The sequence below is a fragment of the Hordeum vulgare genome, chromosome 2H (assembly GCF_904849725.1).
Source record: "Hordeum vulgare subsp. vulgare chromosome 2H, MorexV3_pseudomolecules_assembly, whole genome shotgun sequence".
In the NCBI taxonomy this organism is placed as follows: Eukaryota; Viridiplantae; Streptophyta; class Magnoliopsida; order Poales; family Poaceae; genus Hordeum; species Hordeum vulgare.
Window position 1 is genome coordinate 344,639,852 of NC_058519.1, and position 72,089 is coordinate 344,711,940.

At 45.5% G+C, this 72,089-nt stretch overlaps 1 protein-coding gene and 1 long non-coding RNA gene across 2 annotated transcripts; both read right to left on the bottom strand.

Annotated features, from left to right (window-relative positions):
* Positions 1-16,258: 16,258 nt before the first annotated feature.
* Positions 16,259-17,472, bottom strand: LOC123430067. The gene is made up of 2 exons (XR_006622846.1): positions 17,414-17,472; positions 16,259-16,885 (listed from the first exon to the last, which is right to left on the bottom strand). It is a non-coding gene; the product is annotated as an uncharacterized LOC123430067 (long non-coding RNA).
* Positions 17,473-17,504: 32 nt separating this feature from the next.
* Positions 17,505-29,620, bottom strand: LOC123427109 (protein GRIP-like). Its single transcript, XM_045111066.1, has 5 exons — positions 29,539-29,620; positions 29,382-29,434; positions 28,403-28,474; positions 28,271-28,318; positions 17,505-17,657 (listed from the first exon to the last, which is right to left on the bottom strand). The coding sequence occupies exons 1-5, from the start codon at positions 29,615-29,617 to the stop codon at positions 17,505-17,507; spliced, it is 405 nt and encodes a 134-aa protein (XP_044967001.1). The 5' UTR covers positions 29,618-29,620.
* Positions 29,621-72,089: the final 42,469 nt, after the last annotated feature.

Consider the following 72,089-nt stretch of genomic DNA (forward strand, 5'->3'; position numbering starts at 1 on the left):
TCTTCTTTTCTTCTTCTTCTCCTCTTCCTTCTCCTCCTCCTCCTCCTCCTCCTCCTCCTCCTCCTTCTTTTACTTCTTCTTCTCTTTCTCTTCTTCTACGTAGCTTACACTCATCCAAGAAAGGCTAAATTAGCTAATTATCCTACGAAATGACGTAATTGGCTTAGTTAGCTCCAAAATGACCTATTTAATAAAAAATGACCTATAGTTAGCTAAGTTCTCTCCTAAATGACATAATAAGGCTTACGTAGCTGCAAGATGACCTATTCCCCCTAACTTAGGTATTAAATGGCCTATAATTAGCCTAGCTAGATCCAAAATGGCTTAATAAGCATAGTTTGCAACGGAATGACCTATTTTACCCAAGTTAGCTCCGGAACGACCTATAGTTAGCTAGGGTTCCACCTAGATGACATGATTAGCTTAGTTAGCTCCTAAATGGTCTATTTAATAAAACATGACCTATACTTAGCTAATTATCCTCGAAATGACATAATTAGCTCCAAAAAGGCATTCTTAGCCAATTTAGCCCGAAGAAGGGGACAAGAGGATAAGAAAGAGGAAAAATGAAAGGAAGGAAGAAGAAGAAGAAGAGAAGAAGACGAAGGAGAAGGAGGAGGATAAGAAGAAGGAGAAGAAGGAGGAGAAGAAGGAGAAGGAGCTCCTCCTGCTCCTTCTTCTTCCTCCTTCTTCCTCCTTCTCCTTCTCCTGCTTCTTTCCTTCTTCTTCTCCTCTTCCTTCTCCTCCTCCTCCTCCTCATCCTCCTTCTTTTACTTATTCTTCTCTTTCTCTTCTTCTACGTAGCTTAGACTCATCCAAGAAAGGCTAAATTGGCTAATTATCGTACGAAATGACATAATTAGCTTAGTTAGCTCCAAAATGACCTATTTAATTAAAAAAATGACCTATAGTTAGCTAAGTTCTCTCCTAAATGACATAATAAGGCTTACGTAGCTGCAAGATGACCTATTCCCCCTAACTTAGGTACTAAATGGCCTATAATTGTCCTAGCTAGATCCAAAATGGCTTAATAAGCATAGTTTGCTCCGGAATGACCTATTTTACCCAAGTTCGCTCCGAAACGACCTATAGTTAGCTAGGGTTCCACCTAAATGAAATAATTAGCTTAATTAGCTCCTGAATGGTCTATACTTAGCTAATTTCACTCCGAAATAACCTGTATATACACTTCTTCATCTAGTATTATTCTTCTAACTTTCTTATTTGTCATTTTGCAGATCACCTTCACTTCACGGGAAGCTTGGATTATATTGATGGAATGCTTGACGATGATTTCTTGTACCATGGCTTGTATTGAAACTATTGTAGTATATGGATATATATGAAACTTTGTATGCATGTGGATGAAACTCGTGTAATATATGGTTTGGTACGGATGCAACTTGCATAATATGTATGCACTATGGATGAGAGTTATTTTAATATGGTTATGAGTACGGAAATAAATTTATTTATGTAAAATATATATATATATATATATATATATATATATCCTGATTATTGTTAAAAATGCTCGATATAATAAAAAATAAATTAAAAAGGGGCTGGTTCCCCCCTTTGTCGTCTGCCCCCACATGGCAAATGGGGGATGGCAGACGGCAAAGGGGGGAATCTGCCCCCTCTCTCCCCTCTTTGCCGTCTGCCCCCACATGGCAAAGGGGGTTAGGCAGACGACAAAGGGGGGAATCTGCCCCCTCTCACTCCCCTCTTTGCCGTCTGCCAACATGGCAAAGGGAGGTGGGCACACGGCAAAGGGGGAAATCAGCCCCCTCTCTCTCCCCTCTTTGCCGTCTGCCCCCGCATGGCAAAGGGGGGATGGCAGACGGAAAAGAGAGGAGGCATGCCGTTAACACTTAACGGGGCCGTTGCACTATGTGTCGTCCCATTTTGTTTGCCGTCTGCCCCCTCATGGCAAAGATTCTTTGCCGTCCGCTTTACAAAAGCAGACAGCAAAGAACCTCTTCACCGGATTTTTTTTTACCGTCTAGTTTGTCGTGTGCTGACCGATGGCAAAGCCTTTGCCTTCTGTGGTTCCCCCCTTTGCCGTCCGCCATGGCAGACGGCAAATTTCTGAATTTCAGTAGTGACTCTTCAAAGCCTTGTGAGCCTTGTCAAGTGTGGCAAACTCTTCATGGAGTCTATCAAAGTCAGCCCCAAGTGCAACCTTTTCGTATTGGAGCACACGAATAAGAATAAGATCATGATCATGGCCCTTTTGTAATTTAGCAAGGTCATCATTGTGTAACTCCTCAAGAGCCAAACGGTGACCTTGCTCTTTCTCAAGAGCAATGTAAAGATCCCTATCTCATCGGCATAGTCACGACTATGTCCTTGTACCATAGAGATAGTTTCTTCATGAGTTTCAATTAGGTCACTAGCCTCTCCTAGTTGTTCCAAGAGAGCAATAAAATGCTTCTTGGCTTTACCCTTGACCTTCCTCATGAATTTATCAAAGGAATTTTCCTCAACATTTACCTCCTCTTGTTCATCTCCACTATCCATAGGAGAAGGGGTAGTGGAAATCATAATTTTGATGTTGGAGGTTACCTTGTTGGATGCCTTGGCCATAAGGCACTTGGCAATGCGATTCTCGTTGGGGGCGTCGAAGAGGGACACCTTGCTTGGGGAGGAGGATGCAATAGCCACCGAGGCCATTCTCATAACCTCACCACTTTCGGCATCGTCATCATCCTCATCGAAGAGGTACTCTTCTTGAGCGACAAACACCTTTTGGGTCATCTTCTTGGAGAAGTTGTTCTTGTTGGGGAACGACTTGGCTTTGTATTTGTGAATAAGTTTGCCACCATTGTCTTCCCTCTTCTCATAAGGACAGTCTTCCACAAAGTGACTCACGTTGCCATAGTTGTAGCAAGTCCTCACGTGTTGCTTGCCTTTAGACCCACTTGAGCTGTTCTTGGAGAAATTGGGCTTTGAGTTTCTCTTGTTGCCCCAAAATTGTCTTAACGCACGAGCCATGTGCTCGTGATAAGCATACTTGATGACTTCGGGGCAAATTTCCTCTTCTTCTTCTTCTTCATCATCATCCATAATAGCCTTGGCCTTCAAAGCAAGGTTGGGAGTCTTTTCTTGACTGTTGGACACGAGCTAGAGCATTGTCAACGGTCTTGTTCAGTATGTTCATGGTAATGAACTCATCCAACACATCGCTTGAGGACAAGGAGTGAAAGTCCGGCAGTTGACGGATGACAGAGGACATGGACTTGTCGAAAGGCATTATAGCCTTGAGAAACTTACGCTTGATCCAATTGTCATCCACATCCTTGCTTCCGTGATCTTGAAGAGCAACCGCAAGTGTTGTCACACTTCGGTAGAGCTCACGAGGGTCCTCATCCTCAATCATAACAAATTCATCGGCCTCATCAAGTATCACTTCATAGTTAGACCGTTGAATACTTGATCTTCCCTTGTACATGGAAATGATGTGGTCCCAACAATCTTTGGCACGAGTGAAGGGACGCAAATGAGCAACATCTTCAATGGAAACTGTAGCTGGAAGGATGAACAAGGCTGAGTGATTGAGCTGATTGTTGACCTCTTCTCTTGGAGTGAGGTTGCTTGGATCATGTGGGTAATAGCCTTGCTCAATGATTCTCCAAAGTTGTATTGAGCTCTGATTCAAATGAGCCTTGATACAAAAAACCAAATTAGCAAAATCATTCTTAACAAGTTCAGGAGGAGGACCGAGGTTAATAATATGCGGTGGGTGAACCGGTCCTCCATAGACCACGGGAGGAGGAACTGAGGCAAATGTATTTGCCCCACTCGTTCCTTGAGGCAATTTATTTCTATCACTACTAGCATTTTAATTTTCGGAATTGGTCCCCGAATCCGAAGTTGTGGGATTAACCACATGCAACGGATCGGCAGACATTTTGAAGCCATCAAGGAAATCTTTGAGCATGTTTTTGACCTCGATAGCCATTAAGGATCTAAAGTGGACATAGCCTCATTTAGATCCTCTCGGGTGACCGAGTTCGCAACCGTTGCCTGGGGCAACTCCACAACCCGTACCTCGCTGTCAGCCATACTCTTTGGATGGTGAAACCCACCATACAGAGACGTAGCTCTGATACCAATTAAAAGGATCAATATGATTAACTAGAGGGGGTGAATAGGCAACTAACAATTTAAAGATTTTATTTAACAAAGTAAGTTTATCAACAAGTAGGTTGTCTAGATGACGCTAGCAACTAAGTGAGCAACAATAACAACAAGTAACCTATATGAGCAACCTATATGATGCTAGCAACAATAACAACAAGTAAGTAACTAATACACGTAAAGGTAACAAATAACCACAAGTGGAATCGATGAAGACGAGGATGTGTTTCCAAAGTTCCTTCCCTTTGAGGGGAAGTACGTCTCCGTTGGAGCGGTGTGCAAGCACAATGCTCACAAGATGCCACTGAGGCCACCGTATTCTCCTCGCGCCCTCACACAATGCGAGGTGCCGTGATTCCACTAGTGTTTCCCTTAAAGGTGGCAACTGAACCTTTACAAACAAGGTTGAGGCAATCTCCACAACTAAATTGAAGGCTCCCAACAAAACCATAAGTTTCATCACAATGGAATAATGCTTCGAAGTGACCTCAACCGTCTAGGGTGCTGAAACACCCAAGAGTAACAAGATCCGCGAGGGATTGGTGGGGGAATCAAGTTTCTCTTGGTGGAAGTGTAGATCGAGACCCTCTCAAGCAAACCCTAGAGTACCAACAAGTTTTGTTGGTTAGGGAGAGAGATCGGGTGAAAATAGAGCTTGGAGCAACAATGGAGCTTAGGCGTGGCATTGAGATCAATGGCCATGGGTGCGAGCATGGCCGGCGCTACCACGCTGTCCTCAGACTAACCGGAGCCCGAAGAGGTGGAGCAAAGGGAGGCTTGCGCGTGGGCATGAAAGCCAGGCATCTACGGTATGGTGGACGTTCGCGGCGACTCCGACATGGTGGACATTCGCGGTGACTCTGGCAATGGCAGATGAACAACGGACGAGCCCATGTTGATCGCAGCCATGGCGACAACGACGACTCCAGATGCTTCATGACCAAAGCCAAAGCGACGAGGGTCTTCTTTTCCACATTGATGGCCTCTCGTTGTGAGGGAGGCGGCCTCCAGCTTCCCGTCACCTCGCTTTCTCTTGACTGACTTAGTAGCCCGCTACACGAGTGTGAGCACCTTCTTCGTCTTGGACACCGCCGCCTTTTGCAAGGAATGACGACAATGAAGCCAAGGGAGGCGAGGTCAATGACGGCATCAAGGAACAACGATTCGTCCATGGAGCAGGCAGGAGTTTTTTGGGACAGCGCTGTGACAGCCCGATGCCGACATTCCAGAAGATTCCCCTTTCTTTCCGTTTTCGTCGTGTGGGCATTTTCATTTGTCGCATCATCATAACATCATTCACATCATCTGCATTGCATCGACGTCTCCGTTGCTGCCCGTTTTCAAAACTTGCATCCGTTAGTAGTTGCCGGTTCTCGTCGTTGCCCGTTCTGAGCCCGACCGCACACGCACGCGCACGCGGCACCGTCGAAACCCTGTTTTTAAAGTGCGTTTAAAACTTTCTCTGATCGGGTTGAGATTTGACGTGCGATCGTGATTAGTTATAGAGAGGCCGCCTGTCGAATTTCGTCGCGATCGGAGACCGTCTGGTACCCGAACGGTCGCCTGTAGCGGCACCGTCTCCGGTTATTCGTCGCACGTCTGTCGGTGTTTTAAAAATCATTGTCGCGCCGCCCGTTCTCCCTCTCGTCTCTGGACATCTACACAACACGGTCACTTAGCATGTCCCGCGTTTGGAATCGTCCGAATCCGACCCCGCGGTTGGATCCGGAACGCGATTCCGGTTAACCGAGCCCCTCTTTTCTCTATAAATACCCCCCCGGTGCATTTTAGACAGCCTCCCTCAAATCCCTCCTTGTTTTCCGCGCCCACCTACCCCTAACCCTAATTTTCCCACCTCTCTCTCCTCCCCCAGCCGCCGGGCCCGCCCGAGCCCGCGCGCGGCCCGCCCGAGGCCCATCTACCACCGCAAACTCTCTGCCCCGGATCCCGATGCTCCTCCTGCCCGAGCCAGCCCTCGCCGGAGTCGCTCCCCGTCGGCCACTGGCCACCGGCCGCCGCCGCATGCGCCGCCTAGCCGTGCTGGTTCCCCGCGCGCGCCCGAGCGTCCCCGCCGCCTTCGCCCATCCTCGCGGCCGCAGTTCCCGTCGCTGCGAGGGTGCCCGCCGCAAGCACTTCACCCGCCGCCAGCTCGTGCCGCCGCGACGACCGCAGCCCCGCCGGCGGCCAGATCCGGAGGATCCCGGCCGGATCCGCTCGTCCCCGGAGTCTCTCGCCGCCCCCGTGCCCGGGCGCGCCGCCGCCGAAGCCACTCGCCATGGAGCTCCTGCTGCCGCCGCCGAAGCCCCTCGCCATGGGACTTTCCAGACCGCGAGGATAAGTTAATCAACCCCCGGGCCAGTGCTCCTCATGAGTAATGGTCCCACCTGAGCGATGTTCGGCGCCCCTCTGGTCACCCGGAGGTTTAACGATCCCGACGTCTAGCTCATCCGCCGTGTCCTGAGAACGAGGTACGTGACTCCTATCGGGATCGTCGACACGTGGGCGGCCTTGCTGGATTAGTTTTACCTTTGACGAGATATCTTGTGCATCGGGATTCCGGTGATGCTTTGGGTAATCTCAGAGTTGAGGTTTTCCACTAGGGAATCCGACGAGATCGCGAGCTTCGTGATTGAGGATTTCTATGCGGCTTGTGGTAATTTGTGATGGACTAGTTGGAGCACCCCTGCAGGGCTAAATCTTTCGGGAAGCCGTGCTCGCGGTTATGTGGCAACGTGGAAGCTTTGTTTAACACTGGTTCTAGATAACTTGAAGTAACTTAATTAAAACATGCCAACTGTGTGCATACCCGTGACTGTCTCTTTCATGAGTTCCTTCTCCGATCGAGGACACGGTGGGGTTATGTCTGACGTAGGTAGGTGTTCAGGATCATTCATTTGATCATCAGTAGTTCACGTCCGTTTTGCGTAGATCTTCCCCCTCGTATTTCTTGTACTCGTAAGTTAGCCAGCATATATATATGCTTAGCCGCTGCTGCAACCTCACCACTTAACCTTACCCCACCCATTAAGCTTTGCTAGTCTTGATACCTTTGGAAATGAGATTCTGAGTCCCCTGTGGCTCACATATTACTACAACACAAGTTGCAGGTACAGGTAAAGGTTACGTGACACGAGCGCGTTGATTGTTCATTTGGAGTTGCTTCTTCTTCTTCTTCTTCATCGATCTAGGATGGGTTCCAGGCTGGCAGTCTGGGATAGCAAGGATGGACGTCGTTCTTCTTTTGTCGTTTGTTTTCGTCCGTAGTCGGACCCTGCTCTTACTCTTGATGATTATGTAATGTACTGATGCGACTCTGATGTAGCTTGTGGTGAGTGTAAGCCAACTCTTTATATATCTCTTCTTTTCAGTACATGTACTTGTAATGATATCCATTCTTGCGACACGACGAGATGCGCTTCTATCCCTGATGAGGCCTTCGTGCCAAATTGAGGATAGGGTCACATCTTGGGCGTGACAAGTTGGTATCAGAGCAAGGACCGACCTAGTAGCCCCCTTGATTGATCGAACTTGGCCGAGTCGAGTCTAGTGAAATACTATTTGAGTCTAGTTATATATCGGAGGGTAGGATTCTTTTTTCTCCTCTTCTATGCTGTGGTGAGGAATCTTGACGTAATATTTGAATTCTACTCCTCTTCTCACACAAAATTTTTTTAGGATCACGCGGATATTCTTGGAATCGATGTGATGCCGATGTGACGGAGTTCTGTCTTGGTGCCTCCTGTCTGACTTGATTTTCTTCCGGGGAGTTGAGCTCCAGGGGATTCTTGAACACATCGTTATCATTCAGATTTCTTAGTATCTAAGAACGAAGGATGTTCATAATTTCTTCAATACTAGTAGTGGCGAGATAACCCCGATGTCTCCAGTACTGGTGCAGATTGTTCGGGAGTACTGCCATACTTTGTATCGTTGTGATCACGAGGGTCTGTAGTAGATGAAGGTCCGAGATTCTGGTTGTGTGTTGACGGATGTGATACAGGTGACGGGTTATTATAGGAGTTGTGTCATATTACTCCTTGTATCCGTGTACCAGATTGCATGACCAGATATTTCGGGAATTCATAGGTGGGAATTCAAGTAGTTGCTTATAGGACATTCTTCCAACAAATTCTTGATGTTAGGTTGGGGTTCGACATCTAGTGGATTCGTTTGTTCACCGTCGACTTACAGTGATACACGTTGTGTCTTAAAGAGTCCTTGTAGCTTGGTACAACTCGGGGACACTTCGTATGTCAGGTGCACTGCCTTGCACTTGATGGCTACTGTAAATCGTGCCCGTGCGATCCTGTCCACGAAAATATCGAACGAAAATCTTTCTCATGAGTTTGTTCTGGCTTGCTTCATAAGCCGCACCCTTTGTTTGTTGAATATGGTAATTCGTGTTGCTTCGATGTCAAGTGGTGATTTCAGATCTTTCCTAATCTGTGTTCTCATATTTTTATGTGAATGCAACTTCTTTGCTCAATCAGATCGTCTTATCAACTCTTTTCAACCGGAGTCGTCGTATCAATTCCATTTAACCGGTGTGCTTCTCTGCAACTGAATTCAATCTTCTCCAGTTGTTGCAGATCATTCTCTCATTTTATTCCGGAGTTCATCTCATCTAGCCCAAGTTGTCTTTTGTTTTCCCCGCCCTCCCGCCCTTTTTTTTCTTCGGTGATTGGATTTCATCCAAGCGCATTCATTTCATTGTGCTTCCGCTATCTCTTCTTCCTTTCGTAGCCGGTGATTCGTCCTGAAGATTCTCAGGAGCTTCGTGTTCATATTTATTCAATCTTGTCATCCTTACCGGTGATTTTAATTCATTATCCGTGTTCATTATATCCTTTTCATCCTTGTAATTCTTTCCTGTGTTGGAAATTCTTATCTACTCTTCTTTTGGCATTTATCTCTATTCTTTCCGGAGCGTTGAAGATGTCCCAGTAGTTTCTTGTTATCAATTCCTTCAATTATTTCGAGGTGCTACCTCATCTAGTTCTCTTCATACCGGTGCAATATCAATCTTTCTAGCAGTCTGTTCTAACGGTGGTTTCTTTGAGTGGGCCCATAACCCACAGGTTCTTTCCCAGGATCTCTCCTGGCTCTTTTAATCTTTTCTCGGAGATCTTTAATTCTTTTCAACTATGACGTAAGTATGATTTTCATCAGTCATATTCTTTCTTCAAGATAAATTTGAATTAATTCTCATATTTGGCTCAACCTTGCAATTTTCTTTATTCCGGAGTGTCTCATCAATTTTTTGTGGTGTTGTTCTCGTCATCATTTTCACCTTGCAATCCGAAGGAGTGTTTCTATCAATCTTGGTCCGTTCTCTTGGAGATTAATCATTTCAGCTTGGTGCAATCATCTTAATTGTTCCAATCATGAGTAATCCCTTTTCTTGCTATCCGGTGCTTTTCTGAGTTGTTTTTATTTCTCGATCCTCCGAAGGCCATCATTTTAGAAGATTCTTCGTTCTCAGCTTTCACCTTTCATCCTCAATTCTTCTCCATTGTTGTCTCTTCGTTCGTCTCTCAATTATTCAGGTGCCTTGTTCAAGTTTTCTCTCAGGTGGCTTATGATCTCATCATTCTCATGTATCTCTATTAATTCTTGGTTTTCCCATTCAATTGTGAATTCTTACCGGTGCTTCCTTCAATTTTGCTTCAAGTGGTGTTTTTCCTCTCTGTCTCTCCAAGATTCATTTTGAGAAGAATAAGTGGTATGCTAAATCCGTTGATTGTCCTCGGTTTAACTTGATGAAGGATAAGCATAACATAATTCTTATTATTGTTCATTGTAATCTGAATTCTTCTCTGGAGCGGCTCATTATGTCTATTCCTTTTTTCTCAAGTGTTCTTAGCTTTTCTTTTGCAGAGTTCCAAGTTTCTCAAGTATATCTTTGCGAAGATGAGTATCTCTTTGCGAAGTTGCATCTAAATTTCGGTAAGGTCATAATCTTATTATTTTCTACCTTCATATCGTTGCATCATTCATTTGTATACGGAGGTCCTTCATGGTGGTTCATCAAGGTTTCAATTCATTCTCAAGTGTTCTTCAAGATTCTTGGTGGAGAACCTCAAGTATCCTTTCTCTTGCATTTCTATGTGCAATTGTTCTTCCTTTATCCTTTGCGGTGGTATTATAGCATTCTTGTTAGTGTAGGAGCCTCGAAGAGTTTTTCCTTTCAAGAATGAGATAATTAAATCCACAAATTCTTTGATCATGAGATATTTTAACCCATGATTTCTTCATTGAGCTATCTTGGTTTGGATTTCACCTAAAGCCTTTCCTATGGATTGTTGCTATCATGGTGCTTGTCTTTAATCTAAGTTCTCAATGCATCCTCTTGGTGTAAAATTGTTCATATCTTGTTGCTCCCAATCTATCCTTGTTTCTTTTAGTGGTTGTTTGTCACCTCATATTTGTTGATATGATTTTCACAAGTCCACTACTATCTTGTTCTTCGTTTTTGGTTTTCCAACTACTATGTCAATTCTCTGTCCGGAGGTTCTTAAATTCTATTGGGATGATAGTTGTCATTCTTTTCTTCATTCTGTTCTTCTGCTTAAGTTGGTTTCTTTCTCTTCTTCCAGAGGCATTGTGATGTTGTTCTTTTGGGTCTATCTTGTTGTTCTATCAAGATCATGGTGTTCCCTTGTTCTATTTACTTGTTTGTTGTGAATATTGTCTAATTCTACCATCTTATCGAATTTTTTGTCCCATTTTCCTACCGAAGTGCTGCCAAAATTTTCCGTGAATTCTTGCTCGTCTCTCATATCATTCCTTTTCTCTTTGCTACCTTCAAGGATCGTTGGTTTCACTCGTTTGTCAAAGAAGCAACTAAGTTTTTCCTCTTGCTTTCTCGTCCTCTCCCCCTTTCATTCTTGGATCTCGGGGCGAGATCCTCTTGTAGTGTAGGAGAGTTGTGACAGCCCGATGCCGACGTTCCGGAAGATTCCCCTTTCTTTTCGTTTTCATCGTGTGGGCATTTTCATTTGTCGCATCATCATCGCATCATTCACATCATCTGCATTGCATCGACGTCTCCGTTGCCGCCCGTTTTCAAAACTTGCATCCGTTAGTAGTTGCCGGTTCTCGTCGTTGCCCGTTCTGAGCCCGACCGCACACGCACGCGCCCGCGGCACCGTCGAAACCCTGTTTTTAAAGTGCGCTTAAAACTTTCTCTGATCGGGTTGACATTTGACGTGCGGTCGTGATTAGTTATAGCGAGGCCGCCTGTCGAATTTCGTCGTGATCGGAGACCGTCTGGTACCCGAACGGTCGCCCGTAGCGGCATCGTCTCCGGTTATTCGTCGGACGTCTGTCGGTGTTTTAAAAATCGTTGCCGCGCAGCCCGTTCTCCCTCTCGTCTTCGGACATCTACACAACGCGGTCACTTAGCATGTCCCGCATTCAGAATCGTCCGAATCCGACCCCACGGTTGGATCCGGAACGCGATTCCGGTTAACCGAGCCCCTATTTTCTCTATAAATGCCCCCCGGTGCATTTTAGACATCCTCCCTCAAATCCCTCCTTGTTTTCCGCGCCCACCTACCCCTAACCCTAATTTTCCCACCTCTCTCTCCTCCCCCAGCCGCCGGGCCCGCCCGAGCTCGCGCGCGGCCCGCCCGAGGCCCATCTACCGCCGCAAACTCTCTACCCCGGATCCCGATGCTCCTCCTGCCCGAGCCAGCCCTCGCCGGAGTCGCTCCCCGCCGGCCACTGGCCACCGGCCGCCGCCGCATGAGCCGCCTAGCCGTGCTGGTTCCCCGCGCGCGCCCGAGCGTCCCCGCCGCCTGCGCCCGTCCTCGCGGCCGCAGTTCCCGTCGCGGCGAGGGAGCCCGCCGCAAGCACTTCGCCCGCCGCCAGCTCGCGCTGCCGCGACGACCGCAGCCCCGCCAGGGGCCAGATCCGGAGGATCCCGGCCGGATCCGCTCGTCCCCGGAGTCTCTCGCCACCCCCGTGCCTGGGCGCGCCGCCGCCGAAGCCCCTCGCCATGGAGCTCCTTCGCTGTTCGTGCGGGAGTGAGGAGGACGACGCCGGTTCCCTCCGCGTTGACCTTTGCTGTGGGCCGTGTGCGCCCACGAGGCCCAGCAGCCGCGCAGCTCCCCTTCGGCCCAACAGCGCCACCACGAGCAGGCCCAGCCGAGACCCTTCGGCCTCCTTCCGACCAGGCCGGCCCAAGAGGCCTTTTCCCAAGGTGAGACTATTCCCCCGCCCCCAGCGCGTTTTAATGTGTTGCGCTTAACCTGTTCGGCCCGATAGGTTTTTTTAGGCTTTTCGGAATTTTAAATTCCACAAAAAATATCCGTATATTAGATCGCGCGTACTTTAAAATCCGTGTGTCGGATCGGGGCGTGTAATATATGGTTTTCGTGTAGATTTTCTCGTAGTATCCGTTTTTGCAACTTGCATAGTTGTTTGACGTAGTTTTACGTGCCAAATGCACTGTTTACCGTGCTGTCCCATTAGGTTAGTGTCCGTATCTATTTCTCGTGCGTGTCCGGACTGCCCGTATACCGTAGATTAAATGTCCATGTTTTAGAATCTATTTTTCCGTGTATTTTAGAGCGGTCAATTGTATTTTTACGTGTAGGGATTTGCCGGTAGTTTATTTTCCCGTATATAGGTGATTATCTCGCATTAATGTGTGGCATTATTTTGTGTTGCAAACCCCACATATTTTATATATTTCCGGGGTAGAAAAATCCCATGGATTTTTCTGTGCAATTAGTTTTAGTTTTTGAGGAAGTTAGTTCGCGCGATATTTTGTCGTGATGCCCTTTTGTTTAATTCGTAGGATTTATTCCGTGCCTTGTTAGAAGTAGCTGTCAACTAGAGAGTCGATCTGGGATGTTTAGACTAGCCCCTGGTATTTTTGGTTGCAATAGAAATGCATGTTTAGGTGTTGTTTTCTTGCTCTCAAATTGAGGATTAGTGCTGTTTTAGACGTGCTGAAATATTTCTAAGTCTGGAATCTGTTATATTTTCTTGCTGTCTTGTCTTGCTTGCATCTTGTGTTCTATAGCTCTTTCGAGGTTGGTCCAATGGAGTTAGTTGTACCCCTTGTGTTTCTCTAGCATGCTGTAAATTTTCATGCCATTTGGAGTCCTGTAGCTATAGGTTTTGCTGCTGTCAATATTGCTTCAGGCTGAAAACTGCACTTTCAGGAGGTGTTATTTTCACTAAGTCTGAAATAGTGCGTGAGATGTCAGTTTGTGTCTTCTTTTCCTAGTGCTCCTTGCTGCCATGGTAGTTGTTGTTAGTAGTTTGTAGTAGTGCTTCTTGCCCTCTTCCGTGCCATGCCTTGCTTGAGCATATCGGAGTTGGGTAGTCGAAGTTGTGAGGCGTAGAAGTTGCTATGTGGCTGTTTTGGGCAATTTGTAATCATTTCTTGTTTTGCTTGTAGATGTTGAACCGTAGCTCCGATTTGATCGTGTCCTACATGAAACTTGCTTAGAATCTCGTGTAGTTTCATTTTCTCTTGCTGGTTGTTTGTTTTGAAGTGCTCGTAGCCGTCGTTTCACACATATTGCATTCATGCCATCATATCTTGCGGTGCTTGTAACTTTTGATCCGTAGCTCCGTTGGAGATGCTCTTTATGTGTAGTTTGCTTGCCTTGATGCGTAGAATCACGTGAACCTATTTGTTTTGCTGTTTAACAAACAATTAAATGCATTAGTTCAGATCTGGACAGAATTGTAAATTAACGTGTGAGGTCGTCTCGGAGATGCTATATGTCATTTCCGACCTCATTTAAAATGCCTAGATAGGTAGTTTAATTTCCGCTCCACCTCTTGCGTGTTTGACAACATTAATATTGCCGTGTAGATAACCGGGAGTGAACTAAATAATTAACGTGGAGTTTCGTCAATATGCAACTCGTGCATATTGAACTTCACTTAATGTGTAGTGTTTGATTGTGTGATTTGCCATGCCGTGACTTGCATGTTTTCAGCTGCTCATGCATCATTTGTGTTGTTGCACCGTGTGGTGAATATCGTGTGTTGATGCTTGTTCCGGCTTTCCCCGTCTCGATAGAGTTCCGCAAGCGTGTCGGATGTGAGGACCCGTTCGACTACATCGGTTCGACTGCTTCACGGATTCATTCTTCTTCCAAGCAGGATCTCAGGCAAGATGATCATTTCCCCAGATACCATTACTATCATTGCCATGCTAGTTTTATTGTTTCTGTCGTTATGTCTCGTTGCCTACCACATGTTAAATATCAGGCTCTCAACAATGCCATGAAACCTTCAACCTGTTCGACCTAGCAAACCACTGTTTGGCTATGTTACTGCTTGCTTAACCCTGTTGATAGCGTTGCTAGTTGCAGATGCAGATGCTTCCATGTGAAAGCATGGGTTCCTTGTTATATCACTATATTGATGCTATTTAATTTAATGCACCTATATACTTGGTAAAAGGTGGAAGGCTCAGCCTTTCTAGCCTGGTGTTTTGTTCCACCTTTGCCCCCTTAGTTTCCGGCTACCGGTGTTATGTTCCATAAATGAGCGCTCCTAACACGATCGGGGTTGTTATGGGGACCCCCTTGATAATTCGTTTTAGATTAAAGCAGGTCTGGCAAGGCCCAACTTTGGTACTACATTTCCCTAAACACCTAATAAAATTGCATAGGGACTTTCCGGACCCCGAGGATAAGTTAATCAACCCCCGGGCCAGTGCTCCTCATGAGTGTTGGTCCCACCTGAGCGATGTTCGGCGCCCCTCTGGTCACCCGGAGGTTTAGCGATCCCGACGTCTAGCTCATCCGCCGTGTCCTGAGAACGAGGTACGCGACTCCTATCGGGATCGTCGACACGTCGGGCGGCCTTGCTGGATTAGTTTTACCTTTGACGAGATATCTTGTGCATCGGGATTCCGGTGATGCTTTGGGTAATCTCAGAGTTGAGGTTTTCCACTAGGGATTCCGACGAGATCGCAAGCTTCGTGATTGAGGATTTCTATGCGGCTTGTGGTAATTTGTGATGGACTAGTTGGAGCACCCCTGCAGGGCTAAATCTTTCGGGAAGCCGTGCCCGCGGTTATGTGGCAACGTGGAAGCTTTGTTTAACACTGGTTCTAGATAACTTGAAGTAACTTAATTAAAACATGCCAACTGTGTGCATACCCGTGACTGTCTCTTTCGTGAGTTCCTTCTCCGATCGAGGACACGGTGGGGTTATGTCTGACGTAGGTAGGTGTTTAGGATCATTCATTTGATCATCAGTAGTTCACGTCCGTCATGCGTAGATCTTCCCCCTCTTATTTCTTGTACTCGTAAGTTAGCCACCATATATATATGCTTAGCCGCTGCTGCAACCTCAGCACTTAACCTTACCCCACCCATTAAACTTTGCTAGTCTTGATTCCTTTGGAAATGAGATTGCTGAGTCCCCTGTGGATCACATATTACTACAACACTGGTTGCAGGTACAGGTAAAGGTTACGTGACGCGAGCGCGTTGATTGTTCATTTGGAGTTGCTTCTTCTTCTTATTATTCATCGATCTAGGATGGGTTCCAGGCCGGCAGCCTGGGATAGCAAGGATGGACGTCGTTCTTCTTTTGTCGTTTGTTTTCGTCCGTAGTCGGACCCTGCTCTTACTCTTGATGATTATGTAATGTACTGATGTGACTCTGATGTAGCTTGTGGCGAGTGTAAGCCAACTCTTTATATATCTCTTCTTTTCAGTACATGTACTTGTAACGATATCCATTCTTGCGACACGACGAGATGCGCTTCTATCCCTGACGAGGCCTTCGTGCCAAATTGAGGATAGGGTCGCATCTTGGGCGTGACAAGCGCCAACGGCAATCCAGGGGTGGATGCGCCACCAACAAGCGAGCCGGTTTTTCTTTTAGGTCCGACGAACTGTTCAGGTCGGCGAGTTGGAGTTGCTCTCACAATGTAGATTGTTTCTCTGAGTTTCAGCCTTGGGTATGTAAATAACCTATAACATATTATTGGTATTGGAGCAACAGTAGCAGTCTCTCCTGCTGTGTGGAACGGTGGGAACGTTAGAACAGAACCATGTTTCCCTCGTCATATAATTGCATTTTCAATATTCACAGGCTCGGTCATAGACTAATCAAAGAGATTTAGTGGTCGTTCTAGAAAACACACTTAGGTCACTAAATCCAAAAATTTCAAATTAGCATGATTCTATAATGCTCATAGGTGTACGACATTTTCTACAAAAAACATGAACGGTCACCAGGACGAAGAGCTTCCCCAACTGAGGAAGGATCAAGCCAGTGTCTCGTTGTCTTTGAATCTAAATACCCAGAGCGAGAAATCAAAAATAATATATGTAGTTATGGTTTTCTATTTTTATAATATACAGTACTTTATAAAAGGTAAGAATAGCTGAGAAGCATGCAAACAAAAGAGCCACCTTTCACAATCAGTAAGACCGCTGGGATTTTGGATCACCCCGTGAATGTGTATCTACCTCTGTAAAAGGAGGATCATCAAAACCAAGATCTTGCACTGCTACTAGAATGTGAATCTTCCAAAGAATGAGTTTGGTGTCGATCCACCATCTGACAATGCTGTAGCTGGCGGCGGAGCGACATTTGAGAGGACGCCATGTTGGCATTTATTGAGCTGCCAAGGTTAAGTATGTCAACTTCTCTCCTTCAGAGGGCATAATTGGTACTCCCTTTATTAGTGACCTAAACGATCTTATATTTCTTTACAGAGAGTATTTTACTATCAGGGTTATAACAATCATTCCTGTTGCAGATAATTTCCAACCACCGTATTAGGGATATCATTGGATGCTTTATAGCAGGCATGGAAGCAAGATAAATTCTTAGTACTTCTTGCAACAACAAAACACTCCCAAAACTGTACCCATGTTAGCGGGATGAAAGCAATAATCCATAGATAATAGACTCGAGTCCATGTTCAGGGTAAACAAACTTACATAATCACAACGACAATTAGTCAATGCTTATATGCTGAGAGAGCAAGTTTGAGAAGGATCGGGTTTTCCTGTAATTACGTGTGGCTTTTGTTATTTATATTATGCTATAGGAATTGGAACTGCCGCGTCTAGAATGTGCTCTACATTATAGACATGTTACACGATGCTTAGCAGCTTCCCTGTGACTTCCACAATACTTGAGTAACTTAACCATGTGCTAGAATAATAGAGGATGTTAGGCCTTCTAGAGCTAATTTGTACTACTACTTCAACAATATCAGAGGTTACAAGTTAGGAAACTACGACAAAACATTTTATATACGAGTTACAAGTACCTCGTCGGGGCTGAACTGTAGTAGCATAGCAACCACAGGTAGCAAGGCCCCCACCTCCCGTGTGTAAAAGATACCAAGTCAATGTTGCATATCATCTCTCAATCAACAGCAAAATAAGCAATAAGAAGTTCCGGATACCTGTTTCAAGAAGCTTTAAGATCACATTTTTTAGGTATGTCATATCTATTCCTTCTCGCTTTTGTGATCTCTCCATATTCCGAAGCTCGGCCTTCGACATTGCTTCCTGGAATACAGAATTTCAATAGATCAGGCATCCTACAGAAGGCCTCACACCAATAACAAGTCACGTAAGATTACTGTTAGAGTTATAATATAAGTCATATACCCTTTTGTATTTATCCCGATATATAAAGGGTTTCCTGCATATAGTCCACCACATGTACATGTATATATACTGGTTTATGGCCTCATGGAAATACAAGTTGCTTTCCTAACATGGTATTAGAGCTTAGGTTCTTTTAGCACGCGCAACTCGTGCTCCTCTCGATCCCAACCCATAGCCGTCGCCGCTGCCTTGGCAAGGCGTCTCGTCCCTGTCCGTGCTCTTGTCTGGTCCCGCTGGAACACGTCTCTGGTTCCCTTGAACCGATCTACTGAGCTGACTCTCCTCGTTCCCGTTCTCATCGCCGCATCGTCCCGGGCCGGATCCCGCTGCTGCCTCGGTGCTCCTCGTCCCAGGCCGGATCCAGCTGTTGCGGACCCCACTGCTGCCTCGGTGCTCCTCATCCCAGGCCGGATCCCGCCGCCAGTCTTCCGCCCTCACCGGATTTCAGTCCACTGCCGCCACCAGTCGCCCACCTCAGACGACGCCCTCACCGGATCGGGCACGGATCGGGCTGCTGCCTCGCTGGATCTCGCCACCACCCTCTCGATCTCTCCTCGCTATTGTTGCGCTGTTGGTTCGAACGAGAAGATCTCTGCCAGCTAAATAAATTGCGAACTGCTGGATCCTGTCGCCACCAGCTCCTGATTTCGTCGCCCCCCTGCTGCTGAATTCGTCGGATTTCGCCGGATTCTCCTGTATCGACGTGATCTCAAAAAAAAATTATGCTGCATCCGGCTACATTGTTGTTCCTCGTTGTCCGGTTATCTTTGATGGCACTAACTACAGAGTTCATTGGCTTAATGCACATTCACATGCGTGGCATCCGCCTATGGGTTTTTCTTTCTGACGAGGTCTGTTGTCCGCCATGTCCGGTTCCTCCCGTGGTTCCCACTCCGCCGACCCCACCGGCTCTTCCTGCGGATGCTCCTCAGGCTGCAAAGGATGCGGCTAAGCTTGCTGATGAGGCCGCTATCCGTGCTTATGATGAGAAGGTCTTCTTATGAGGAGGCTCTTCAGACATATCATGGTGCTCTGTCTGCTTACACCCAGTGGCTTGATAATGATGCTCGTGCTGCAGCTGTTCTCACTGCTAGCGTTCTGCCTCAGTTTGCCTCTAAGTTTCTAGGCCTTCCTACTATGTTTGAGATGTGGACTCGCCTTCGTCAGCGCTATGAGCCCTCTGGTGATGCCTTATACCTCTCTATGGTTCGTCAGGAGCATGCTCTTCAACAGGGTGACTCTACTGTTGATGACTTCTATGCACAGAGTTCTGCTATCTAGCGTCAGCTTGATTCTCTCCGCAGTGCTGGTTGTCGTACTTGCCCCTGTTGCCAGGCTGTCCAGGCCGATTTGGAGTTTCATCGCGTCTACGAGTTCCTGTTTCAGCTCCGTAAGGAGTTTGAGCCCCGACGTGCTCAGTTGTTTGCTTGTGGCCGTATCTCTCTCATGGAGGCCCTTTCTGAGATTCGTGCTGAGGAGACTCGCTTACGTGGTGCTGTTTGCTGGAGGTTCCCTCGGTGCTCGCTACTCGGGCTACTTCTACGCCACCTGCTGCACCGATCCCTTCTCGCTCGAGTGCTCCGCCGCTCTTGCCCACTCCTTCTGGAGGCTCAGGTCGCCCCCGTTCACATTGTGGCTACTGCAACAATGATGGTCATATTGAGTCCCACTGCTACACGAAGAAGAAACACTTGCGCAAGGCACGATCATCATCTACAAAGACCTCGTCATCTACCTCGACAGCTTCAGCCATCGCTTTGACTGAGCAGGATATTTTGAGACTTAACGTCTGCTCGCTGCTTCAGGTTCTTCCTCGACATGTACTGTTGGTTCTGTGACTGAGGCTTCCCGCACTGAGCAACCACCTTCTACACAGTCAGGTACATCCCCATGGGTTCTGGACTCTGGAGCTTCCTTTCATATGTCTTCTAATTCTTCCACTCTATCCTCTCTTCGATCGCTTGATTCTCCTGTTCATGTCCTCACCGCTGATGGTACTCCCCTTTCTGTCGTTAGTACATGCAATCTTACCACTCCTTATTCTGTTCCTGATGTTGCTCATGTTCCTCGACTTACCATGAATCTGTTTTCCCCTGGTCAACTTGCTGATTCTGGTTGTCGTGTCATCCTTGACCTTGACTCTTGTTCTGTCCAGGACCGTCGCACGCACACTCTGGTTGGGGCTGGTCCTCGCCGCCGTGATTTTGAGGGTCTTTGGGAGTTGGACTGGCTTCATGTTCCTTCCGCTTCCCACTCTATCGCCAGTTCTTCCGCTTTGGTCGCCTCGGCTACTGGTTCCATCCAGCAGTGGCATCATCGACTTGGTCATCTGTTTGGTTCTCATTTGTCGTCGTTAGTTCGTCAAGGTCTTTTGGGGTCTGTCTTAGGAGATGCCTCTTTAGAGTGTCAGGGTTGTCGTCTTGGCAAGCAGATTCAGTTACCATATCCACATAGTGAGTCAGTGTCTAAGCGTCCTTTTGATTTAGTTCATTCCGATGTATGGTGTCCGGCTCCCTTCGCTTCGAAAGGGGGTCATAAATACTATATTATTTTCACAAATGACTTCTCTCGTTACACATGGCTTTATTTCATGACTTCTCGTAGTGTTCTTGCTGACCAAGGGACTCTCTCTCAATTCTCTTGTCCTGGTGCTCACGCTCAGAATGGTGTGGCTCAGCACAAGCATCGTCATCTTCTCGAGACGGCTCGTGCATTGATGATTGTTGCCTCTCTCCTGCCTCATTTTTGGGCTGAGGCCATCTCCACCTCCACCTATCTCATCAATCTCCAGCCTTCCGCTGCTCTACAGGGTGGTGTTCCTTTCGAGCGTCTTTTTGATCGTTCTCCCGATTATTCGATGCTTCTCTTGTTTGGTTGTGTTTGCTATGTTCTTCTTGCCCCCCGCGAACGCACCAAACTAACCACTTAGTCTGTTGAGTGTGTCTTCTTAGGCTATAGTGATGAGTATAAGGGCTATCGTTGTTGGGATCCTATCGGTCGTCGGATGCGTATCTCTCGGGATGTGATTTTTGGTGAGTCTCCTCCCTTCTACCCACGCCCATCTTCCTTGACCTTTTCAGTGGAGGATATCTCTTTCCTCACTTTTCCTGACACACCTATCACACCCGTCGAGCCTTTGCCTATTCGTTCCGCTCCCTCTGCTTCTCCACCTCCACTCGATTTGTCGCCACCATCTTCCACGGTCTCCTCGCCTAGCATGTCACCGGATTCTACACCTTCATCTCCGGTGACTTCTTCGTGGCCACTCCCCGATTCTACCTTGGCGATTCCTCCTTCCATTGTTCCATCTTTTCCTCAGTGTTACACTCGTCGTTCACGTTCTGTGGATGCCTCTGTGGATGTGTCATCATCCTCGTCTCAGCCTACTTATGGCTTGCATTCTCGTCCTTGTCCTCCTGTTGATCGCTTTGGATTTTCCACCGCTGGTGCTGTTGTTCTTGAGCCGACTACTTATCATCAGGTTGTTGTTCATCCTGAATGGCAGTTTGTGATGGCAGAGGAGATTGCTTCTCTTGAGCGCACTGGTATGTGGGATCTTGTTTCCCTTCCTCCCGGAGTCCGTCCCATCACTTGTAAGTGGGTCTACAAAGTTAAGACTCACTCCGATGGTTCTCTTGAGCGTCACAAAGCTCGTCTTGTGGCTCGTGGTTTTCAGCAGGAGCATGGTCGTGATTATGACGAGACTTTTGCTCATGTGGTTCATATGACCACTGTTCGTACACTTCTTGCCGTGGCCTCTACACGCCATTGGTCTATTTCTCAACTTGATGTTAAGAATGCTTTTCTTAATGGTGAGCTGCGTGAGGAGGTATACATGCAGCCACCACCTGGGTATTATGTTCCTGATGGCATGGTATGTCGTCTTCGTCGCTCTCTCTATGGCCTTAAGCAAGCCCCCCGCGCCTGGTTTGAGCGTTTTGCCTCTGTGGTGACTGTCGCTGGTTTTTCAGCCAGTGTTCATGATCCAGCATTGTTTATTCACCTTTCTCCTCGTGGTCGGACTCTTCTTCTTCTCTATGTTGATGACATGGTCATCACTGGGGATGACCCCGAGTATATTGCCTTTGTCAAGGCCCGCCTTAGTGAGCAGCTCCTTATGTCTGATTTGGACCTCTTCGCTACTTTCTTGGGATTGAAGTCTCTTCTACCTCTGATGGCTTTTTTATATCCCAGGAAAAGTATATCCAGGATCTTCTTCCTCGTGTTGCTCTTACTGATGAGCGCATTGTTGAGACTCCTATGGAGCTCAATGTTCACCTCCGCTACTGATGGTGATCCCCTGCCTGACCCGACGCGTTATCGTCATCTTGTTGGCAGTCTTGTTTATCTAGCTGTCACTCGTCCAGATATCTCTTATCCGGTTCATATTCTGAGTCAGTTCGTCTCTGCTCCCACATCGGTTCGCTATAGTCATCTCCTCCGTGTTCTCCGATATCTTCGGGGCACGATCTCCCACCGTCTATTCTTTCCTCGCTCCAGTTCTTTACAGCTTCAGGCCTATTCGGATGCTACGTGGGCTAGTGATCCTTCAGATCGCCGTTCACTTTCTACTTACTGTGTTTTTCTTGGTGGTTCTCTCATTGCCTCGAAGACGAAGAAACAGATTGCAGTTTCCCGTTCGAGTGTAGAGGCTGAGTTGCGAGCGATGGCTCTTTTGACGGCAGAGGTGAGTTGGTTACGGTGGTTACTTCAGGATTTTGGTGTTTCTGTCACTACACCGACTCTGCTCTTATCTGACAGTACAGGTGCTATTAGCATTGCGCGCGATCCTGTGAAGCATGAGCTCACCAAGCATATTGGTGTTGATGCTTTCTATGTGCGCGCTGCTGTGCAGGATCGGGTCATTGCTCTTGAGTATGTGCCTTCCAAGTTACAGTTGGCGGATTTCCTAACGAAGGCCCAGACTAAAGCACAACATGGCTTTTATCTCTCCAAACTGAGTGTTGTTCATCCACCATGAGTTTGAGGGGGGGGTGTTAGAGTTATAATATAAGTCATGTACCTTTTGTATTTATCCCGATATATAAGAGGTTTCCTGCATATAGTCCACCACTTGTACATGTATATATACTGGCCTATGGCCTCATGGGAATACAAGTTGCTTTCCTAACAATTACAAGTTTGGGTCATTTGCATTTTTGTCCCTAACTACAACCACCTAATCAAATTCGCCCCTAATTTTCAGCTATGCTCAAATTTGCCCGTCATAGAAATGCCCTTCTATGTCGTTACCGTCCGGTCAACGGGCTTTGACCGTCTTCTGAACAATAACTCGGTGAACAGTTCAATAAAAAATAACACCAAATCTGAAATTTTGTGGGATCAGAGTTACTTGGGTGGGCAAGGTGCGTGCAAGTTTTCATGCTATTTACACATTCCACGAGCTCGTACCAAAGGAAAAAAAATATGTATGCCTATGAACAGTAAATTCGAAAAAATAGCAAAATAATTCAAAAATATATGATTTTTTTTGGCATCAAAGAGGCATGGGTGCACAAGGTGGTTCCAAGTTTTTGTGATCAAATGACATGTGAGGAGCTCTAGCAAAAAACATAGTGCATTTTTTCAAAGATTTTTCCGAGCCAAATTTTACTTTTTTTCTCCATGAGCTCCGACAATGTCGAAACACTACAAAAAATTGCAAGCACCTTGCGCACCCAAGCACCTTGGACGCCAAAAAAATCAGATTCTTTTGAACCTGTTTGCTTTTTTTTTGAATTTTTTGTTCACAGGCGTACAGTTTTTATTTTTTCCTTTGGTACGAGCTCCTAGAATGTCGAAACAGCATATAAATTTACACGCACCTTGCGCACCCAAGTACCTTCGATCACACAAATTTTCATATTTTTTTGAATTTGTTTGCTATTTTTTTATTTACTATTCATCACGTTACTGTTCACCAGACGGTCAAAACCCGTTGAGAGGATGGTGACGCACGGAAGGTCATTTCTATAAGAGGAAGTAACAGAAGAGGAACAAATTTAAGCACACTTCAAAATTAGGGGTAAATCTGAGTAGTGGGTTCGAGTTAGGGACATATATGTAAAAACCCTACAAATTTCATCGGAACACAAAAAGCGTGAAAGATATTTTTGTTAAATACAAGATCTTAGTTCTATATTTTATTCAACTCATCACTGCATTGACCACATATAGAAGGGAAAGGGGAGCAGAAACTAAGTGTATATAAATTTTCAAAGTGCAGGAAGCATGTATCTTGTTCAATCAATTATAAATGATTAAACAGTACACAACACATGTACATAAACTGTTGTTACGTGTTCAGGACTCGATGACTCATAAAAATCCCATCGCTAGATTCCGTTAGAATTCCACAGAACTAGGAATATTTCACAACTTAATGGCTTAAAGACGAAGCTTCTATTAACCAACTGCACCCTAATGTTCACGTGATAAAATAAGAATAGGGCTTATTTAGAACTTTCAAGATTGTATCACGAAGAATAATGATCTGAAAATTAATCACATACTCATCACAAATAATGTGACAACAATTCATACCAAAGTTTTCACTATCGATTTCAGCAAGGTTAGTTAGATAAATAAATTTTAACCAGAACTGCATCAAGGAACAGATGATAAAGGAGCATGACTTCTGTCTCAGTTGAGTGCAGCACACGAGTAATAGTTACTGTAGAACTACTGTTAGAGACAACTAGGCTTGAGCGGTATTTCAGATTTAGGAACAACAGTATAAATATGACTAAATTCCACAAAAAATAACACATATAATGGAAAACTGTCGCAAAAGTATGAATGAAGATTTTATTCAGAAAACTACTTATTGAAGGTCATATTCCAAAGAACTAAAACCACTTGGCCAGAAAACTGCCACTCGCACATCCAGTGTGCCGCCTACAAGGCTTCGGCCTGCACCTGAGGCTAATTCATGCCAAACTCAATTATGTTGATTGTGCTTTTTATTCTGCTTGCTTTATTGCTGCGGTAATCAGAATTCCAGCTAACTAGGAGACGAGCAATGTTTGACAATTAAATCAAACTCGCAAAAAAGTTGTGGCATGAATTGAAGAAACTTTGTTTATTAAAACCATTATTTCCTATATCAATTGTGGTATGTTATGATGTACAACAACAAAGCTTTTCAATCCCAAACAAGTTGGGGTAGGCTAGAGTTGAAACCCATAAGATCTCAAAACCTAGTATGGCTCTTACTTGTGGATAGCTAACTTCCACCCATCCCTGTCCATGGCCTAGTTTTTGGTGATATTCCTTCAAGTCTCTCGTAACGGACTCCCCTTATGTCAAGTTTGGTCCAGCCTGATCTCTCTTGCTTTATCCTTCCTCTATCCACCGGCGCTTCCAGAGGCCTGTGTTGTACATGCCCAAACCATTTCAGATGATGTTGGACAAATTTCTCTACAATTGGTGTTACCCCAACTCTATCACATATATCATCAATCCGAAACCGTTCTTTTCTTGTGAGGCCACATATCCATCTCAGCATACTCATCTCTGCTACACCTAACTGTTGGACAAATCGCCTTTTAGTAGGCCAGCATTCTGCGTAATATAAATTCGCAGGTTGAACCTTTTAGTTGGACATATCACTTTTGTGGTGCTCTCGTCACGGAGGAAGCCAATAGCTCCATACGGCTTTGATTCCATGGCTCACATCTTCTTTGATATCACCATTCTTCAGTAGAAATGACCCCAAATATCAAAAGGTATCCTTCTATGGTACCACATGCCCATCAAGGCTAACCTCCTCGTGCCTAGTAGCACTGAAACCGCACGTCAAGTTTTAGTTTTACTAAGCCTAAAATTTTTCAGTTCCAAAGTCTTGTCTTCACATCTCACTTTCTATTAACGCCCGTCCGACTATCATCGACTAGCACCCACGACATTCGCAAAGAGCATACACCATGGGATATCTCTTTGTACATCCCTTTTGACCTCATCCATCACCAAAGCAAAATATATATATAAGGGGTCAAAGCTGACCCTTGGTCAAGTCCTATTCTAATTGGCAAGTCATCAATGTTGCCATCACTTGTTTGAACACTTGTCACAACATTATCATACATGTCCTTGATGAGGATATTGGACTTTGTTGGGACTTTGTGTTTGTCCAAAGCCCACCACATGACATTTCGCTACATCTTACCATAGGCCTTCTCCAAGTCAATGAACATCGTAAGCAGTCCTTCTTTTGCTCCTTGTATCTCTCCATAAGTTGTCATACCCCGGAAAATAGCTTTTCTGGTCAACCTCCATATTGTTAGGAAAGTAACTTATCTCTATTGAAGGCCCAAGGGACATATATATATATTACACAAGACTTGAGGTGGAAAGAAAGCAAACATGGACTAATAGGGACTCCTAGACCAATACTAATACTTCCTAACCCCCCCCCCCCCCTCATACTAATACTAATACTAATATGTCCAAAGAATGTTGTTGCTCCCTCTATGTCCACGTATAGGCCTCTTGAACCATACCTCTGAGTCTATTCACATGTTGACTTTCCACGTCACACGTGAGAGGGGGTGTTGAAGTGTATATATGGATTGCCTTAGACCTTTCCATCAGTTCGGTCTTTTGGTTGCATTGGCTAGTGCATGAAGCTTAACCATAATTACACTGAGTTACTTGAAGAGATTTTGGTGTTTTGGAAGCACAAAATCACAAATATAAACATCTTGTTGAGTGCAAAAGGAGGCCAAAATCATTCCGATTTGGTGATAAGGTGATGGTCTACCTTCGAAAAGAGAGGCTGCCTTTAGGTGTTAAAGGGAAGCTTAGGAAGCGAAGGTATGGGCCCTTCTCTATCATGAGGAAGATAAATGCTAATGTTTATGTGATAGATCTCCCAAGCGACATGGGTATATCCAACACTTTCAATGTTACGGACTTGAACCTCTACCATCCAGAAGAAACGCTCTATGAAGATAAATCGAGGGCACGTTCCAAACAACCAGGGGAGTGCATGAAGCTTAACACGGCATCAAAGTTTAAGGTCTTGAGTTCTAGTCATGGCTTTCGCAATTTATGTCCAAAGATTGTTGTTGCTCCCTCTATGTCCATGTATAGGCCTCTTGAGCCATACCTCTGAGTCTATTCATGTGTTGACTTTCCACGTCACACGTGAGAGGGGGTGTTGGAATTGTATATATGAATTGCCTTAGACCTTTCCATCAGTTCGGTCTTTTGGTTGCGTTGGCTAGTTCATGAAACTTAACAATAATTACACTGAGTTATTTGAAGAGATTTTGGTGTTTTGGAAGCACAAAATAAGAAATATAAACAACTTGCTGACTGCAAAAGGAGGCCACAATCATTCCAAGTTGGTGATAAGGTGATGGTCTACCTTCGAAAAGAGAGGCTGCCTTTAGGTGTTAAAGGGAAGCTTAGGCAGCGAAGGTATGGGCCTTTCTCTATCATGAGGAAGATAAATGCTAATGTTTATGTGATAGATCTCCCAAGCGACATGGGTATGTCCAAAACTTTCAATGTTACGGGCTTGACCCTCTACCATCCAGAAGAAACGCTCTATGAAGATAACTCGAGGGCAAAGTTCCAAACAACTAGGGCAGAATGATGAGGAACAATAGTTGAGGATAAAAGAAAAAAGAAAAACACATGCCATATTTGTTTGGCTAGTTCTAGATACCTCGAGTCTAGTGTAGTATTTCTCTTCTTTTCTAACCTGCCTACTGTTTTCTAGAGTCCTCTAGTTGTGAGTAGCCATGAGTAGAATGGTGTATCTTAAGTAATGTTTTCTGGAGTGTTCTATTCATAAGTAGAAGTATGTGAAGGCTTCCCAAAGTCCTATAAATACAGGTCCTCGCCTTTAGTTTGTGGTACCCACTATCTATAATAGAACTTGTTCTTCCTATCTAAGATCTTGGACTAGATCGTGTGGTCTAGGAGTTTTGGATTGAACTCCTGCTGCCATATTAGCCTCTAGAGCGATATCTAGCGGAACACGTTGAAGTGGCTCCTTCAACTCTAGTGTTGCACACTTCGTAGAAGCAAGTTGGAGTTGCTCCTCCACGACTTTTTGCTGCTTCAGCTACCTTCCAAACGCAAGTCGGCATATTCATCCACATACTGTTTGCATCACCTCCTTCCTCCCAAGAGTCCTCCTTAATAACCCCTCTCATGTGTTGCCTCCCCCTTAAACTATATGTTATAGTATGGTCGCAAATAAGGTGATTTCAATTCTTGCCCCTGACTAATAAAATCCTGTAATCGATATGTGCTTCTGAAATGAAAACATCAATATGTGCAGTTTTGCGATAGTTCATTATAGACGTAGTTTTGCTGATTTTACTCCATGAATAGTGAACTCACATACCCTACACTATATTTGGAAAATAGTTGTACACATTTTGCAAAAGTAAATCATGACTAGAATGATCATACTGTATGTATAAATTAATCAGCACATCCAAACAATGCGACGCAACTAATTTAGGTGCGAAAAGGGAAAGATTCAAAGTAGCCACCTGTTGATCATGAAGACGGTTTTCACGCTCAAGATCTTCAATTTCTTGCTGAACAATGAAAAGAAAAAAAATAGTTCACACCAAAAAAGAAAGAACAGAAGAACCGAAAATGTCTGCTAAGCTGAAACTGACTTGAAGCGCCAAGATATGCCTCTCTGACTGACCCAATTCTTCTTCCCTTTGTGCTTGTTGCCGTGCAAGAAGCTGGAATTTACAAATTGTAAGCTGAAACCTGTGAGATGTCATATCCCAGTTGATTAGCAAGGTGTTATAAGTTGGACGGGTAACTCAAAAGAAAGAATGGGCAAGACATTAGACACCATCTCAAGTAACTAGTTTGGACTTTGGTTTCTTGGAAGTTTGCTGGAGCTCGAGTGAGCCGGAGAGGAAATTGGCATCGGTGCTCCCATCCAAAGCCAACGAGCTCTAGCCGCATCTGCCCAAGTAGCATCTACCCAGCATAACCTTTCAGAAGCTACGGTGGAAGCAAGGTGGGGTGCGTGCACCGATGAGGCCCTGGTGAGCACAGACTCAGCACCGGTCCTGGACTAGGTGGGAAGACGCTGAGCTTGTGAACCATGCTGGCAACCCGTGCGTGGCTGCTCATCCGGATCTTGTTTGTGTTGAAATATATTTCCTGCCATTCTCTATCAGTTCGGATCTTTTAGTAACTGGCTGGTGCATGAATTCAATAGTTTGATTGGATTAGCTATGAGTGAATGTGTGATAGATTGTTCAGCTGATTTAATTAAGCTGTGTGATGGATTCCTGACAAGGTTCTATTTGACTATTTTTTCCTTGATGCCATTTTAGTTGATCTTTTTTATGTACATTGCAGCTGATGACCAGCTCTTCCCCTCTGTGGCCACGTGGCCCATGCACATGACCAATAACAAGACCTTGAAGTAGTCGTTAGTTGCCAATGTGAGACGGAGAATATCAAATGATATAGAGCTCGTGCTTAGCTACCCACCAGGTAGAGAATCCACTCGTATAGCCAAATACAGGAACAGTGGTTAGAAATTTATAATACCCACAAGATTTTTGCAACATTTTACTAGCGATTTCCTACTTAACATTTTCGAATAGTTTATTTGAAACATAACATTACCAGAATTTGCTGCTCAGCCAATTCAATACTTAGTGCATCCTGTTTAACGTATCCTGCAAATACAAATAGTGTCAACGGTGCCAAATTTTAACCATTCAATTGATGGGGAAAACATAGGAATATTAGAAAATGACACAGTATTGAGAAAACCAATTACCTGGACTTTGATTGTCACTGTTGCTCACCTGTAGCGTCAATGCAATACTCTCATCAGCAGTTTCAAAACATAACTCCATATATTTACATGTAATGCAATGTGAAATATGAGAAGGAAACTCCCACTGTTGCATGTTATGAAAGCAATCTATCGCTAAGCCCATGGGCATTATATATATTACACATGACTTGGGGTACAAGAAAAGTAAACATAGCCTAATAGGACTCCTAGACCAATACTAATACTTCCTAACATTGTGAACCTTGATTCGCAGTGGGATTGTTAAGCTTCATGCACTAGCCAACGCAACCCAAAGTCCGAACTGATGGAAAGGGTTAGGCAATCCACATATACACTTCAACACCCCCTCTCACGTGTGACGCGAAAAGTCAACACGTGGACAAACTCAGAGGTATGGCTCAAGAGGCCTATACGTGGACACATAGGGAGCGGCAGCAATTTTTGAATAAACTGCAAAAGCCAGGACTTGAACTCAAGACCTTAGGCCCTGATACCATGTTAAGCTTCATGCACTAGCCAACGCAACAAAAAGTCCGAACTGATGGAAAGGGCTAGTGCAATCCACATATACTATAACACCAACTCTCACGTGTGAGGGGGAAAACAATTCAACACGTGCAACCAGAAGAGAGCGACGATGTGCGAAACTCATGTATAACTCAAGAGGTATCTGTGTGGACACAAAGGGGGGCTACCAACATTTTTTTAAATAAATTCTGAAAGCCAAGTCTTGAAATCAAGACCTTAGCCCGGCAGTGGGCACGCATCGCCTCTCTCAAGGACGGGGACGCGAACACCTCCTTTTTTCATCGACAATGCTCCTATCATCACCGGAAGAATCGAGTGCACAGCCTAAACGTCGACCACAACACACTCACCGATCATGCCGACATCGCCTCCACCACCTTTGCGCACTTCGACGAGCTCCTGGGCACCGGGATCGACCATGATTGCACCCTGGACCTCTCGCAGTTGATCATGCCCTCCCCGGATCTCCTTGAGCTAGACGCGCCCTTTGATGACGAGGAGACTTGATGCATGTTCAATAGATTGTCGGCGTGCAAGGCTCCGGGGACCGACGGCTTCGCCGCCGAGTTTTTGTGCGCCTGCTGGCCCACGATCAAGGCCGACTTCGCCATCGTCTTCCGACAGCTCTACGACAGGCACGGACATGGGTTCTCGTGCCTGAACTAAACATTGCTCTTGCTGCTTCCCAAGCGTGTCGACGCGGGTTGTCTGCGTGACTATCAGCCGATCAGCCTCATACACCTTGTTGCCAAGATCTTCACCAAGGTGCTCTCGCTCCGCCTCGCGCCCCGGCTCGACGCCCTCGTCCGCAACAACCAGAACGCCTTCATCCACGGGCGAAGCCTACATGACAACTTTGTGCTAGTCCGCCAATCTGCTCGCTTGTTGCACCAGCTGGGCGCATTGCGCGTCTTATTAAAGCTTGATCTCGTGCAGGCTTTTGACTCCCTGTCATGGCCCTTCCTCTTCAAGGTGCTAAGGTAGTATGGCTTCGGGGACAGATTTCTTGAGTGGGTGGCGATCCTGCTATCCTCGGCCAGCACCAAGGTGCTGCTAAATGGGAGCCCTAGACCCCTATTTGGCATCGCCAAGGCCTACGCCAAGGTGATTCCATGTCGCCGCAGTTGTTCGTCCCGTTGCTCTTTGGCAGGGCATCTGGGCTACGCGTCAATTTCGCCAAGAGCACTACAACGCTCATCAGATGCAACGACGACACCATGAGGCCCATCGTTGAGAGCCTGGGCTACCCAATTGTTGGTCTCCCCGTCACATACCTGGGCATCCCGCTCACCATCAAGCGCCCAACCACAGCTCAGTTGCTCCCTCTCGTCGACAAGGTCGCTAGGAGATTACCCACCTGGAAAGCCTAGCTCATGAATAGAGCGGGCCGCCTCGCTCTGGTGAAATCGGTGCTCGGAGCGATCCCGCTACACCAGTTGCTCGTGTTGGCGCCGCCGAAGAAGATCCTCAAGGTGCTTGAGAGGATCCAGCGAGGTTTCCTTTGGGCTGGCCGTGTCGAGGCTAACGGTGGCCACTGTCACGTTAGCTAGTGTCGGGTTGCACGCCCAAAATGCCTTGGTGGGCTAGGAGTGCACGACTTGGAGCGCACCGGCATGGCACTGAGGACTCGTTGGCTATGGTTCAGCAAAACCGATGACCGTCGTGCATGGGTTGGACTCGACCTCCAGTTCTCTGCTGAGGAGCGAGCCTTCTTCTTCGCGAGCACCCACACGATCATTGGGAACGGCGAGAGCACTAGATTCTGGAAGGACCGATGGATCAATGGGTGCTCCGTCTACGAGATCGCGCCCCTGCTCCACGCCTGCATCCCCAAGCGATGTAGGAAGAACAGGACAGTCGTTGAGGGCTCGCAGGCCCACCTTTGGGCGTGCGACATCCACGGCGTCCTAGGAGTCCATGAAATCGGGCAGTACTTGCTGCTTTGGCGTCTCCTCGAGAGCGTGTCACTCTCCATTGAGCCTGACAAGATGGTTTGGAAGTGGAACGAGGCCGGCACCTACATCGCTAGATCTGCCTACCACGCATCCTTCCACGGATCGATCGCCTCCGACGACTGGAAGCTCATCTGGAAGAGTTGGGCGCCGACGAGAGTGGAATTCTTCCACTGGTTCATCGGCTTAGATCGTTGCTGGACGGCGGATCAACTCGCTCGGCATGGAATGCAGCACCATGCGGCATGCCCCTTGTGCGACCAGGCCCCGGAGACGCTGCACCACCTCCATGCGGCAGGTATGGCATGAGATCCTTGCTTGGATGCACGTGACCTGTAGACCGCTCGACAACGAAAGCTCCCTGCTCAACTGGTGGCACCATGCTAGGCACGACACCCATCAGCTGATGCGCAAGGGACTTGCATCTGTGACGCTCCCGAGTCCTGACGCCTTGGATGATTTGGAAGCATAGGAACGATTCCCTTTTCGATCGTGCGCAGCCGTCCGTCCACACACTCGTGGGCAGGATCAAAGATGAGGCCAGGCTTTGGGCCACTGCTGGTGCCGAAGGGCTTAGGGTTGTGCTGGCAGCTTCATGGGGTGTGCACTAGTGGCCATCCGATATGTGTATCCATCTCCTAGGAGGACTGTAATTTCATAACTCTCTTTTCTCAATGGAATGAAACGCAAAGGTCCATTGCGTTTTCCCAAAAAAAAGCTCAAGACCTTAGCTCTGATACCATGTTAAGCTTCATGCACTAGCCAACGCAAGCAAGGGTCCGAACTGGTGGAAAGGGCTAGGTAATCCACATATACACTTCAACATTGTGAACCTTGATTCATAGTGGGATAACTACAGTGTTGAAGATAGCCAGGCGGCATGGCTGCGACAAATTGGGTTGACGTAGGTTGGGACAAGAGAATAAACTGGAGAGATAAGATTGATTGTTCTTGCTTGCCTTAACCTGAGGCACATGTCATCCTTTTATAGCAGATGCTTAGACCATTGACCTTTCCTAACACAATATCTCCCCTAATAATAAAGTGCGCAGCGCTTCTGTCGTACATCGTCGACACTTTTGCAAAAAAGCCCTCGCAGTTTCAGTTAATTAACACGCAGTCCAACTTTAAGTCAGAACGAACCGTTTTCTGTCGTTTTACATAAAAGTCCTCACAGTTTTAGATAATCAACCCGCGGTCCATCTCTTAGTCAGAGCCGACCCGTTTTTTGCATTTTACAAAAAAAACTGATGTTTCAGGTAATCAACCCGCCGTCCCTATTTATGTGAGCCGAAACGTTTTTTTGTTTTAACAAAAAAAAACCTGACTTTTCAGTTAATCAATCCATATTTTATCTAAAACAAAATTATCCATATCTTTTAAACCGTAACTCCGATTTTAACATGTTATATATGAAATTTGATTGAAAAAAGGTGTAGAATCTAAATAGGATGTTATTTTTAGCTGTGGAATACTTCTTAAATATTATTTTTGGTGCAAACTTAATCTGTAGTGCACGTCTTTTTTTCTCTCTTTCCGACGACCATACGAATTGCAATAAATATCTATTAAATTAAAACCAAATTGAGAGGAAAGAAAACATCGTTAACCACACAAGCACACCTTTGGAAAATCTCGTGGGGAGAAACAACATATTTCTCATCTTATTCCGAGTGATTGTACATTCAAACGCGTTTTTGTTGTGTGGGCACTGAGGCTATCGTCGACAACACAAATGTGATGCCATGTGAAAATATATTACGTTCAAAGCGTGTGTTATTTTCTCTTCCGTTGCAACGCACGGGCTTTTTTGCTAGTGACTTCCTAACGAATTATACTACTTTAGTCTTAAACGTCATAATACAATGCTATTACCTAAAGGACTCTTCTCCCTTCCTTCCCCGGCACGTGACCTGCTGCTGTTGCAATATCCCTGACCCTCTTGCCAGCCTTCTTGGCTTATCCACTGTACTAGTGTCCACAACACTACACCCTTCCCAGACTAGCAGCATGCCCTCAAGCTGCAGGGTGGCGGCATTGTTGAAATTCGATCACATCATGCTGAATTGTTTGCTTGGCAGTATATTTTGTTGGATCAATCCCTTGGTCTTCTCTCGGATCCTTTTCCTTTGTATGCACAGCAACCCCATACAAAATTCAAAGCACAACACCTCTGCAAGCTACTTTTCAAAACAAAAAAACTGTTGAATGTGTGGCCCATCACTGTTGGCCCAGGAGGCCCAGGTCCATATCCCAGGTCCATATTCGACCTAAAAGGAGAGGAACTCAATCTTGTCTAGAGCTAAGCACCGCTACACCACAGTGAAGCCACAGGGTTCGCCTCTCCTCTCTCAACATGGTATCAGACCAGGAGGCGGTCTAGTCGCCGGTGACAGCAGGGCCCGACAAGAAGGGGGAAGGCGGCGGTGGACTTGGGTGACGGCGGGGCAGCTGCGGCACGCAGCAGGCAAGCTCGGGCGAGCGGCTAGTGAGGAGCATGCGGCGCTGCTGCATGCGAGCTGTGGGGAAACACTGGTGGCCGTGGCCCGACATCTTCCTCCTCTTCTCTTCTCCGGTGGCTTGAGTTTGACTTTTCTTGTTGCTGGACTTTCCGCATGTGCATCGACTACACCGACCTCAACAGAGCCTGTCCAGAGGATCCTTTCGCCCTTCCCCACATTGATCAAATCATTGACTCGACGGCGGGTTGCGAGCGTTTGTGTTTTTTGGATGCTTACTCGGGATACCACCAGATCAAGATGGTTGTGGCACACCAGGAGAAAACGTCCTTCATAACCCCCTTCGGAGCCTTCTGTTACGTGTCTATGCCGTTCTGGCTCAAGAGTGCGGGGCGACTTATCAGCGTTGCATCCAGAATTGCTTGCATAGACTGATCGGACATAATGTCCATGCCTATGTTGACGACATCATAGTCAAGTCCCAGTAGAAGGAGTCACTCTTGGAGGATCTCAAGGAGACTTTTGACAACTTGCTCTTATACCAGATGAGGCTTAACCCTACCAAGTGTGTCTTTTGTGTTCCCGTAGGAAAGTTATTGGGTTTTCTAGTGTCAGAGCGCGACATTGAAGCTAAACCCGATAAAATTGAAGAGATTACTTCGCTAGGCAAGCCGGCCAATGTCAATCAAGTTCAGCGAATGGCGGGTCGCATCGCGGCTCTAAGTCGCTTTATAAGTCACCTTGGGGACAAAGCCATCCTTCTTTATTAGTTACTCAATAAAACTGATCGTTTTGTTTGGACGGATGAAGCCAACGAAGTCTTTGAAGCCCTGAAGCAACAATTAGCTAAGCCGCCAGTATTGGCTGCTCCAACAGACAAGGATCCTATGCTCTTGTACATCGCGGCTAATTCTAAGGCAGTGAGCGTGGCAGTGGTCATCGAGCGAAAAGAAGAAGGAAAGGAATATCCGGTTCAGCGACCAGTATATTTTATCAGCGAAGTCCTGACCCTTTCCAAACAACGCTACCCGCATTGGCAGAAGCTGGTCTTTGGGGTGTTTATGGAGAGCCGGAAGCTGAAACACTACTTCCAAGAGCACCCCATCACGGTGGTCAGTTCTGCCCCCCTTGGTGACATTATACAAAATCGAGAAGCGAGTGGACGGATTGCTAAGTGTGCCATCGTGTTAGGACCTCATCATGTGCGATATACCCCTCGTACAGCCATTAAGTCGCAAGCACTAGTGGATTTCATCAACGACTGGACCGAGTTGCAGATTCCAGAAGACAGGCCTGATCACACATACTGGACCATCCACTTTGAAGGGTCTAGGCAGTTCGAAGGTTCGGGGGCTGGCATGGTGTTAACTTCACCTCAGGGCGACAAATTCTGCTATGTCCTCCGACTCATGTTTCCATGTACCAACAATGTAGCAGAATATGAAGCTCTGCTCCACGGGTTGCGACTCGCCAAAGAGATGAATCTCACCCGAGTCAGATGTTTGGGTGACTCAGATTTAGTGGCACAGCAGGTTTCTGGCACTTGGGATTCCAGAGATCCCTTGATGGCGGCTTACAAGCGAGCTGCGTCGGACGTGGCGGGTAATTTTCATGGTTATCAGGTGGATCACATCGATTGGCGACTTAATGAAGCGGCAGATGCCCTTTCATGCCTCGGATCACAATGTAAGCCGGTTCCCCTCAATGTCTTTTTGGATGTGTTACATAACCCATCAGTAAGGCTGCCTTCAGAAGAAGATTTGGCGGTGCCAGATCCTGAGTCTCAACTTGTGGCGACTCTTCGTGCTACCCCGGATTGGGTGGTTCCCCACATGGCATATCTCACATGAGACGAGTTACCCACTGATGAGTTGTTGGCTCGCCAAATCGTCCGTCGATGCAAATCCATGGTCATACATAACGGCGAGTTACATAAGGGAAGCACTTCAGGAGTATTTCAAAGGTGTGCCTCTTCCGAGGAAGGATGTATGATGCTCAAGGAAATTCATGCAGGAGACTGTGGTCATCATGTCTGATCACGCTCCCTGGTTTCCTAAGCTTTTAGGCATGGGTTTTATTGGCTGACGACCCATGCAGATGCTGAAGATATAGTTTGTCGATGTGATGGTTGCCAAAAATTTGGACGTCAGATGCACGTGCCGGCTCAGGAATTACGGATGATTCCAATTACTTGGGCATTTGCGGTCTGGGGGCTAGACATGGTTGGTCCTTTTAAAATGTTGTCCAACAAAAAGACTCACCTATTGGTGGCAGTTGACAAGTTTACTAAGTGGGTCAAAGCAGAACCAGTTAGTAGCTGTGATGCAGAAACGGTTGTCAAATTCCTGAAGAAGTTGATCTTCCGTTTCGGATATCCTCATAGTTTCATTACTCATAATGGTACTAATCTATCAAAGGGCGCAATGCAAGAGTTTTGCGGAAGAGAGCATATCCGGCTTGACGTTTCTGCAGTCGCACACCCCCAGTCTAATGGACAGGCAGAGAGGGCGAATCAATAAATATTGCAAGGAATCAAGCACCGGTTTATGGTACCTCTGTAGCGTACTCCGGGATGTTGGGTTGAAGAATTGCCCTTAGTTTTATTGAGTATCAGGACCACCCCAAATCGCTCCATGGGTTTTACTCCTTTTTCCTTGGTCTACGGGGCAGAGGCAGTATTGCCAAGTGACATCAGTCACGATTCACCATGAGTCGCCGCTTATGTGGAATAGGACAACGAGTTGGCACGTCAAGATTCATTGGATGCTTTGGAGGAAGAGCGAGACTTGGCTCTATCACGATCGGATATCTATCAATAGGACTTGCGACGCTATCATAGTCGTCGCGTCGAGAGTCGGACTTTTCAAGAGGGTGACTTAGTGCTCCATTTGATTCAAGACCACACTGGTATGCATAAGTTATCACCCACATGGGAAGGACCGTTTGTCATCCGCAAGAATCTTCCGAATGGTTCATACTACTTGGTGGATCATCGCCCTGATAGGCCAACAACAGAGGTTGAGACAACTCGCCCCTGGAATATCGCCCACTTGTGGCCTTACTACACCTAGAGCCATGGGCTCCTTTCTTTTTTACAATCTCAAAACTTGTAATCTTTTATTTATAACGCAATAAAGCCGGCACCCACGATCTTGGGGGTCCTTTTCCGTTTCAGCTTTTAGAAAGCATGAGTCTTTATTGTTCCCTAAGTCATCCAAGCATGGACGCTATTAGTACCAAAGAGCATAAGCCGCCACGTTGCACTTATTTCAAAACTGGGTACTGGTATGCCAAAGAGGACCAAAAGTTGCTGCGTTGCACGGTGCAAACATGGGCGCCTTATATGATTTTGAGAACTAAGCCGGCTTACTTGGGGGCTACTAGCTCCCAAGTCGTTTTGCAGTAAGAGCGGATACGCTTCTGTAATCCTATGCCTGGTTTTTTCCCTAATCATAGATCACTTGGGGGCTTCCACTCACTGAGTTCACCCTGAGTACCCTCTAGGCTAGCGAAAAAATACCGCATTACAAATGGTTATACTGGACTATGTGTTGGACGAGTCGCCTTATGGACCCATGTACTCTTGGCAAGTCAATCCACTTTTTGGACCCTGAACTCGCCTTTGTTAAAACAAGAAAGGTACCGGCCAGAGCCACACATGGAAAATAGAGAAACCATTGGTTCACTGAATCTGCTTCACTGAAGCTTGACTCACGCCTGATCAGCCGGTCTAAATAACTTGGGCTGTTGCAAAAGCCTTCTTGGGGTAGCACTAGAGTTTTGCAAACTCGTCCTATCCTGTCGTAACTCATCGAGGCGACAAATTTTTATGATTATCTTCGTGGCACTGCCGCAAGGTTTCGTAAAGTATTTTAATGACTCACCGCGACTCACTGAGCCGTCTCCTTATTTATAACTCGCCATGACCCACTGGGTTGGTTTATCTCTTCCTAACTATCAAACATAAGGATGGAGAAAGGCGATTCATGATTCACAAAAATAATAACAATTCAGAACTATCAAGCAGAAGGCATGGCTGGAAGATTGTTTCCCTGAAACCTAAAGACTATTACATGGCTCACTAGGCCATACCGGGCATCATATCCCGGTCAAAACAAAAAAGATCAAATTGTTTTTGAAGAACCAAGTACATGCTGAGTAAACCCAAGACGCCTCCGGGTCACCCTGCCTTGAGCTCTCTCCATCTTTGATTATTAAGTCGCCCAGTTTCCAATTGCACTTGGACAAGGCGACAAATTCATCTTCATCGCTCAGGAAGACAGATAGATCAGCTTCAAATTCAAAGGGGTTCTTACGCCAGCGGGGAGTCGGGCTAGTAACTTTGAACGAAGGAGGAGTCATCTTTTTATTATAGTCATCATACACAGCCTGGTATTTGTTCAAGTCCAAGCTGGCCGCTAGCTGAGTCGCCGCAAAGCGAGACTCTTTCACAACCCGGTGGTAATCATCTTCGGTGAACTCCGACTCGTCATCTTAAAACTTCGGATAACCAGCAGCTACCTCCTCTGGCTTAAGTTCGAGAGCGTACGCCAGGCACCGACTTAGGGTAGTCAGTGCTCCCTTGCGGGCGGCTGATCTCTTCAGTTCTTCTACTTGAGGTGGCAGTGTTGACAAGCAACCCAGCATATGCTTGATGGATTTTATTGGCTCCTTGTTGCCCATCACTAGCTTCATCGTCATCATGCCTCCCGTATACAACTGCTCTATAAAGGTGTAAATCGCCTTCAGCTTCAGGATGCAATCATTTTGGAGATTGGCGGCTCACGAACATTACAACAGATAACATGTGACAGTCAGTATTTGCAAAAATATATTGAACCTTCTTTTTAGACGAAGGAAATTGATTATTACCAAAGATGGCTTGGCTCATGTTGGAGATGTGCTTTTTTAACCCGGAGAGCTCTTGCAGAGTGGCTTCTAGCTTCTCCTCGGCTTGTTCCGCCCGCTTCGTGATGGCGGCTTGGTCAGCATGGGCTTTCTTCTCAAATTTTTGGTGATTAGCCTTCATTTTCTCCATATCAGCAAGGGCCAACCGATATTTCTCTTCAGATTCGGTCCGAGCATTCTGTTGTTCGGCTAAGTCTTTCATCAAATCAGGTAAGGATGACTCTGCCCGGGTCAAGGATTCCTGCAAACAAATTTTGGGGAGGCAAGTTTCAGAACTGTTACAAGCAACATCCCTGACACTTGGGGGCTAATGTATGATTCTTTTCAAAGTCGTACAAAATTCAAGACCCGACTCATCTTTCAAAAGATGACCCGGTCCTTGGGGGCTACAAGGTTGAAGTTTTTATCTTATTCAAGACTCGGCTCATCTTTCAAAAAGATGACCCGACCCTTGAGGGCTGTAGGTTGAAGTTTTTATCTTATTCAAGACCCGGCTCATCTTTCAAAAAGATGACCTGGCCCTTAAGGGCTACAGGTTGAAGTTTTTATCTAATTCAAGACCCGGCTCATCTTTCAAAAGATGACCCGGCCCTTGGGGGCTACACGTTGAAGTTTTTATCTAATTCAAGACCCGGCTCAACTTTCAAAAGATGACCCGGCCCTTATGGGCTACAGGTTGAAGTTTTTATCTAATTCAAGACTCGGCTCATCTTTCAAAAGATGACCCGACCCTTGGGGGCTACAGGTTGAATTTTTTTATCTAATTCAAGACCCGGCTCAACTTTCAAAAGATGACCCGTCCCTTGGGGACTTACGAAGCCAGAGCAGAGTTGTTGAAATTCAAGCTTATCATAATTAGGAAGCTTCAGCTTGGTGATGTCTTGCTCTGTAGAGGAATGGGTCTCTTTGGATGCATGTTTTGATAGCACCGTTGTTGCAGGCTTAGAGTACCCGGTACCAGTAACAATTACGGTATCTGGGTCTTCAGCCGCCTTGGAAGAGCTTGGCGGGTTAACGTTTTCAGTGGCCTCCTTCAGAGGGCTTGGAGGGTCAGTCCGGATGTCAGGAATGTCATCCACAAGGTCATCATGAGTCGCCGCTGGGTCTTCGTCGAATTCTGGCACAGAGGTGCTCATACCAAACACCTCAGTTGTTTTAGGAGTAGAAGACAAATCGCCAATTTTTCTCTTCTTCGCTTGTGCTCTGAGATGAAAAGACATCAAAGTTAGGACAAGTATCATTATTGGGAAGGAAAAAGGTTAATAAATAATTTAACCTTGTAAACGAATCATTGGGGGAAGAGCCGACATTACTGAGTCGCCAGATGAAGGAGGAGGAACCTGATGGACAAAAGTTCAAGGAGTGAACGAATTGCGAATAACATTTTCCACAAGAAGGGAAAGGTGTTAACAGGAGTATACCTCACCGTTTCCGGCCAGTTGTTTTTTCGGGTAACCCAGAAACTAAGTTGCCAGAATGGCTTTGGGTCTGATGTTTGGGGGTATATCCCGCCTTCTTTAAAAGGAAATGAGGGTCCAGATGAGCATTTGGGTGAGACATGGGAACTTTTCAACAAATCCGCCTGGCTGGCCTAGGAGAAGAAGAAGTTGAGTCGGAAGAAATGGAAATTACCTCGACGACGTCATCTTGGCTCTCATAGTCATATTCCTACGAACAAAGGTAAGGAGGCATAAGCATAAGTCGGAACATAGTGATGACAAGCAAAAGGGTAAATTTTTACATCTGAATGTTCTTCGCCGGCTCGAGACTCGCCCATGACGGATGACTCGTTGGCGGCGGCTTTGCCTTTGTTCTTCTTCTTCTTCTTCATAGGAGGCGACTTGGTTGTTTTCTATGCAGTTACCTTGGGCCTTCGAGACCAAAATGTTGTTCCTTTCTCATTGATATAATGACAGTTCAGATCAGGGACATTGGGAAACGTATTCAAAGAATGAAAGGAGGCGGCTTAGATTGTTACCGCTGGAGCCGGGTTGGAGAGGCAGAAAGGCTTGAGCCCAATCTTGGTGCAGTTCTCCAAGGGCTCGCTAGTTAACTTCTTGATCATTTCGACGATGTCTTCTTCGGTGAATCTTGTATGGAAGAAACATTGGGGATGGTTCTCGCTGCCATCATACTCAAAGGAAGAATCCTCCACTCCACCCAACAACGGACTAGGTCAACCACAGTAAGCCCATTGTTGGTCAAAGACCTTAGCTGGGAGAAGACGGGGATGAAGGTTGATTCTTCTTCTTTGGTAAGCTTTTCTGGCAGCTTGAAATCCATGGGTAAGCGATCTTCTCTATAACCCAAAAGTGGATTCTCGCCGGGAGGAGATGTGTCATGACAATAGAACCATGACTCGGCCCAGCCTTTGGGATGGTTGGGCAGAATGACAGATGGGAACCCGCATTCGCGACGTCACTAGATGTTAACCCCCCCCCCCCTAAGTTCCAAGTTAGGCCCGCTGGTGAATTCGGTCTGGCGGTTCATATAGAAGAAGTTCCAGAACAGTAACATTGTGGGTTCTATCTACAGATAGGCCTCGCAAAATACTTGGAATTGGCAGATGTTGCTGATGGAGTTTGGGCCCAAGTCTTGAGGGTGAACATTGAGGAAGTACAGAGTGTCTCTGAAGAACTTTGACATGGGAGGCTTGAAGCCTCGTTCAAGATGATCAACAAAGACGACTACCTCCCTCTCGGCAGGATTGGGAGTCACCTCGCCTGGGGCAGTCCACCAGCCAAGGACTTCTTTACGATCAAGATAACCCGCCAAAACATATTTCTCAAGATAGGCATCGGTGATCTTGGTTGGTAACCAACTGCATTTCGAGATATTGCTCATTACTACAAGAGGAAGGAAGAAGGCGGATTATTAGAAACCATGAAAGTGGTAACCCGCCAGTTGGATGATCTACGGTATATCTACAGGGACATTATGACTCGCCATTTGGTAACCAAAGGCGTAGCTATGGGGATATTCTAACTCGCTAGTTGAGTGATCTACAGTATGTCTATATGGACGTAATGACTCGCCATTCAGTAATCAAAGGCGTAGCTATGGAGATATTATAACTCGCCATGATAGGAAGAAGGTGAGCGGCAATTCCAAAGGGGTTTTTCCTTAGGGATATTCCTGGAAGGAGGATAAACATGTTTCTAAAAGCAAGCAATAAACTATGGATCTACGGGTGGACCAAATTGAAAGAATGATGCATGTCAAAACTGCAAAGGCTATGAACGCAAGAATGCGACAGTGATGCCATATGGATCTATGAAGTAAACATCAAAATGGTCGGGGGATGCGGTGATACTACCGTGATTTACTACTACGAAGGATCTATCGTAAGCATATTGACGGATCCAAGATAGAGGGGAGAAGTTCATCGCATTCCGAGGCTAACCTAGAAGAACATTGGGTTCGAGGTCTAACCCTAATGGAGGAAGGGTGTTTACCTGAGAGAGGAGGACGATGCCGGGATATGGATGTGGAAGATCCGCGGTGGAGACGACGCCTTCGACTGGCCTGGAGACGCCCGGACTGCAGTGGCTGGCGATGGAGCTTCGAGAACAGCGAGGAGGCCAAAGCGCAGGTGCGAGCAAGACGAAGCTGACGAGGGAGATGAACTGGGGGTAGGTGACGGAGCCCCCACTCCCCCTGCGACTATTTAAAGGCCGGGCACTGGGAGTGAAACGGGCAGGCGCGGGAATAGAGGCGACATATTGAAAATTCGCAATGATGGCGCTTGGATTTTCGGGATAACAAAGTGATGATGAAAAAGATCCGTTGGGCAATTACGTCAACGAATCCCGAAACTGGAGGGAAAAGGTGATGTCGTCAATAACTACTTGGCGGCTCAGACAATTTATGAGGGATGGCGGCTTGTCATTCGACAAAAGATGAAAGTAATACAAGTCGCCCAAAGTGAGCGTGGAAATTCATTAGCATGAGTAAATTAAAGATAATCTGGGGCCTAATGTTGGGGATATTACCTGCGGTGTAACCCGCCTTAACTGGACCGGGTCACAAAAGGGGCGACTCATACTTTGTTCATACAAGCCTTAGCCCAGGGGCCCATGAGCCGGATGGCGGTTCATGATTGATACAGAAGATAAGCGGCGAAGGAGGTTTCCGGTCTTGGAAAGCACGGCGACTTAGAGATATGGAAGACCACGATCTGTAGCGTGGATAGGACTCTTGTAAACCCTAGGGCCTCGACCTGTATATAAAGGCGAGTTTCTGGGGCAGATAGGGCAAGTTAGAAATCATCGAGAGCTAGGTCAGGCGAGTTACGCCCTCCTTGTAATCGAATCCATCATCAGTCTACACAAAGCAGGACGTAGGCTTTTACGTCCACACGAGGGGCCTAACCTTGGTAAACGTGAGTCTCGCTTTCGCTCACCCCCTTTGAGTCGCCACCAAGGTGCGATGTTCTCCTTCATTAAGTCCTTTCACGAGGACATCTGCCGTGACAAAACCACGACATACACCGCTTTGTACGTGGGTAGCATGTGTCATGCGGAGACGAAAGAACAGAGTCGGTTTCGTCAGAATATTTTGCTTCGGACCGTTTTTACCTGAGCTATAAATATCCCCTCACCCCCTTCAGTCAAAAAAATCTTCTCTCACTCTTGTCTTCTCCGCTCAAGCTCAACCCTAGTGCCGCCACTAGAAATCTTCATCGTCGGTGAGGAACATCTTCACTGCCTGGACCTCGCCATCGCCGGGCTCACGCCGACTACGGATCATCTTCCTCCGCTGCCGTCGTAGCTGTATTGAGTCCCCAAGTTAGGGCACTGAAGATCTGAACCAACGAGCTTCAGTTTTTACTTCCATAGTTCATCGAGTTCATCAAGCAGGGTAATTAAAATCCTATTTTACTGCCTCTGTTGATCCATTCATTTTCTTTATCTATGTGAAATATGTTATTCCTCGGAAAATCCTTCAGTTGTGCACACCCATGTCTTAAACACTTGATGAATTTCACTAAGTTACTAAATTCTTAACGAGATTCCTCAATTGTGTAAATTTTCGAATCAGCACAACTCTAGAACCCAAGATGGGAATTCTTAGTCAAAAATCCTCAGCACTATATTGGTCAAATTCCTCAACTTGATTTTATTTCAATTTCCTCAAATAGGGCAACACATATGACCTCTCCAAACTCTTCGCACCTATACTATGTTCACAGGTACAAAATATCAGCTGATGAATCACTAGGTTCTCATCAACTTAACTAATTCACAGCATTTCTTGAAGAAAATGTAGCTCTATCATCAGATTCCTCCAGAATAAAAATTCCTCAGCAAAAACCTCAACTAAAGAAAATGGACTAGGACAGAAAAAACAAGAGTGGCAAGAAGCTAGAACAGAACACTGCCTTTGAAATCCCTGAAGATGTCTATGTTGATTACTGCACACCAGATGAACAAATTCATGGGAAAGAAACAACAGCAAAACGCAAGATCAGGCTTCGGAGGATTGAACGAAGATGAGCTCAGGAATGGAAGAAATACAAGTATAACACTCCCAAGTATGCAAAGAAGTTTGCTCTCAAACCTCTTTGCAAAAGACTGCCTTTGGGAGATCAACAAAGTGCACATCCCTCCTGCATGGTCACAGTTGAAGATTATCCTGACGAAATAGCCATGTATTTGGCAAAGCTGAGGAAAATGGCAAATGAGGTTGTAACTAAGTTCTATGAGGATTCTGTTGCTGCTGAAATTAATGCTGCCTCCTCCTCTACCACTGAGGCTTCTACTACAGAACAACCTCTCAAGAAAACACTGGTGAAGAAATTTGGTGTCAAAACAAAACCCTCAACAGCATTATCCAAAGAGGAAATTCCTCACACAGTAGCAACAACGGGTGCCAAGTCCTCAATTGCAGCATAGTCTTCACTTCCTCTGCAGCCACAACCTAGTCAGCATCCAACAGGGACTCCAATTTCCTCAATGCTATCATCCTATGGCTCTAGTCACAAATTGTCAACTTGCATTCTGAAGACAAAGATGAAGGCTGGGAGAGGAACAAGGCCAAGCCCAAACAAAGTTGTCCTCAATATTCCTTCTGCATCAGAGGAAAGTGGGGAATATGATGATGAAGCTCTTCAAGCCATCATCAGGAACAAAAAAGAAAGGGTTGCACAAGCCACTGGAAACACCATTCCCCTTGCACTAGATCCAAAAGTTGTGTTGGACTTCATCGACCTTTGGTATGAAGATCCAAACACATCAATTCATAACTTGAAGCTTCCACCTGGACCGAGCCACATGGTAACTTCTTTCATAAATGAAGCAAAATGGAAGGATCAACAAGCTAAACAAGCTCGGACAATAAAGCTTAAAAGGAGAAGTACTTGAAACAAAATCTCTGCAACCTGACGCCAGAGCAACTTGTCTCTACTCAAGCTGAGTTGAAAACCCTCACTTACAAATACACGAGTCTTCATGCAGACAGAAAGGGTGTCAAAGTGAGGCTTGTCAAGGTCGCAACTGACGTCGTTACTGTATACAACAATAGGGTTGCAGCAAAAAAGCAACCAACTATTCCTCAAGCCAGCTACATAGTACAACTGACTGATGAAGACGAAGAACCTGCTGCTGATGAATCTGCTCAGAATGCAACTGCTGAAGAATCTGCCATGCCTCAACTGCCTATGCAATGCCTGATGAAAATGCACCTTCACCAATGTCTTCAAAAGTGAAGGCAGTGGCACTTCCTTATGTCTTAGATGTGAAGAAAACAAAAGCTACTGAGAAGGAAGCCAAGAATAGAAAGGCTTCAACACCTTCAAAATCTTCAGAGGCAAAACATTTGAAGACTTTGCCTACTTCATCATCGGCTCCAGTTGACGCAACCCCTCTCAGTGTTGCACCATCGTACATGATTGGACCATTTGGTGAAGAACATACCATTCCAGAAAAGGATGAAGAAATGGATGAAAATCGTTCTGCAGCATCCACACCAATAGATGAGGAAATTCAAGTTGATCAAATTCCTCAAATCTCAACACCTCCTCCTCAAAACCCAGAGATGGCTACTGAAGAAAAGGAGGCCAATGTGGACATTCGCTGCACCACACGTGTAATCCATGATGAATCCAGGGAAAAGACTCATCTCGCCAATGACTTCTCAATTTCCTAAAATACTGTATCCTCGGCAACTACAGAAATTCTGAATGGCTTTGAAGAAAATAGCTCACTTGTGAAATCAGCACCAGACCAAGAATCGGCTGCATCAGATCATGAAAATGCAAATGTTGATGAATCTGCTGTACCAAAAACTGCACCAACATCACAGTAGATTCCTTAGTGTGAAGAACCTGTGCCTGAAGAAACTTCCTCGGCACAACATAAAGAAGCAACTGATGACCATTTGTTGCAAATCCAGAATCAGCAATTGTGGTGGCAAGAATTCCTCAAGGTGATGAAATTCAAAATCAAAATCTTTAGCCAAAGCCGAGACAGTCAGACTGAAAAAGGCCAAAGTTTTAGAAAGAAGAATTCTAGGATGAACATCATTTCGTCACTAGGGCAAACCCATACGACAAGCTTCGTATCAGCACAGGAAGTTCTGGACCAGAACGCAACTCAACTACTATGCTTCTGTTCTTGTGAAGAAGAAGAATACATTCCATCACACACACATTCCTCACTGTGATATGGAGGAAATTCCATGCTTTACCCCTGTTCTGAGTGTTCTACACGATACAGGGCTACGGCCATTCTGCACAGATATTTGTGATTGGAACACAGACATAATTCTTCGGTTTTATGCCGCTCTGCACATCTGAGGTGACCCCAAAAATGTCAACTCTTGGGTCTTGGACTGGATGACACAACACACTCACTTTACAGCACCAGCCACTGAATTGCTTCGAGCTCTACCAATCTCAATTACTTCAGATGAAGCAATAAACATATATGATGAAAAAAAGTTGCCAAATCATCTAATGGAAGCCCTCATGAAGCCTTAGCTCCGGGCAACCTCCAAGGACTAGATTCATGGTGAAGGAATTGAAGTATGTGCCCAGAACAGTCTAAAGGATATTGGCCTATTTCTTTGCCCCGATCAAAGGGCATGATAATGAAGAAGATGTCGTCGGAATAATGAACAACATGTTGTTCAACGTCATTCACGGAATAAAAATGAACCTTCACAACTTCTTCTTGAGGACTTTGGCCAACAATGCCTTGTCGCCATTGAGCTAAAGATTTAAGCGCCTTTGATCATGAGATTCACCAGAACTAGATCCGCAATCAACTATCATGCTGACTTTGAGAATCACCTCAGCTATCTGCCTCCTCTCAAAGTCATCAAGAAATCTTTTGAACCAGTTGAGGGAAAAGGGAAGTATGTGATTGATGAAGAATATCGGCCGCTGGATGGTCAATTTTGCAAGGTTGCATCCTACTCCTCCTATGATGACATTGCCACCCAAGAATCTGATGGTAGAGCAAAACCTCCTAGTCCAACTGGTCCATGGGTGATGACTAATAGAGAGCTTCTCCTTAGTCTTCGTCAGAAAGTTGATCAAAACCATAAGTGGATTAAATTTTAGCTTGGCTCTATTGTGAAAACCCTCAATGATACTAAAAATGCAGTGAAGAAAAATCACTATTATCTTCATGAGGTATTTGATCGCAGTTGGGCCATACTGTCACATCTCAAGACTCCTAAGGAACTCAAAGAACATGAATTCACTCAATACTTTGATTGGTCATGTCAATCGAAGAAGAAATTCAAGAAGATCCCAGTTCCTGGCCTGGTGGATAGCTCATATTCCTCATTCCACTCTCCTGATTGTGATGAACAACCTACTGATACTGCAACATGCCCAATCAGGAAGACTAACACGAAGAATGTTGACACGTCTCCTCCAACACAGAAGTGAAGTTCTTCATGGGCGTTAGTCCTCAGCTTTGTCACTTTTCATCACTTGATAACAAAGGGGGAGAAATCTGAGTTAGTCTTCAAGCGAGAAAAATTTATGGGCTTATAAACTTTATTAAGTTACAAACTCTTGTTTCTTTTGAAGTGTTTGATGTAATGAGTTGTAACTTAAGCCCGATGGTGTTCTAACACTTCTGAACGTTTTTCTTTGCATGCTTATTCCTTAAGTTAATTAATGCATGCATGCTGAAATTCGTCAGACCCTATTTTTCATCATGCATTTCAAATTCCTCAAACTATATGTCAAATGCATGCATGAATTACAAGATACAGGGGGTATCTCCATGATATATAACATCGATGTGCATTTGCTGTCCAACGCAAATTCCTCAAAATATGCACATCTCCAGGGAGAGTTTCTCCGTATCTTGCTTTCGAATTCCTCAAACTTTGTACTTACATTTCATATTATTATCCCCGTTGAAAAATTAACCTATTTGTCATCAACCACCAAAAAGGGGGAGATTATAAGTGCATCTAGCGCCCCTTAGAGATTTTGGTGGATTGAAGACTTATATGTTAAGAGATTGATATGTTTGTAAGTGTACACATGCTCTATAAGTCGATGAGGAGTTTGAGTTATTCGAAGAACATTGACCCCTAAAAATGTATGTCTTCGGGTGAAGACTTCGCTCATTCCTTGAAGAATTTTATCGTGAAGAAATTGCAAAAAAATTGATATTCCTCATGAATATATTGAAGATGAGGAATTTGGTGTGTCCCGAAGAAAATACTCTGAAGACTTTGAAGCTTGAATAATTACTCTTTTTGTTTCATATTCTCCGTTCTTGAGTCATAGGAACACCATATTGTTAAAGGGGGTCGAGGTAAAACTATGGAAAGACTTCCCTCATGATGCTCAACCCAAACCTACACCTACCAAATCCTCAAAGTGAGGAACATGAGAGACATGAGGACTTTCACAGTTAAAAGTTCCAACCATTGCCACGCCACGCGCCACGTGTCCCAAATCTTATCCACCCAACGGTCATATCATTAAGGGCATTTATGTGAAATCATGTCGGGATGCTCCCATGCTATAAATAGTCGTCCCCCACAACTATTAGCTGGTTGGCTACTCCGAGAGAAACTGACACTTGTCATTTAGCGCAACCAAATTCCTCAAAGCCTTTGAGCGAAAATCATCAAGTGAGGAAATACCCCAAACACCCAAACCCAAACCAAAACCCAAGTGATTGAGCATCACTGAAGAATTTATTCCTGTGTGGAACTGATACTTATTACCATTGAGGATTGTGCATCCTCCAGACGGTTAGGCGTCATGGTTTAGAGCATCCATCAGTCAATTGTGGATCGCCGAGTGATCGAGTTTGTGAGGGTTTGAAAGTATGCACTGAAGACTTACCACGAGTGTTGGGCGAGGATTGTGTGTCCTTATCTCAAGGAGAATACGGTAGCAAAGTTGTGTCCCGGGACCGTGTGTCCTTTTGTTTCAATACCAAGCCGCTCCAAACAAGACGTACAACTGTCACAGTAGTTGGAACTGGGTCATCAACAATTGTCTTCATCGAGCCACTCGTTCTATTTCCTCAACTCTTTTCATTTCCTCAATTACATGTTGACGACTTTCATTTGTACTTTTTGAAGAATTTGACTGAAGACTTTCTGTGAATTCCTCACCTCAAATTCTTCACGTAAGTTATTCATCACCTGCTTATCCTGTATTCGTGACCTGTGCAAACCGGTTCTCTCAATCCACGCTGAGTATTTTGTTGTGGATGTTTTTGCACTTCTGACTAAGCACTATTTCCGCTGCACTCAGTTCATGACTAAGGATTTTCCTCACTAGGATTTTCCTTTGTGATGAAATTGTAAAAAATATCCTATTCACCCCCCTCTAGTCGATATAACACACTTTCAATGGTAAAAGCTGGAAGTTGTGTTGTTGTTGAGTCGCGAGAATAGGATGGTGATGCGTGATAAATTGAATCAAAAGGACTGGGAGGTTGTTTAAAAAGGCCATCTTGGGGATGAGAAGTAGTTGGACTATGTGTCACCTCAACACTTTGCTTGCGGGTGGCCGGCTCGAGAGATAAGCCGGGGGACAATTCCAGCGAGTTGCTCCAGGTCTTGCACTTCGATTGAGCGGCGTGTTGATTTTTATTCAAAAGAAAATTCAGATCTAAGTAAGCAGTTGGGTGTGAAAACTTAACTTTTCTAACATCTCATCTCGTCCTCTTCAGAATCTGACCTTGGAGGAGTTGGAGGAGATAAAAATTACCTCAATGTTGTCGGCTTGACTAGTTTCAGTATTACCCTCGGGAGAAGAAGCGTTAGCAAGTTCAACAAAGAGGTAGCCAAGCGAGTCAAGTTCTACCTCAGATTCCTCTCCCGAGGAGGCCTCATGTGTTCGGTGAGACGTTTGTCCAGATGAAGGAAGAATAGGGGTCTGGGACCTGGCTTTCAACCAATCAAAATTTGTGTGCAACCATAATACAAGCCAAAAACATGAGAATGATACGTGAGGAAGTTTTGATGAAGAAAGTAGACAAGTTTAAAGAATACTTACTAGTGGAACCGGGTTGGTCAAGAAAAATGGAGCTAACCCGGTCATGCTGCATTTCTCCTTTGAGTCACCAAAAAATGGTGGCTTTATTGATTTCATTCTCAATCAAATCCGCTTCGCTGAAGCGTTGAGCATCTATCAACTTGTCGGTACAATTACACATCAACTCGCCCCTTAAACTAAGTGGTTGAATTCTCGAGCTTATCTAGCACCGGATTGGATCAATTCCGATGAGACCATGAGCAATCAAAGCTCTCAACCTTAAGAGTATGGGTGCCAACAGTTTTTCCCTTCTTCATCTGGCCAACCCGGGAATTCACTTGAATCGTCAAGACGATCCAGTCTGTAACCCAGTAGGGGGTTCTAACCCTCTAGAGAAGTACACTTACAATAAAATCAAGTGGTGTTCCAACCTTTAGGATGACTCGCCAGTTTTGATTCAGGAAAGGCACTGTTCTTTCTTTTCTGAATCGAAATCCCACCAAGCTCTACACTAGGACCATTCTTCACTTCAGTTTGACAGTTTATATAGAAGAAATGCCTAAAGGGAGTGACCGTTGGTTTGATCTCGAGATATACTTTGCAAAGAACTTGAAATTGGCATATGTTGGTCATATTATTAGGGCCAATATCTTGTGGCCTAAACTGGAAGAAATGGAGCAGATCTCTAAAGAATTTTGACATGGGCAGCCGAAAGCCCTTGTGGAGATGATCTATGAAGATGAAAAATTCTCCTTGTTCGGTCCTTGGAATAGTTTCCTCTTTGGGGGCTCGCCAATCAATTTCTTCTTGAATCCGCAAGAGCCCTTGGCCTATGAGGTCCTCCAAGGTAAGCGCTGGCACTTTGGTCCTGATCCAGCCGTAGGCTTTGCTCGTGTTAGGGGTCATCACTATTATTACAGAAACGCTACAAGAATGAAAATAAAAACAAGTCGGAATGACCAAATGAGCCGGTGTATTGGAATAAGCCGGCATACGAGGAAGCATTCAGATTTGGAACATGTGCACGAAAATGGGCAAAAACACACAATAATGGACGGGGGAAACTCAACAACCAAAAACAAAACATCTAGTGGATAAGAACTTCATAAAACTCACCAAATAATACATTAAAGGCTGGTAAAAGTAATTTTTGTGGGGCTATTTTCTGGACTTTAGGACGAACAAGAACACGAACTAAACTAGGGATAGAAAATCCTACTATGTGAACTGAAGCTCTAATACCAAGATGACATGGGGTTGCCTGATCTTCATGGGGGATCTGCTCGATGATGCGAATCAATGCCACCTAATGGGTAGAAAGTAAACCCTGGATCCCAGCCAACAACGTTGTCATGTTATGGATAACAAGTGCAACCTAACGAGAATGAAGATAGCTACTACATATGCAACAAACAACAACAAGTATTCACACAACCACACTCTCAAGATTCCAATCCAACCAACCACGGATTAAGTTGGAAGCACAAACTGGTAGCCAGCTCAACGGCTTCTATTGTACAATCACAAAGTGTTTTTACCCTCTCTCAAGGGCAATATTACAAGAGCTAAGGAGGAAGTGAACTCTCAAACAAGATTATGGTTGCACTTAGCTAACCTATGCTGAAATAAAATTGCCAAAGTGTTGTGGATGTAGTGGGGGAGGGTATTTATACTAGGAACATCCCTCCTAGTTTAGGTGCGAAACCAATCCAGAAGAGGGGCTCAAATTCATGGTAACCATGTGGTCAAGGGAGCAAACTCATGGAGCCTAGCGCGGTAACTAATGCTTTGGACAACTTGCATTGCAACGCTCATATCCTTTTAACTATCGACTCCAAATGATGCACTGTTTGATTTTCCTAGATGTAGACTTCATATGTTGTGCAATATGTACTGCAACACGTGTTGGATACTCATATACTCTCACCGTCCCAAAATAAGCAACTCTACTTTGTACTAAAGTTAGTACAAAACTGATTCATTTTTGAGTCATTTATTTTGGGATGGAGGGAGTATTTGTGTTGCATGATGCAGCAAGTTCTGGGACGAATTCTAAAACGGTGCATGCAACAAAAGATTGGTGAGGTGTCTTGTTATTCTTCTGTGAAGTGTAACTAGTTGGCATTCTCACCAGAACATGTTTTACATTAGTGGTGAAACTTGTTCGCTTCAAACTTGTTGTATGGGCCTCAAAACTTGTTTATTCAAGTGTTGAAAGTTGTTGGTTGCCTTCAACATTGTACCTGAGTAAAATCAGCACACAAGATTTAGGTAGTATAAAGTTCTCATGCATAGTTGAATTATGATCGGTTTTGAGCGCATTCAACTCTTGTTATATTTGTTCGGCAAGGCTCCTTGTCATGAGAGTCAAATAGGTCTTCTTTGTAAAAGCTTCATTTGATAGTTGAGAGTTATCATGAGGAGAAGACGACAAATGAGGTAAACTAGGGATGACTTCATCATCATTGATGTCAGGGCCACTCACGGGTGGACCCTCCATGCTCTCAAGGGTGGCACATATTCATATGTGTAACTTTGGCGGCACCGGTGATGGTGGATCTTGGGAACCCACATCCAGGGGCATCGCAGGACGCATGTGGTGGCTGAGGCTTCCTTTGGCATCGACGACACTTGATGCACGATCACGGTGGCAGTTTTCATTGTATGGGCAATGACAATGGCGGTAGAGATGGTGGGTGCTTTCTGTAGTTCCTGAAATTGGAGCAAAAACTCTTCTATCTCAAAGGCAGCGGATTCCCGAGTCATTTGGATCTCAAGGTGGTGACGGCCTTTCTGAGGCTGGTGGCACGTATGTGACGTCCCCTCCATCAACAGATCACGTTCGATGCGGCTCTACAAGTGACACATGTGACTCTTTCGGAGTTGTCAGGTGTGCCTGTCGCTGGCAGGTGAAGTCACCGGTGGATGGGCTACCGGCGGATGCTACGTGAGACATATTACTGGAAGACGTCAAGTCATGCGTGCTACTGGCAGGTAATTCATGGTGGTTGTGGCAGTCGTTCCATGTTTAGTCTATTGTTGTTGGGTCAAAGGTGATGCGACAGTAGCGGGAGGCAAGTGGTGTGAGACATCTTTGTCTTCTGTTGCGGCTATTGAGGCGTAGGTAGACGGATAAGGATGGATGGTATAGACGGCTTCAACGATGAGTTTATGCACTCTGGTCAAAACACAAGATCTCTGATTGGGATATGTCGAGTCGTGCATGCGTCGTGTCCTCGCTAAAAGTGGTGTATTTAAGCTTGTATTTGGGGATGAGAATATGGAGTCCAACCTTGTGGTGGACTCGCGATCATCGTCACACGTGTGGTGATTCCTTCTTGAAGGGGTAGCCTAGGAGTTGTGTATTTTTCGTTTTCTGATGTGTCTTGTAACATAAGTTTAGTGTCGATCTAGGGGAGCTATTGTCGCGAGGTATACGGCCTCAGGGTTTATTTTCTTCTTTATTTTCACGTCAAAGTTGTTTGGCTGCTGGATTTTCCATTATTCATAATATATGGTTGCATGCATTGTTGTCATGCGGAGGCCGGGGTCGTCCTCCTTTTCATAAAAAGGTGGCACAAAACTTGTTGCACTCTTATTTTATGACCCTCCAACGCTTCGAGAGAGACACCCACCCATGTGTACTCTCCATCTTATACGGCACGAACTTCTTGCATTCATGATATTGACGATGAACTCTTAGTAAAAAGGTTGATTCCTATTTCTCAACACCGACCTTGGGGTCTTGTCCAATGTCCCTCCAACATTCACATAGGAGTTTGTCCTCGTTCTTTTTGTATGTCATTGTCCTTTTTCTTACATGTGGGATCGCTAGAAGGGGTGTATAGAGGGGGAGCGAATAGACTACTTGCATAAATCAAAATCCTATCCTTTTCCCAATTTTAACGGCTGGCAGATTTTAGCAATTCTAACAAGTCTAGTGCACCCTACACATGCACAGATGGCAGCGGAGAGTAAATACATTCACATGTAAGTAAGGAGTAGAGTTTAGGAAGATCAAAGGCAAAGATGAACACGACGATTTTTGGCATGGTTTCGATAGGTGGTGCTATCATACATCCACGTTAGTGGAGACTTCAGTGATGGAGGTAATGGCTACAAGATTCCATGGAGGGCTCCACCCACAAGGGGTTCAAAAAGAAGCGGCCTTGTCTACTCCACCATGTCTTACGTCCAGGAAGGACTAACCTCACTAATAGTAGATCTTCGCGAAGTAGGTGATCTCCTTGCCCATACATACTTCTTGGTTCAACTCCACAACACGAAGTAGGAGGCTCCTAATGGACACCTAACCAATCTAGGAAGCACCACCCTCCAAAAGGTAATAAATGCGGTAGAACAATGTACTTCGTGCTCTTGTGCTTCAAAAGATAGTCTCTGAAACACTCAATCGCTCTCTCATAGATTTGGGGGTAGGAGAGATTGATTTTGTGGAAAGAAACTTGGGGAGGCTAGAGATGAAGTTTCAAATGGATGGACTCGAATTTTTTGCTCTCAACACATGAGTAGGTGTCTCTCTCAGAAAAATGGATCTCACAAGTGTGTGTGTGTGTGTTCTGAGTGCTTCCTTTGCGAATGAGAGGGGGTGGAGGGGTATATATAGGCATCCCCCAAAATCCAACCGTTACAACATTATTCCCCAACTCACTTACATCAAAATGAATATCGGTGGTACTGAGTTACACTAAATGTGGCAACTTTTGAATTCTTAGTGAGAACGATATATAAATCTTTGTTGTATCGATACGATGACCTAGGGTAGTTTCCAAATCTCAGTGGTACCAATTACAATCTCGGAAATTCTTATTCTTGAAATAGAGATACCAGAAAGTTAGTCGCTGTCTTTCGGTGGCACCGATATGAAAGTTGGTGGTAACGAGATATTAGGGTTTGGCAAAGGTTGTGTCTCTGGAAAATCGGTAGGGTTGAAATGGAATTCGTGGTGGCACCGATTTTTTATGTGTAGGCTTTGGACAGATATTTTTTGAGATAATTGATGAGTATTTTTGGTGGCTATCTCTAAGCACTTGAGAAACCAATTCATCATAGATACCTGACCCCATTTAATAGTATTGGCTTTCCTATGGACTCAAAGGTGATTTCTCACAAATGTAGAATGTAGAGTCCTCTTGCTTGAAGCATGGCCAATCATATTCCTTTCCTTGCATCAAGGGGTTTCTCCTCACAATCCTTTAGGCCAATGCTCTCTGTGGACTATATGTGAAATATAGTAGGTAAAATTGTTAGTCCAAGATGAAAGGATCGATATGGTTGACTGGAGGGTGCTGAATAGGCAACTAACAATTTTAAGCTTATCTTTGACAAATTAAGTTTAGCAACAAATAGGTTGTCTAGATATGCAACTAAGTGATCAACCTAGTGATGCTAGCAACAATAACAACAAGTAAGTAACTGATACAAGTAAAGCTATGAAATAACCACAAGTGGAGCCGATGAAGACGAGGATGTGTTTCCAAAGCTCGTTCCCTTTGAGGGGAAGTATGTCACCATTGGAACGGTATTGAGAAACAATGCTCCCCAAGATGCCACTAAGGCCACCGTATTCTCCTCACGCCCTCAAACAATGTGAGGCGCCACGATTCCACTAGTGGTGTCGTTGAAGGTGGTGACCGAATCTTTACAAACAAGGTTGGGGCAATCTCCATAACTGAATTGGAGGCTCCCAACGAAACCACGAAGCTTCACCAGAATGGAATATGGCTTTGAAGTGACCTCAACCATCTAGGGTGCTCAAACACCCGAGAATAACAAGATTCGCGAGGGATTCATGGAGCAAATTGTAACGACTAAGATGCGGTCCTTTCCGATTTAGGGAACGAGGCCCCAAAATGGAAAGAAGCGCATCTAAGCGTTTGGCAAGCACGATAACATAGCACATACATAATAAAGAATGACAAATAGGGAATCGTTTGCCATCTCATAGATAAATCAGAGTTTACATCACACATTTATTCAAACAAGGTAGTTTCGCTACGGACTACATAACATGAGAAAATGCTATGCTACCCTGCATGCTTGCCCACGATCACGACCACGCCTCAGTCTTATGGATAGTTCACGTACAGGCGGTCGTTCTCCTTGTCGTACTGCCATGCCAGCTGCGTGCCATTGGGATCACCTCTGTCGGGCGTACATGTACCTGTTGGGGTGTTGAAGTAATCTGTGAGCCATGGGGACTCAGCAATCTATGACCTCGGTGCCAGAACTAGTCAAGTTATTAGGTAAGGAAGGCTCAGTGTTTAGGTTGCAGCATCCTAAGCATTTATGGTGGCTAACTTACGTAGAACAAGTTATTGAAGGTGGTCTATACTAGCGGGCGAAGACTAGCTGATCAATAAGTGATCCTGAACACCTACTTAGGTCAATCATAACCCCACCGTGTTCCCGTTCGAAGAGAGGTCTTCGAAGGGGACAGTCACGGTTACGCACACAGTTGGCAATTTTATTAGAATTAGTTCAAGTTCTCTAGAACCGGATGTTAACAAATACTCCAACTTGCCACATAACCGCGGGCATGGCTTTCTGAAAGATAAAACCCTGCAGGGGTGCTCCAACTAGTCCATCACAAACGGTCACGGGCCGCAAAGTAATCCTCTATCACGAATCACGCGGTCTCGTCGGATTCCTTAGAGGAAAACCTCAACTCTGGGGAGAACCAAAGCTTCACCGGGATTCCTATACGCAAGATATATCACTAAGGTAAGACAAGACTAGCAGGACCTCCCGACGTGTCGACTACCCCGATAAGAGCCACGTATCTCAGTCTCAGGACACGCCGGATGAGCACAGTGTATAGTGGCCTGATAGACATCTCCCGAGTTGCCCCGGGTTGTCCCCGCACACGACTCTAGTTTGGACCAACACTCATGAGGAGCACTGGCCCGGGTTGTTGATTAATTCCTCGGGGTAGCTATTCCCTATGCAGATTATTATTAAGTGATTAGCAAATTAAAACCAATGTTGGGTCCTGCCGGAGAAGTCTTAACACTACACGATTTATCAAGGGGGTCCCCATAACAACCCCGAACGTGTTAGGAGCGATCAGTTATGGAATCAAACACCGGTAGCCGGAAACTATGGTGGCAATAACATAACAAAACACCAGGCAAAAGGGTAGGCCTTCCATTATTTACCAAGTATATAGGTGCATTAATTAAATAACTGATTTAACATAATGATATCAAACTCATGTTATCACATGAGACAATTCCACCTGCAACTAGCAACGCTAACATTAGAAGTTGAGCAAGCCTACTTAGACATTCAATATTAGCTAGGAGGGGAAGTGTTTGGGTTTCATGGCAATATCAGGAGGAATTTATTTCAGTGGTAGGCAGCGAGCATATGACGAAGGAAACGTGAATCTAGGCACAACAAGACTAGAGATGGTATCAAGGTCATGTCATCTTGCCTATGATGTCTTCAGCTTGGAACTGCTCTTGTTCGTCCTGCACGTACTCTCCCGGATCCACGTACTCGCTCTCCGATCCCGGAGCTACCCAACATAAAAATAGCATCCAATGAACAACAGCACCACATGATGCATGAGATGAGAATGACATGCATCTCTATTCTAGTCACTTGCACATCCATGAGAAGAAACTACAAACTTCTGGACAGAACTGCACTCTAAGCTATATTGACATGCATGAATATGACATGAATAGATGCATCACGTGAAAACGATGCAAAAACATATAAAGAACGTTACGAACGGAGCTACGGATCAACAGGAAACAACGAAACAAGAAATGGAGTCCTACGGATCAAATCGATCACAACACACTCCAATAGCATATTTATGGTATTCCCAGGTTGCCAAATCACAAAACAAACAAGTATGGATGGGGTGGTGCAAGGAATCTCACCACACCATCAACTATGCACTCACAAGCATCAAAACATCAAAACTATACATTCTGTCCTAAACAGCATCATAGCAGTTTGAGAGCTACATGCAAAGCATCTACAACCACCCAAATGTGACAAATAAGATATGTGGTAGAATCTATTCAAAAGCTCTACAAGCATGAGCAAAAATATAATACAAAGGAGTTACACACATAAAGATCTACAGCTACTAACTTGGACAAAAACATCAGTTTTCACGGACTTGGTGAAATTCTCAGATTCTCACTAGCTGTTTATGCTCTGAAGCATTTTGACAGCACCCAAAACAATAACTATAGGAAGTCAAATGGAATGAAAATTGAAAGAGAGCTAGAAAAACACAAAATCTCCAACTTTCCAGTTGATTGCAAGGGCTGATTCCCAACACATGAACTTTTGCAAGCACAACTACAAGGGAAGAAAATAACAGCAGTTTCTCAGACTTAGTGAAAATCTATGATTTTCACTAAGCTAAAATTTTAGACACATGCCTACTTTGGCTAAGCACAACTTGCATGTATAAACTCCTAAGCAAGAAACAGAACCACCATGTTGTAGAGGGGTTCACTCTCTACTGCCACAACAAGGAACCATCCTCTTGGGCTCATCACATCACATGGAACCAAGCTCTAAACATTGAACAAAACAGAAATATGACATTCCCAGAAAGTGTTCCAAAGTAGAATCTGATTCCACCATTGGATTCCTAGGATGATTCTACCCCAAAAACATGTATAATACCTAGGTACTTCCATAGAACAAATAGGCACAAACTTGAAAGGAAAATCTACATGGAATCACATGATGCAAATAGTGCCATATCATATGAGCTGTCACTAGATCATCACCTACACATGCACTTGCACACTCTCATCACTCCATTTGTGCACATGAGGGGTGGACCTCATGTTCTTGTGCCTTAGCACAGCAACACGGCACACATACATCAAGCACACATATATCAAGCACCTACACATGCTAGTTAAACACACACACTTACACTCACAACATGACTTCGTACACCTACACATACAAGCTTGCACATAAGTTATTATCAAGGCAACCATGCCTTGGGCATGTGTGACACACACACACATATATCACATGATCACCTACAACTACACACAAAGTATGTGGGGGGACCCACACACACACACTCACACACTTGCACAAGCTAGTGCATGAGCTCAACACTCATGCACATGAGTAACACACACACATGCACATGGTGATATACATCTACACAAACCTTGGGGTGCTTGCACCACACAAGCACACATGCACATAGTTGCTTTCTCACACAAACACTAGCATCACCTACACATACACCACACATAGATATACATACACATGCTCTCTAGCACATAATCAAGGACAACCTGCTGGTTGGGAGGCAAAATAAATACCACTCATGCTGTCCTAGCACACCACTTGAACTAACATAGCAACAAATGAAAAACAGCAAAGGAAATAGGCAAAAAAATAGAAGGGCTTGGGGGACTAGAACCCAAGACCCCGTGGTTCACCACCAGCAACTAGAACCACTACACTACACCATCTGGCTCGACAGAAGAGAGTGGTAATACAAGATAAGCCACCCCTGAAACTACGGTGCCGAAATAACACACCAAAAAGGGTGGCGCCGTGGGGTTTCGAACCCATGACCACCTGAAGCAACAAAACACCCCTACCACTCCACTGCTGCTACGGATCTTAACACAGAAGAGGAGGAAACTCTATTCAGCAACCCCTCTGGTCCTTCCTCTGCCCGACGGTGGCCGGAACAGGGGAAGCACCACGCCGGCGATCTACTTCAAATTTTCTTACGGCTCGTCGATGGAAGGGAGAAGGGGCTCCCAGGGTTCCATTTCTACACTAAACGCGCCACGGGAAGGCCTACTGCTACGGCTCCATGATGCGCGGTGGCGCCGGCGATAGAGAGAAGAACACGGCATGGCTACGGCTCCTACTCACGATCCGGCGACAGGGAAGGGGGAGGAAGATGCCAGCTCACCCACTGGACGAGGACGCGATCCCTGTCGGAGAGGAAGTAGAGGAAGAAGTGCAAGAAGTCGCGGCGGAGGGGTTCGTCAGAGAGGAAGAAGCCGCCGTCGATGTAGGGGAAGCACACCCGATCTGCTCCTCCTATATGCAGGAACGAGTCCCTTGGAGGTCCCGCGTACTCGTCGAAGGCTTGGAGAGGACGCAGGGGCACGACAGCAACGACGAGGAGCTTCTCACGACTCGGCCATGGCGGGGGAGGCGCGTGCTTACCTGCTGCTGACGAGGGAGAGGGAGGAGGAGATGTGGAAAGAAGTGGCAGCGGCTTGACGGAACCCTAGGCCCTCCACGGACGCCAAGGGTTCTTTATAGGAGGAGGAGGAGGCGAGGGACGCGTGGCCTCGACGTCCATGACGGCATTGCTCTCTGTCTCATCTCCTCACTAACGAAACTGACGGAAGAAGGAGGGAGGATGACGGCGTCTACAGGAAAGGGCTACGCGCGAGAGGGAGATGGGCCAACCAGGGGGAGAAGGCCCACCTGGATGCGCCAGATAGAGAAAAGAAAACCCACCGAGGTTTTCTATTTACAAAACAAACAGAGGCAAAACAAATGCACACGCAAATCTGTTGAAGCTAAAAATAAAACAAAAATGCCCCTGGTCATAAAGAATTATGACCTATTTAAATAAAATGGAAAAGGAATTTTTGGAGCATCTAAATATTTACAAAACAGAATTAATTGAGCTGTTTTGTGAATATTTGGACCACTAAAACTAGGTTTCAAAACACTAAAAACATAGCATCACATCCACCACAATTCATACTAAAACATTTGCATTTTTGAAACAGGGATGGAGCAAGTGAAACTTGAGCTTGAGATAAATAGAGAGGAAGAAGTTTTGAAACCCTTTTGGAAACCTAGCATAAGTTGCACCCTACTTTCAAACAACACCCCACATCACTTCACATAACATCATCACATGTCACACCACATACATTGATCACATTAACACAAACACAAGAGACATGGAATGATAAGGATGCATGCATGCAAAGGAAAACAAGACATGAGCACATGAAATACCACATGGAATATAAATCTCATTGCAATGACAAGATGGACCCACATACAGAAGGTTCCAAATAAGGAAAGTTACACTCTTGGGGCATTACAAACTCTCCCACACTACAAAAAGATCTCGCCCCGAGATCTAGGACTGAACGAACTCTGGGAATTCAGAACAGAGGTGATCCTCGCGTTCCCAAGTGGCCTCTTTATCGAAATGGTGTGACCACTGCACCTTGAGAAATTTGACAGTCTTGTTGCAGGTCTTGCGCTCAGTCGCCTCGAGAACCGCAACTCGATGCTCACGATAGGATAGGTCGGGTTGAAGGTCGATATCTTGAAGATGAACAGTGTGCTCGGGAGTCTTCAAGCACCTCTGGAGCTGAGAGACATGGAACACCTCATGCACATTTGCAAAGTTTGAAGGGAGCTCAAGCTGATACGCAAGGTCGCCTCTCTTGCCAACAACTCTGAAAGGACCCACGAAACAAGGCGCAAGCTTGCCTTTGATACCAAAACGTTGTGTACCCTTCATAGGCGACACTTTGAGATAGACGAAGTCATCGAGCTCGTAAGACATGTCACGATGCTTGCTATCATATTAGCTCTTCTGACGGGACTGCGCTGCTCTGAGATTATCCCGAATGACCCGACACATCTCTTCAGCTTCTTCTAGCAAGTCATTCCCAAGAATCTGACGCTCACCGGTCTCGGACCAGTTGATCGGGGTACGTCACTTCCTGCCATAGAGAATCTCAAAACGGAGCTTTGCCTGAACTAGCTTGATAACTATTGTTATATGAGAACTCAGCAAAAGGCAGGAAGTCTTCCCACTTCATGCCAAAAGAGATAACGCTGGCTCTCAGCATATCCTCAAGGACCTGATTGACTCTCTCCACTTGACCACTAGTCTGAGGATGAAAAGCTGTGCTGAAGCATATCTTCGTGCCCATCGCAGACTCAAAAGAGTCCTAGAACTTGGAAGTGAAGACACTTCTACGATCCGAAGAAATCATCATAGGCACGCCATGCAAAGACACTATCCTCAAAGCATACATCTCTGCAAGCTGAGCTGCGGAGATGGATTCCTTGACTGGAAGAAAATGAGCCACTTTACTCAACTTGTCGATGACGACGAAGATGGCATCGTTACCCTTCTTGGACTTCGGAAACCCGGTGACGAAATCCATCTCAATATGGTCGAACTTCCACTCGGGAATGGGCAATGGATGCAAAAGACCTGATGGACGTTGATGCTCTGCTTTCACCCTTCGACATACATCACATTCATTTAAGAACTGAGCAATCTCACGCTTCATGCGAGTCCACCACAAGGTCTGTTTCAAGTCCTGATACATCTTGGAGCTTCCTGGATGTATTGAGAGCAGAGAGTTATGAGCTTCTTCCATGGTTACCTTTCTGATATCACCTTTCGGAACGACAAGACGATCCTCAAAAAATAACGTGTCTTTGGCATCAACACTGAAGCACTTATATTTGGGAAGTCCCTTTGCCAAGCCAATCTTAACTTTCTTCACCATTGCATCAAGAAGCTGTGTTGCTCGGACCTGATATTCCAAGGTAGGAGAGATCTGAAGATTTGCAAGAAATCCCTGAGGTACTAACTGAAGGTTGAGCTTTCTCAAAGACTCACAAAGGTCAGGCTGGAGAGGCTTCAGAATGAGACTGTTGTAGTAAGCCTTCCTGCTCAAAGCATCTGCCACGACATTAGCTTTGCCTGGCGTGTACTCAACGCTCGGATTAAAATCTTGGAGCATTTCCACCCAAAGAGTTTGTTGGAGATTCAGGTTAGGCTGGGTGAAGATGTACTTGAGACTCTTGTGATCGGTGAACAGTTCAACCTTTCATTCCAACAAGAGGTATCTCCAAGTCATTAGAGCATGTACCACTGCTGCCAGCTTAAGATCATGCACATGATAATTCTTTTCCGCTGGCTTCAACTGCCTGGAGGTATAAGCAACCACTTTCTTCTCTTGCATCAAAAGTGCACCAAGACCTTGAAGAGAGGCGTCGCAGAACACTTGCTAAGGTTTGGAGTCATCAGGAGGAACCAAGACTGGAGTAGAGGTGACCTTCTCTTTGAGTGTGTCGAAGGCCAACTGACACTCTGGAGACCAGACATACTTCACACCCTTCTAAAGAAGACTTGAGAGAGGCTTAGCAATCTTGGAGAAGTTCTCAATGAACCATCTACAATAACTTGCAAGCCCGAGAAAGCTTCGAAGCTGCTTCACATTTTGCGGAGGCTCCCACTCAACAATGCCTTGCACCTTCGACAGATCAACTTTGATGCCCTCGGCAGAGATGACGTGCCCAAGATAGACGACTTCTTTCAACCAGAACTCACACTTGGAAAACTTGGCATAGAATTTGTGCTCTCTCAGCTTATCAAGCACCCGACTGAGATGTTCTTCATGTTCTTCCTCAGTTTCTGAAAAGACCAAAATATCGTCGAGATACAGCAAGACGAACTCATTCTTGAACGGAGAGAATATGTAGTTCATCATAGGACAAAATGTCGGTGGAGCATTTGCCATACCAAAAGACATGACCGTATACTCATACGAGCCAAAACTAGTCCTGAAAGTAGTCTTCGCGAATGCGAATTTGATGATAGCCCATTCTGAGATCGAGCTTGGAGAAGACCTTAGCCCCTTTCAACTGTTTGAACAACTCATTTATGTTCGGAAGTGGATACTTGTTTTTGATTGTCTTCTTGTTCAATGGACGGTAATCGACACACAATCGGTCCGTGCCATCCTTCTTCTTGACAAACAGAAATCCACAACCCCAAGGAGACGAGCTCAGTGTGATTAGACCCAAACGCTCCTGCTCATCGAGTTGCCTCTTAAGTTCCTTCAGCTCTTCTGGACCCAATTTGTACGGACATTTGCACACATGCTCGGTACCTGGTTCAAGCTCAATAACAAATTCAACTTCTCGGTGTGGAGGCATTCCTGGCAGTTCTTCTGGAAACACATCTTCATATTCACAGACCACTGGGACTTGCAAAATAGGATTAATCTCACCCTTTTCATTCAAAGAGAACAGACGGATTGTGTCATCGCGTGCCGCGAAGATAATCACGTCCTCTGAAGAGTGAGTAAGCTTCACTTCTTTAGCTTCACAATCAATCGATGCCTTGTTCATGGCCAGCCAGTCCATACCAAGGATCAAATCAATGTCAGAATTGCCCCAAGACAATAGGAGACGCCAGAAAAGAATAACTACCCATCTTGACAGAAACATTCGGGACCAGACAATTGGAATTCATCAATCTCCCAGGAGAAACTACTGAGACCGGCTTAAGCAAATCTTGAAAAACAAACTCATGCTTTGCAAAGAATGGACGGGACATGAAGCAATGCGATGCACCAGAATCAAATAACACTTTAGCAGGAATATCATTGACGAGGAGGTTACCCATAATTACATCTGACGAGTTTTCTGCCTCAGCCGCATTCACCACGTTGACTCGAGCAGACCTGGGTTTGAACTTCACGAGAGTATTGCTTGGAGGTTTGCCTGGAGGAGGAGGCGGAAGACGGAGCTGAGAAGTGCACTTGTTGGCATAGTGACCCTTCTGCCCACACTTGTGACAAGTAACATATGTTGGCTGACGGTACTATATCTGAGGAGGCCCTTGCTTCTGCTGCTGGAATCTCTGCGGAAAAGCTGGGTTGGGTGGGTGGGAAGAACCACGGCCACCTAAATGCTTGAACTGCTGCGTGTGCCGAGGAGGAGGAGGAGACACCCAATACTTCTGTTGCTTCTGAACCACTTGAGTTGAGGAAGACGTGCTGGAATCTCTAAAGTGCTTCTTAGAATTCTCCACCCTGAGCAAAGCTGCCTCAGCCCTGAGAGCTAAGTTGTAGAACTTATCGAACTCCTCGGGATCGTGCAAAACGAGAGCTAACTGCAAATCTTCTTTCAAGCCACCTCTGAACTGATAAATCTTGCTCTTCTGATCACGGGTATCCTGCAAGGCGTATCAGGCTAGCTCGTGGAACTCGACGTTGTACTTGTACACGGAGTTACCACCTTGCTTCAACCGCCTGAACTTCTCACGCATTTCCTCCACAAAGCTGGACGGAACGTAGTGGGATCTGAAGTCACGACAGAACTCATCCCAAGTGATGACTCTAGCACCCCTAGAATCCTTCAACTGTTGCCACCAGATAGATGCTTGCCCCTTCAGCTGGAATGTTGCAAACTTGACGAAATCCTCTGGACGAACATTGTTGCATTCAAAGTGCTTATTCATGTCACGGATCCAATCCTCAGCATCAAACGGCTGGTCACACGAAGTGAAAGTCTTCGGCTGATTTGACAGGAACTGACTCAGATTAGCAAATTGATTGCCACCATGATTGAAGTTGCCTTGCTGCTGATTAGTCCTCTCTTGCAACAACTGTATCAGCATCTGAGTGTTTGCATTTGTAGCAGCCATCACCGCATGCCAAGCCTCTGCAGGAGGAGGCGGCAGCGGAGGAGGATTCTCCAGAGGAGGAGGTGGTGGCGGCACATCCTCACGACCTGGATTCTGACGAGTTGGTGGAGCCATCCTGAAGACGGACAACACATTAGCCCACAAAATAAATTGAAGGTATAGCTGAATCAAAAGAGCAGGAATATCTGAACAGGAATATAGCAATTGCACTTGAACAAAATAGTAGGAATGCTTCCTCAAAGTGATTGTCGACAAAATTCTGATTAAGACCACTTGCAAACAATTATGAGCTAGAACTGCTCGGAACAAACATATGATCGAGATTACATGTGATATCTTCGTGGATAAGATCGCACGGGCTCGAATTTACAGTAGCCATCCAATGCAAGGTAGTGTACACGACTTATGAAGTATCCCCGAGTCGTAGCAAGCTACAAGAACTCTTTAAGACACAACGAGAACCGCTGTAAGACGACGATGAACAAACGTACCCACTAAATGTCGAACCCCAACCTCACATCATGCATCTGTAGGATGATTGTCCTATAAGTCACTACTTGATATCCCACCTATGAATTCCCAAAATATCTGGTCATGCAATCTGGTACACGGATACAAGGAGTAATATTCACACAACTCCTATACTAACCCGTCCACTGTATCACATCCATCAACACATAACCAGCATCTCGGACCTTCATCTACTACAGACCCTCGTGATCACAACGATACAAAGTATGGCAGTACTCCCGAACAATCTGCACCAGTACTGGGGACATCGGGGTTATCTCGCCACTACTAGTATTGAAGCAATTACGAACATCCTTCGTTCTGAGATACTTAGAAATCTGAATGATGGCGATGTGCACAAGAATCCCCTGGAGCTCAACTCCCCGGAAGAAATCAAGGCAAACAGGAGGCACCAAGACAGAACTCCATCACATCGATATCATATAGACTTCAAAAATACCCGCGTGATCCCAAAAAAATTTTGAGCGAGAAGAGGAGTAGAATTAAGATTTCCTAAGTCGGGAACCTCACCAGACATGGAAGAGGAGAAAAAAGAATCCTACTCTCCGATATAACTAAGACTCAAAACATTTTACTAGACTCGACTCGGCCAAGTACGATCACACAAAGGCTCCAATGTTCGTAAGGCTCTTATTACCAACTTGTAACGACTAAGATGTGGTCCATTCCGATTTAGGGAACGAGGCCCCAAAATGGAAAGAAGCGCATCTAAGCGTTTGGCAAGCACGATAACATAGCACATGCATAATAAAGAATGACAAATAGGGAATCGTTTGCCATCTCATAGATAAATCAGAGTTTACATCACACTTTTATCCAAACAAGGTAGTTCCGCTACAGACTACATAACATGAGAAAAGGCTATGCTACCCTACATGCTTGCCCACGATCACGACCACGCCTCAGTCTTCTGGATAGTTCACGTATAGGCGGTCGTTCTCCTCATCGTACTGCCACGCCAGCTGCGTGCCATCGGGATCACCTGTGTCGGGCGTACCTGTACCTGTTGGGGTGTTGAAGTAATCTGTGAGCCATGGGGACTCAGCAATCTATGACCTCGGTGCCAGAACTAGTCAAGTTATTAGGTAAGGAAGGCTCAGTGTTTAGGTTGCAGCATCCTAAGCATTTATGGTGGCTAACTTACGTAGAACAAATAATTGAAGATGGTCTATACTAGCGGGCGAAGACTAGCTGATCAATAAGTGATCCTGAACACCTACTTACGTCAATGATAACCCCACCGTGTTCCCGTTCGAAGAGAAGTCTTCGAAGGGGACAGTCACGGTTACGCACATAGTTGGCAATTTTATTAGAATTAGTTCAAGTTATCTAGAACTGGATGTTAACAAATATTCCAAGTTGCCACATAACCTTGGGCATGGCTTTCCGAAAGATTAAACCGTGCAGGGGTGCTCCAACTAGTACATCACAAATGGTCACGAGCCGCAAAGTAATCCTCTATCACGAATCTCGTGATCTCGTCGGATTCCTTAGAGGAAAACCTCAACTCTGGGGAGAACCAAAGCTTCACCGGGATTCCTATACGCAAGATATATCGCTAAGGTAAGACAAGACTAGCAGGACCTCCCCACGTGTCAATGACCCCGATAAGAGCCGCGTATCTCAGTCTCAGGACACGCCGTATGACCACAGCGTACTGTGGCCTGATAGACATCTCCCGAGTTGCCTCGGGTTGGCCCCGCACATGACTCTAGTTTGGACCAACACTCATGAGGAGCACTGGCCCGGGTTGTTGATTAATTCCTCGGGGTAGCTATTCCCTATGCAGATTATTATTAAGTGATTAGAAAATTAAAACCAATGTCGGGTCATGCCGTACAAGTCTTAACACTACACGGTTTATCAAGGGGGTCCCCATAACAACCACGAACGTGTTAGGAGCTCTCAGTTATGGAATCAAACACTGGTAGCTGGAAACTATGGCGGCAATAATGGAACAAAACACCCGGCAAAAGGCTAGGAATTCCTTTATTTACCAAGTATATAGGTGCATTAATTAAATAATAGATTTAACATAATGATATCAAACTGATGTTATCACATGAGACAATTGCACCTGCAACTAGCAACGCTGACATTAGAAGTTGAGCAAGCCTACTTAGCCATTCAATATTAGCAAGGAGGGGAAGTGTTTGGGTTTCATCGCAATATCAGGTGGCAATTATGTCAGTGGTAGGCAGCGAGCATATGACGAAGGAAACGTGAATCAAGGCACAACAAGACTAGAGATGGTATCAAGGTCAAATCATCTTGCGTGTGATGTCTTCAGCTTGGAACTGCTCTTGTTCGTACTGCACGTACTCTCCCGGATCCACGTACTCGCTCTCCGATCCTGGTGCTACCCAACATAAAAATAGCATCCAATGAACAACAGCACCACATGATGCAACAAACACATGATGCATGAGATGAGAATGACATGCATCTCTATTCTAGTCACTTGCACATGCATGAGAAGAAACTACAATCTTCTGTACAGAACTGCACTCTAAGCTATCTTGACATGCATTTAGATGACATGAACAGATGCATCACGCGAAAACAATGCAAAAACATATAAAGAACATTACGAACGGAGCTACGGATCAACCGGAAACAACGAAACAAGAAATGGAGTCCTACGGATCAAATCCATCACAACACACTCCAATGGCATATTTCTGGTATTCCCAGGTTGCCAAATCACAAAACAAACAAGTATGGATGAGGTGGTGCAAGGAATCTCACCACACCATCAACTATGCACTCACAAACATCAAAACATCAAAACTATATATTCTGTCCTAAACAGCATCATAGCAGTTTGAGAGCTACATGCAAAGCATCTACAGCCACCCCAAATGTGACAAATAAGATATGTGGCAGAAGCTATTCAAAAGCTCTACAAGCATGAGCAAAAAGATAATACAAAGGAGTTACACATAGAAAGATCTACAGTTGCTAACTCGGACAAAAACATCAGTTTTCACGGACTTAGTGAAATTCTCAGATTCTCACTAGTTGTTTATGCTCTGAAGAATTTTGACAGCACCCAAAACAATATCTACAAGAAGTCAAATGGAATGAAAATTTACAGCGAGCTAGACAAACACAAAAGCTCCAACTTTCTAGTTGATTGCAAGGGCTGATTCCCAACACATGAACTTTTGCAAGCACAACTACAACGGAAGAAAATAACAACTGTTTCTCAGACTTAGTGAAAATCACAGATTTTCACTAACTTGAAATTTCAGCCACATGCCTACTTTGACTAAGCACAACTTGCACATATAAACTCCTAAGCGAGAAACAAAACCACCATGTTTTAGAGGGGTTCATCCTCTACTATCACAACAAGGAACCATCCTCTTGGGCTCATCACATCACATGGAACCAAGCTCTAAACATTCAACAAAACAGAAATATGACATTCCCAGAAATTGTTCCAAAGTGGAATCTGATTTGACCATTGGATTCCTCGGATGATTCTACCCCAAAAACATCTATAATACCTAGGTACTTGCATAGAACAAATAGGCACAAACTTGAAAGGAAAATCTACATGGAATCACATGATGCAAATAGTGCCATATCATATGAGCTCTCACTAGATCATCACCTACACATGCACTTGCACACTCTCATCAATCCCTTGAGGCACATGAGGGGTGGACCTCATGTTCATGTGCCTTAGCACACCACCACACCACACATACATCAAGCACACATATATCAAGCACCTACACATGCTAGTTAAACACACACACTTACTTACACTCACAACATGCATTCCTACACCTACACATCAAGCTTGCACATAAGTGCTTATCAAGGAAAACCATGCCTTGGGTATGTGTGACACACACACACACACATGCACAAACACACATATATCACATGATCACCTACAACTACACACAAAGTATGTGGGGAGGAACACACACACACACTCACACACTTGCACAAGCTAGTGCATGAGCTCAACACCCATGCACATGAGTAACACACACACATGCACATGATGATATACATCTACACAAACTTTGGGGTGCTTGCACCACACAAGCACACATGCACATAGTTGCTTGGTCACAGAAACACTAGCATCACCTACACATACACTACACATAGATATACCTACACATGCTCTCTAGCACATAATCAAGGACAACCTGCTGGTTGGGAGGCAAAAGAAATACCACTCATGCTGTCGTAGCACACCACATCAACTAACATAGCAACAAATAAAAACATCAAAGGAAATAGGCAAAAAAATAAAAGGGCTTGGGGGATTCGAACCCAAGACCCCGTGGTTCACCACGAGCAACTAGCACCACTACACTACACCATCTGGCTCGACAGAAGAGAGTGGTAATATAGGATAAACCACCCCTGAAGCTACTGTGTCGAAATAACACACCAAAAATGGTGGTGCCGCGGGGTTTCGAACCCACGACCACCTGATGCAACAAAACACCCCTACCACTACGCTGCTGCTACGGATCTTAACAAAGAAGAGGAGGAATCTCTATTGAGCAACCCCTCTGGTCCTTCCTCTGCCCGACGGTGGCCGGAACAGGGGAAGCACCAGGCTGGCGATCTACTTTATATTGGCCTACGGCTCATCGATGGAACGGAGAAGGGGCTCCCAGGGTTCCATTTCTACACTAAACGCGCCACGGGAAGGCCTACTGCTACGGTTCCACAACGCGCGGCGGCGCCGGCGACAGAGAGAAGAACACGGCGCGGCTACGGGCTCCTACTCACGATCTGGCAACGAGGAAGGGGGAGGAAGATGCTAGCTCACCCACTGGATGAGGACGCCGTGCCTGTCGGAGAGGAAGTAGAGGAAGAAGTGGAAGAAGCCGCGGCGGAGGGGTTCGTCGGAGAGGAAGAAGCTGTCGTCGATGTAGGGGAAGCAGACCCGATATGCTCCTCCTAGCTGCGGGAACGAGTCCCCTGGAGGTCCCACGCGCTCGCCGAAGGCTTGGAGAGGACGCAGGGGCACGACAGCGACGGCGATGAGCTTCTTACGACTCGGCCATGGCGGAGGAGGCGCGCGCTTACCTGCTGCCGACGAGGGAGAGGGAGGAGGAGATGGGGAAAGAAGTGGCGGCGGCTTGAAGGAACCCTAAGCCCTGCACGGACGCCAAGGGTTCTTTATAGGAGGAGGAGGAGGCAAGGGACGCGCGGCCTCGACGTCCATGACGGCGTCG

Coding starts and splice junctions, on each gene's coding strand:
- LOC123427109 (XM_045111066.1), bottom strand. CDS start 29,617: ATGGAGTTATGTTTTGAAACTGCTGATGAGAGTATTGCATTGACGCTA. Junction 28,475..29,381: donor TGGCTGAGCAGCAAATTCTG/GTAATGTTATGT, acceptor TGTAAATTCCAG/CTTCTTGCACGGCAACAAGC. Junction 17,658..28,270: donor ACCGTCTTCATGATCAACAG/GTGGCTACTTTG, acceptor TCTGTATTCCAG/GAAGCAATGTCGAAGGCCGA.